The sequence below is a fragment of the Erigeron canadensis genome, chromosome 9, assembly GCF_010389155.1.
Source record: "Erigeron canadensis isolate Cc75 chromosome 9, C_canadensis_v1, whole genome shotgun sequence".
NCBI lineage: Eukaryota > Viridiplantae > Streptophyta > Magnoliopsida > Asterales > Asteraceae > Erigeron > Erigeron canadensis.
This window is the reverse complement of record NC_057769.1, coordinates 25,749,722-25,821,810: the sequence shown is the minus strand read 5'-3', so window position 1 is coordinate 25,821,810 and position 72,089 is coordinate 25,749,722. Positions and strand designations below refer to the sequence as shown.

At 34.2% G+C, this 72,089-nt stretch overlaps 3 protein-coding genes across 3 annotated transcripts; 2 read left to right on the top strand and 1 right to left on the bottom strand.

The window, feature by feature from the left end:
- Positions 1-32,075: 32,075 nt before the first annotated feature.
- LOC122583419 lies at positions 32,076-32,963 on the bottom strand. The gene has a single exon (XM_043755824.1). It carries the CDS (start codon positions 32,961-32,963, stop codon positions 32,076-32,078), a length of 888 nt encoding a protein of 295 aa, XP_043611759.1.
- A 19,269-nt stretch (positions 32,964-52,232) lies between these two features.
- On the top strand, positions 52,233-58,266 carry LOC122581759 (NAD-dependent malic enzyme 62 kDa isoform, mitochondrial-like). Its single transcript, XM_043754032.1, has 18 exons — positions 52,233-52,551; positions 53,231-53,327; positions 54,283-54,401; positions 54,563-54,730; positions 54,840-54,968; positions 55,119-55,179; positions 55,310-55,413; positions 55,508-55,698; positions 55,801-55,912; positions 56,031-56,144; positions 56,603-56,668; positions 56,764-56,836; positions 56,914-57,000; positions 57,101-57,155; positions 57,241-57,312; positions 57,394-57,456; positions 57,583-57,697; positions 57,886-58,266. Exons 1-18 carry the CDS (start codon positions 52,402-52,404, stop codon positions 57,958-57,960), a joined length of 1,851 nt encoding a protein of 616 aa, XP_043609967.1. The 5' UTR covers positions 52,233-52,401; the 3' UTR covers positions 57,961-58,266.
- Positions 58,267-59,435: 1,169 nt separating this feature from the next.
- LOC122581481 (phragmoplastin DRP1E-like) lies at positions 59,436-65,423 on the top strand. The gene is made up of 15 exons (XM_043753712.1): positions 59,436-59,706; positions 60,916-60,979; positions 61,081-61,185; positions 61,288-61,389; positions 61,477-61,527; positions 61,614-61,675; positions 61,759-61,849; positions 61,935-61,999; positions 62,099-62,293; positions 62,503-62,622; positions 63,067-63,137; positions 63,276-63,501; positions 63,998-64,048; positions 64,129-64,587; positions 65,114-65,423. The coding sequence occupies exons 1-15, from the start codon at positions 59,563-59,565 to the stop codon at positions 65,240-65,242; spliced, it is 1,935 nt and encodes a 644-aa protein (XP_043609647.1). The 5' UTR covers positions 59,436-59,562; the 3' UTR covers positions 65,243-65,423.
- Positions 65,424-72,089: the final 6,666 nt, after the last annotated feature.

The following is a 72,089-nucleotide window of genomic DNA, read 5'->3' as shown; positions in this document are numbered from 1 at the left end:
TTTTAAACTATCTATCTTTGAAAACGTATCTACCTTAAATACCTCAGATATAAATTCCAACCGCTATATCTCTAAAATACCCCCAATATATTTTCCAACCCCTAAATCTACCCAAACTACCTCTCGAATTCATCCACTAATTAAAATATTTTTATCAAATATAATTATAATATTTTTAATGAAATCTCTTACAACATGCATCTCTCAACCTTTAAAATCTCTACACTATCTTTTTTTATATCAACTACTTTTAGATTAATAACTACACTGCCAATGTCACTATCGCTACATGTCACCTTCGCCACAACCACTTGTCACCATCATCATCGTCGCATTATGCGGGTATTCCTCTGATATATATATATATATATATATATAAATATAATTATAATTGGGGGACTATGTTATTTTTTTTCGAACATTTAGCTGGTATACGACATCGGGTAAACCTCACCGTATAATAGTGAAACCTTGTACGTACTCTAGACAACGAGATGTTGACCAAGAGCCGTTACAAGTATTTAGCGGAAAAACCCCAAGGTTTTATCATCTCCAAGGATCAAACTCAAGAATTTAAATAAAATCGGGAGTGCCTCTTACCAGCTAATCTAACCTCCATTAGCAAGATTCTCTAACGAAATATGTGTAAATATCGGTAAGATTCAAAATACTTTTTACGCCACTGACTCCCTTATTCACGATTTTTATCTTTATTTTTCAAACAACAAATTATTAGCCTACTAATTAATTAAGTTAATAAATATATGAAATGTTAATTTGAAAATAAAACTTTTTATATAAACTAGAAAACTAGATAAAACACGTAGTGATTTAAATTTAACACAATGTGTTTTAATTGTGTTTTTTAAAAACATAATGTGTTTTTATTGAGTAATCTAAAAACATGTTGTGTTAAGTTTTAAGTCACAGTGTGTTTTAATAGCGCGTGAAAATCGGAAAATTGTTCTAACACAATGTGATATGAATTTAACACAATGTGTTTTTAAAAAAAGAATTAAAAACACATTGTGTTAAATTCAGATAACTGTTTTGACTAATTTTATACCAAATGTTATAGGGGATTGACTCCCTTATTCACGATATTCTAATTGAAAACTTTTGATCATATTCATGTTACATCAGAATTTTTGTTTGAGAGAATCACATCTCATGATATACTTATCATTTGATATTCATAATAATATAGTTATCATCTCTTATATTAATAAAAAAATTATTTAAATAAACTATTTTTAAAAAAAAAACTAATGTGTCAATCCAACATTTATTTTTATTTGTCTTTTATAAAATCATGACATTATGGAATGTATTTTTTTTTTAATAAATATTTTCTATTTATTCTCTAACCTTAGTTTTATTTTATTTTTAATTTCGAGACATGAAAGCCTATTGATTGAAAAATGGTAAGGTTTTTCTTTATAACCTTTGTTCATGTTGTATTCATTCTTATTTATAATACATTTCGTTTATTTATAAACTCCGTTCGTTGTTATGAATAGTAAAAAAACAATAGATTATTATTGGGTATAAACCTTTTAATCTAAGTAGTTTTCACATCGTAGATTTTTTTTTAAAATTTATTTAAAAATTTAAAATTTTCATTTTTTGTGTGATTTTAATCTTATTTAATGATTTTAAGACTCACCTGCTAGATTTAAAGGTATATATCAATTGCTAGATTTGAAAATTTATAACTGTATTTAATATTTTCATATATATCTTTTTTTTTTCTTCAAAATATAAAAAAATGGTTAGTCTCGTAGAGGTGATAACAGTAACCCATTAATCATTTTTAGGTCTATACGAATTATACAAAGATCAAGTAAATATTAGCAAAAGTTTTATTAAAAACATCCAGGTTGAACCCGGCCTTATTAGCTAGTTGATAAATAAGGGAAGTTATATTTGTAGCATTTTCTTTATGGATATATTATAATTGTGTATTACCAACTTATATAGTTAGCTACATAATTTGTACTAGAGGGAAACCCACGCGTTGCGGCGGCTTTAACAAAACACAACACATTTATTCGCATTTTGTTAGTTTTTTTTATATGTAGCATCGGTTTAGAGTATACAAGTCACCATTAAAGAAATTAAAAGTAACAAAACAAAGAGCTACATATTTATATCATAATACAGAGTAATATCCATATAACGTTAACAGGGCCTTAAAATATGAAATTATGAATTATTTTCTTATGGTTTAACACTATATCAAAAAAGCAATCCTCCTTGGTTAAATAATTTTTGAAAGTTGGCCTTGCTTTAGCCCATAGTGACGTGCTATTGGATATTCAGATCAAAAACTTAAATTAAAGGTAGCTTGCATATAATCAAAATAACATGAGGAAACGAAAACATGCAAGTAGAACCAGACTTTGTAATTACAAGTCAAACAAATCTGATTAGTTACAAAACTAGTTAATAACCCGGGTTCAACCCGGGCATATTAATTAAAACTTTAAAATTATAAAATGTATTAAAAGAATTTATTTTATGTTTGTTCTTAACACATTATAACTTGATATAAATTTAATAATTCAACTAACACAATAATTATATAGTTAATAAATCAACTAAATAAAAAAAAAGACATTTTATTTGTAATATTATATAAGAGAGAATTTTTTTTTTAAATAAATGATTAATATTTTAATTAAACATGTAAAGGGTTATTTGTATTTTATTTATATATGACATCATAATTAAATAAAAGATTTTTTTAGGTGAAATATGGATTTGCCACATAAAAACTTTCTACAAATACTTATAAGAAACAATCTTGTTTTATTATATATAAAGATAAAGATAGTCAAATGTGGCATTACAGATTTGGTATTAGACATAAATAAGTGTTAGAGATAAAGCAAAATGAAAGAAAAACAACCTTGTGAGTGAGATAAGAGCATTACAGATTTGGTATTAGACAAAAATAAGGATAGTTTTGGAATTTTGTAAAAAAATGTTAAAAAAAGGTAAATAACTGCCCAGTGCCGTCTTCCGTGAGTTTTGAGCCCCAATACCTCGACGGTGTATGGGGGAGGTTAAGATGTAGGCAGACCTTATTCAGGCCATGATATTTAACATGGGGGAGGTTAAGATGGGGGAGGTTAAGATGTAGGCAGCCCAGTCGGGGACTTGAAGGAAGGTTTCTACTTCCCTCCATTGAGAAAAGGTAAACCTTCCAACGACCCACTCATCATTCAGGCCATGATATTTAACATCGAAGTGCGGAGGGTCTATTTGGATAGTGGAAGCGAATGTGATGTAATCTTCGAACATTGCTTCCTCAAACTCCCAATGGCCCTAAGAGCCCGAAGAACGGATCCTCGCGGCCCCCTGGTCGGTTTTTTCGGGGAACACGCATGGCCATTGGGAGAACTTGATTTGGATGTCACCATTAAAGATGGAGCATATGAAAGGACTGAGACACTGGACCTATCGATAGTGCGATCTCCCTCACCTTACAACATCCTTTTGGGAAGGACTGTGATCCAGAAGATGGAGATGGTCCCCTCGGTGATCCACAAGCTTGTCAAATTCCAATGTAAGAATGGGATAGGCACGATCCGCTCGTCCTATGAGCAGACGAAGCAAATCAATGACGTGAAAAGAATGGAAGAGGAATTCGGGTCCTCGAAGGAACCTTCTGAAGAAGAGAGCATCGTCAAGATCACGATTAACCCGAAGTTCCCGGATTAAACCATTTCCATAGGCGCTCAGCTCTCGGACGGATGCAAACGGAAGCTCCAGAAGTTATTACAATCAAATATGGATATATTTGCGTTGGAGTACTTAGATATGACTGGGGTATCGAGGGTCATCACACTAAAAGGTAAGTCCTTCGTAACGGAGCATCGCCTGAATGAGCGAAAGCATGTAGAACCAACTCATCAGAAGAGGCGGAGCCTCTCCGCCGATAGGGATGAAGCTGCAAGGAAGGAAGTGGAGGAACTATTAAAGGCAGGAATCATAAGGGAATCAGTGTACCCGATCTGGATTGCAAACCCGGTAATGGTCAAAAAGGGAGATGGAGGGTGGCAGATGTGCGTCGATTTCACCAACATAAACAAAGCATGCCCAAAAGATTGCTACCCGCTCCCCGAAATTGATTGGAAAGTGGAATCATTAGCATGGCATAAGCTAAAATTTTTCCTAGACGCATACAAAGGCTACCACTAGATACAGGATAAAACCGCATTCTACACCAGCAAAGGGACCTACTGTTATCAGAAGATGCCATTTGGCCTGAAGAATGAAGGGGCCACGTACCAGAGGCTGGTCGATAGGGCTTTCGCAACCCAGATAGGGAGAAACTTGGATGTCTATGTCGACGATATGGTTATCAAAAGTAGAGACGAGGAAAACCTCATAAAAGACATCTACGAGACCTTTGGAAACCTCCGGAAGATTAACATGAAGCTTAATCCCAAGAAGTGCTCCTTCAGAGTAGAATAAGGGAAGTTCCTGGGGTATTACGTAAGCAACAAAGGCATTCACGCAAACCCGTCAAAGGTGAATAAGCTGAAACAGATATTAACGCCCAAGACAATTAAGGAAGCTCAAAGCCTGAATGGCAAACTTGCCGCCCTCAGCCGCCTCCTCTTTCGTGGGGCCGAAAGATAATTACCCTTCTTTAAAATATTGAAAGGATGTGTCACGAACAAAGACTTCAGGTGGACAAAAGAAGCCTGAAAAGCCCTAGAGCAGATGAAGGAATATATTGCCAATCTGCCAACACTTACGGCCCCTGAACCCAAGGAAACACTTTTCGTGTATCTGGCAGCCTCCGCGGAATGTGTCAGCGCAGTGTTGGTAGCTGAACGTGAAAGGCAACAGATACCAATCTATTTCGTGAGTAGGGTTCTACAGGGGGCAAAAGCTAATTATTCAGAACTAGAAAAACTAGCCCTTGCGTTAGTCCATGCGGTACGAAGGTTACGAAGGTACTTTCAAGCCCACCCCATTGTTGTGTTATCCGACAAACCTATAAAACAGATACTGATGAAACCTGAGAAATCGGGGAGAGTAGCTAAATGGGCTATTGAATTAGGAGAACATGACATAGAATTTAGAGCACAACACGCGATTAAAGGGCAAATACTAGCAGATTTTATTAGTGAAGTGCACGAAGGCAAAGACTCCCTGACAGACTCCGTGTCATTAGAGGTAATGGGGAGTGTCGAAAGTGATACATGGACACTCTACTTCGATGGAGTTGCTAGCTCCGACGGCTGTGGAGCCTGGCTCATGTTAGTCAGCCCGGAAGAAAAAGAATTCACCTACGTGTTAAGGTTTGAGTTCGGGGTGACCAATAACGATGCTGAGTACGAGGTGTTGCTAGCAGGGCTTCGTATCGCAAGAGATATGAAGATACGGAACATCCAAGTGTATGTTGACTCTCAACTAGTGGCGTGCCAGGTAAAAGGAACATACGAAGCAAAACAAGGTACAACAAAGTTATACCTGCAGAAGGTACATGAGCTAATAGAGTATTTTAGTCACTTTGAAATTGAGCATATAAGAAGAAATCCGAATAAAAAGGCAGACGCCCTGAGCAAGCTAGCCTCTCTCACGTTTGGGCACCTGGGGAAACAGGTGTTGGTGGAAGTTCTGAAAGAAAGGTCGATAGGAGAAAGACAAGTGTCAGATCTCGTAGAAGAAGAAGGCACCACATGGATGACTCCCATCTACGAGTACTTAGTAAGTGGGATACTCCCAGCAGACAAAGATGAAGCCCGCAAGATAAGGGTCAAAGCCCCATAGGATAAGATACTGGACAAAAAGTTGTATAAAAAAGGCTTTGTTACACCTTGGCTTCGCTGCATAGGGCCTAAGCAGGCAGAAATGATCATCCGCGAGATACACGAGGGAATTTGCGGTGCACATTCGGGAGCAAGATCTGTCGCAATGAAGGCTATGCGGCTCGGGTACTTCTGGCCGACAATGCATCAAGACTCCACCGCCCTGTTGAAGAATTGCAAAGCATGCCAACTTCGCGCCAATATTCCGCGACAAACGAAGAATGATATGATCTTGGTAACAGCAGCGTGGCCATTCATGCAGTGAGGGATTGATCTCGTCGGACCACTCCCCAAGGGGTAAAATAAGAAGAGTTTTTGGCCATAGCTATTGACTACTTTACTAAGTGGGTGGAGGCGAAGCCGCTCGCCATAACGGATGGAGATCAAATGAAAAAATTCGTATGGGAGCATATCATATGTAGGTTTGGAATACCACATACAATAATATCCGACAATGGCCCCCAATTTGCGAAGGGAGTCTTCCCCGAATTCTGCAAGAATTTACAAATAAAGCAATCGTTTACGTCTGTCTATCACCCTCAAGGAAATGGGCAGGTAGAGGTAACCAATAGAGAAATAGTAAAAGGCATAGAATAAAGGCTTGGACGAAGTCATAAAGGATGGATAGATGAGTTACCATTGGTTCTTTGGGCCAATAGAACAACACCCAAACGAAGTGTTAGGTCCAGTTTAAGCTATAAACTGGAGCTCTCCAGCGACATCTGGAGAGCATGCAGAATTGTCCGAAATATTAGAAGTCCAGTTGCATTGTACAGTTTTAGCAACTGATGACTTCCTCCAGTTGAGATATGAAGACTAGAATCTGAAGACCTTCCAGTTGAAGTCGAAGACAACAAATGGAAGACAGAGATTGGCAATGGCAGCGAAGCCCAGTTGACAATCTACCAGATCAATCATCTGGAGAATCCTCCAGTGTAAATGCTCTTACAAAGCTTTACACTGATTACGAGGAGGACCTTTTACACTACATCCTTTTAACTGGACAATAATCTTGTCTCTGGATAAAAGTGCAAAGATGTAGAGTGGTTGAATAAAGTAACCTTTTGTCTTACTTTATTTAGCACACACAAAGGATTATTTAACAATACTTTTGTGTGCTGTCAACCATATTTGTACGTCGAAGTTGAGATCCCAATGCTCAATCTTCGACTATAAATAGAGGTCCTTGCACAAGCATTTTCACAACTTTGCAAACACATACATTCTGCAATATTGGTGAACTTGTGCAATATTCTCTCAATCGCAAAAAGGAACATTTCACAACTTTAAGTGTTTCGATTGTTTAGGAGAATTTCCAAGTTTAGATCAATTGAATTTCATGGGTTGTTAGGATATTTACATTCTTGTATTATCTTGGTTCCGCAACAACCTTGTATTTTATTTAAACAATCAATAAATAAAATACACTTGAAAATTACATATTGTCTCACCAATTTATATACTTGTCATTTATATTATTGCATTGTATTTTACTTACACATTCTGTCACCTTTATATATTAACTCCAGTTAACCTGGTACACAATCAATCTAAACTGGTCATATCCAGATTAATTGATTGTGTTGCAAAGTTCACTCACCATTGACATAGAGGTGTCTTCAGCACCCATCTAGCAATAGTTGGGACTTACAAGAAGCAATGGGGAAACCCCGTTCAGCCTCGCATTCAGAACGGAGGACGTAGCACCGGCAGAATTTCAAGTCTTCACATATAGAATGCTGAATACCGAGGGAAATTCGGAAGAATTGAGAATCGACCTCGACCTTTTAGAGGAACGACAAGAAATCGCGGCGATTAGAGAAGCTGCCTTTAAAAAGAAAATTGAAGGGTATTACAATAAGAGGGTAAACCCTACATCATTTAAAATAGGAGATTATGTACTACGGTTGAATAGCGCAAGTGAGAAGGAATACACCGGAAAGTTAGGACTGACTTGGGAAGGCCCACATCCGGTGCAAACAGCCTTCGGAAATGGAGCATATAAGCTAGAAACACTCGAAGGAGCCCCGGTAGACAGAACCTGGAACTGTTCGAACTTGAGAAATTTCCGCTGTTAGATTTTTCCTATTTTTTCTCATATATTTTCCTATTTTATAAAAGCAGAAATCCTGCAATAAATAAAGGACCAATAGTCTCCACACATCAACCGAGAGACGGTCATAGTCCGATTATCATGTGGTCACGTACCATATTAAATCCCCACGAGGGACATACAACAAAGACTAGTCATTTTCAAATAAGAGGATCGCAACCTCATAAAGGGAAAAAGCTGATAGGGACGCTTGTACAGATGATCCTGAAATTCATAAATAAAGTCATAACAGACAAATACATTCCATATCACATGACTAATCAAAACGGGGCTTAACAACGAGAAAATAATATGCTCCGGAGTCACGAAGATGGGTAATATCATATATATAATTACTATGGTAGCTTGCTAGCTTCAAAATAGATTGGTCAAACGCCTCCTTAGCCTCCAAATATTCTGGAGAATCTTTGGAATTAGAAGCATTCACAACAGCGTCGATTAGAGAGATAGCCTGAGGACCAGTTGCAAGAGTCTCACACACATGAGGAATCACCTTCTTCACAAACGCCTCCACCTCCTCTTGCAAGCACATGTTCTCCAGATCCTTCTGCAGGATTTCATCATGATGCCTCTCCAACCCTGTTCGGAGTGCCTTCATCTCCACATCTTGTTCCGACAAATGTTTCTCGAGAACTGCGATTCTGTCAAGTAAACTACCAACAACCAACTGCGATTCTTTCAACATATCTTGAGAATACTCGTATTCTCGGCATAATCCACGAACCAAAAGGTTTTTTCGTTCACTCATCTGATCTGATGACAGTTCATCTTCCATAAATTTACGAGCAGTATTCCCAGAAAATGATACGGAAGGTATAGTAACAGCACCCTTCCCCTTCTTGGTCGTCACATCTTCTGCAGTAGAGGCTGATGATCCAACCTCTGTCGCTTTTCTTTTGGACGCCATACGATGAAAAACGAGTAAAAATGGTTGAAGTACAACGATTTTGAAATGAAAAGAAGATGGAGAAAAATGACAACCACACACTAATTTCTTCGAGAAAATGATGGTTGAGTGCTTTTATGAGGATATAATCAAGGAACCCTAACCATCGATCGGGTGCCTAGGGACTTGTGTGGACTTTAGGTTTTCACCTTTTTTCAAAACACCCCCTGAGAAAATGCGATAGTTTCAGAATAGTCCAACGCAATGCTTATTTGACAAAAATCATCACCTTGGACTGGGGGGCTTGATGACATATCCCTCTATCGGTACGGAAGGCCTATCAATAAGGAGCTGCGATACGAAGGGTCATTCGTTACGAAGGTTTCCGTTGAAAGATAAGAATTGTTCCCCTACAATTATGGGATTTGATCTCATCTCTTAGTCTGTTAAAGAAGGAAACAATCCTCCTGGACTTTCTCTTCAAGATACGTTCTCCCTATAAAAGGAGATTCATAAGACCTCACGAAGACATTATTATTCATAATATACTCAATTCGATCAATCAGATCTAAAACATAATAGCACGATCTCAATCGGCTAACAATCAAAATCATAATTGATTGGCGTAAAGAGATCAACTCTACCTTCGGGGAATCACCAACAAACAATCAAAAACACCCATCACCCCCTTTTCTTAACCTAATCTCGGTTTGGTGTACAATCACTTTATACATTAAAAACCACCCATTTCAATTTTCGCATGACAAAGTACAAGTTTTAATGTACCCAAATAATTAATACTGACAGCTTTAGGGATGTCACTAACAAAACTAACACATATAATTGATTAAACAAAAATATGAATCAGGCCTCCTTATATTACCAATTTACAAAGTTTTTGATTTAAGTTTACATATTGACGATTTTCAATTTACATTACCATGTATAAAGATTACAATGGTGGTTTTCGTTTTACAAGACGATGAGTTTATAATATCCTGATTATATGCGTGGATGTTGGAAGTAAAGGTGGTTGCGTCGGATGCCATTTCGTTGTCAATTATAAACAGATTTTGATATTTTATATTTGAGTTTTTTTATGTCATAATGTATTTTCTTAATTTTATGGGATTCTTGCATAGATAGTTGTTGTATTTTTAGATTTGAATTGGTTTTAGACTAGATTATTTTTGGGTGGTACTATAGCTACATCGTCCACTGTTCATAAAAACACTACCAAAATGCCCTGTTTTATACCCCGTTTTATGTAAAACGTCGCGTTTGGCCGGTGTGTAAATAGCAAAACACTGTTTGAGAATTACACGTGATCTGACACTCATGTCAGGGGAATGGGTCATTCCCCCGTTTTTGGTGCCATTTTACATAAAATGTTAAGTATTAGTTGAACACCCCGTTTTATGTAAAACTCTCCGTTTTATACCCCGTTTTCATAAAACGCCTCGTTTGGCCGGTGTGTGGATAGCAAAACACTGTTATAGAATTACACGTGGTCTGACATGCATGTAAGGGGAATGACAGGTGTCATTCTCCCGTTTTTGGTGTCATTTTACATGAAACGCTGCATATTAGGTGAACCGCCAAAGCCGGTCATTTTACGTCAAATGTGTATATACCAGTGTCGTTTACTATGCCTAAACGTAGCGTTTTATTCAAAGTGGAAAGAATTTTCTCTTGTACCAAAATAATCCCTTTTATATAAAAGTAGACGATCCAGCACCGTTTTGGATACACAAAAACGTAGCATCGGGGTATAAAACGGGAAGTTTTACATAAAACGATTTATTTTGGTAATGTTTTCTAGGAATAGTTGATGTGTGTAGAAAGCCTCCCCTATATATAAAAGTCCCGTTGTCCTTGTAAATTTTCCAAATGAAAGAGTTCGCTTAATAATGTCACGTTTTATTGTATATATCATGTCAAGTGTTCGGTCTTTGGGATTTAGCCCAACTGGACATTTAATGCCCCTTATGTCTTTCAGTCAAATGTTGGTCACGGGTTCAAAACCTTTGAAAGACATATTGGGAAATCTTTGCCAATGAGGTGGAGCATGAGTGTTTTCTCTAGCATTAGCTAGTTTCCTCCAGAACGGTAGTGAAACTTCCACCGCCTGTCATGCCGTCGGATTGACTGTGCTGGTGACGTGGTCGATCTCTACCGGATGATGAAGAGGTATGCCGCTGAGTCCAATCACCATTGCTGTTCAAAAAAAATCATGTCAAGTCTTTGTATGGAACATTTATTATAAAATATGTTATGTCCGAAAAGTCGTAGAACGTATATAGTCTTTACAAAGTCTTTTTATATAAATGTATATATATAGTCATAAGTCCGTATTACACCGATGTTACGATAAATTTGGATTAAATTATTAATACGACTCGAAATGACTAACCATAATTAACTTTGACCAAGAAACCCTAATTTTGACTTTTGACTAGAAAACCCAACTTTGAGTTTAACAAATCTTAAATTAATTTTGACTTTATAAACCCATTTAAACTTAACCCTAATTTTATCAAAAAGACCAAAATAGACACAATAAAAACCTACCTGCTGACCGACTAGAAAACGACTTCCAAAATTAGATTTAAACACCAAAATTCAAGGCAAATAGATTTTTGAGGTCAAAAATGTTTTCGGCCGGTTTGACCAGCTTTGACCAAGCCAAATGTCAAGAACAAGATTAGATCCAAACACAATACACAATTCAAATCACCTTTTACAACCTGAATCTAAGCTAAATCTAACCGAAAACAACCAAGAACAAGTCGAAAATCATAGATATACACGATTATAATTAATTTCGAATTTATATATATATTTTCGGATCTCATAGGACAAGAACAAGAATCAAAATCACGTTACAACCTCAAATCTTACCAAGAATAAAGATTTCGGATCATGGTTCATGGATTTGAAGGAGAGTTTTTGGTTCAAACATTCATGGTTTCAAAATATATCAGGCCATACAACCCGGATTTGGAAGGTTTTTGGGCTTTTCTTTTCGGATCTAACATATATACCGGAAATATAAATACTGTTGTTCAAGAAATCGGGTCTATATATATAATAGATCAAAAACTTCGGATTTAGTTCATGGAAATCGGATTTATATATATGTATACCTAATATTTGGGTAAGATTTCGGTTTTTTATATCCATATACAAAATATATCCTAATATATATATATATATATATATATTTATGTGTAATTTCATGAGTTTTGATGAAGAAAAAATCATTTAATACATAGATCCATGTAACTTTTCAATAGCTTTATAACGGATATAAACATGACCATTTTTGATTAATAAATCTTTAATTGCATCAATTTTTAAGTATTTGCTTTTATTTGGCATTTCCACAAGACAACTAGTATTCCTTTTGTCCTCGAGTCCACGTGCAGTTTTTCTAAAGTCTAAATGCTCATAAAGCCCGAATAAAAACATAAGTCCACTTATTCCGATAGTAAAGTCTTAAAAACTAATGACGTCCACTCCCTTAAATCACATATTATAGTTATAAAGTCGTGCACATGAACGGAATGAATTAAAAACGATCAGAAAAGTACATCAGGAAAATATGCTCAGATGACGGTTGTAACATCTCGAACTTTTTTGATTAACGGTTGACTTGAGTCGTTAAGTCAACACAACGTATCCGTTAAGTCTCTAGGAGATTTAATGCTTATATGTGATTAATATGCTATATGTGGAAGGCTTCAATGCCTTAATGATGTACATGTTAATGTGTTTAAGATGTCAAAGATGATTAAGATGTGTTAAAAATTGTCAGTAAGTATTCTCGTTAAGTCGTTTAAGCCTTAGATGTGAAGATGTAAAGTTGAGGGGCCTAAGTGCAAGCCTAGAAAGTTGTTCCAGCAGGTTAAGGGGTCATTAGGGTTAATGAAAACACAATTTCAGTTCTCTTTCTTCATTCATCAAGCCCTAGGCCTCCCCCTCCCTTCCCTTGATCAAGTCTTGCGTGTTACGATCGTTTCTTGGTGATTTGAAAAGGTTTTGATCCATAGTTTTCATCCTTCTTGTAATCTACAGGTATTTGGGGTATTATTATATTGATTTCATGTCCTTTCAATCCCTTGATTCGTTTCATAACTGATCAAGGTCTTTAGAGGGTTGATTGGAGTCAAAATCGTGAGTTTTAATCGATTCGGTAACCTAAAACGTTTGTTATTGTGATGCAAATCAAGAAAGGATTTATCAATGATTTGATTGCATCATTATGGTCTTAAAATGGTGAATTTTGAGGTGCAAAAGTCGTACATAAGGTTTGGGTCGTTTGGGGTGTGTTTGGTTAAGTTTTGGAGGTTAAACAATGAGTTTTGTGCAGATCGGGACTAGCTGCGGCGCAACTACTAAGTTGCGGCGCAACCAGAAAACAGTGACACTTAACTGCGACGCAACATGGTAGTTGCGACGCAATAGTGACAGAATTTTCAAATGGCCATAACTTTTGAACCGTAACTCCGTTTTTGACAAATAAGCTATCCACGGATTCGTGAGAGAGTCTACTTTCTAATGGTAATGCTTTTAAAAGATGATGATGATTTCAAGTTTCTAGAAAGGTTAATTTAGTGAGTGAATGTCGAGTTCCGTCGAATTATGTAAGCCCTTAAGTATTAAACGAACCTCCAATGCATCAAGCATTGTCATGAGTCATGCTTATTGTTTTTTAGACTTGATTCATGACCATAAATAAGTGGATACTTGTTAGCTCAATATGTTGCCTAATGATTATAGGCAGTCGGGGATACTTGCAAAGCTCGGTAACTTACGTTATCATTTCTTGTACGCTTCTACGAGGTAAGATACATGACTTTTCTCACGCTGGAGGCATAACAAAATGTGGTTTTCTATAAGTAACCTTTTAATCGGATTATCTTATATGTGTTAGGTTTTCTGGGTTATGCGGGAGGTTATGTGGGAATATACGCATGTTGAAATGATTTATGTTGATATGATGGCGTTTAAAGTAGAAGTATATATATGTGCATATGAAGTATGATGCTTATAATGACGTTGTTATGAAATGTTTAAGATATATGTTGTTGATAATGTCGTGGATATGCCTAGATATTGATATGTGATGGCTTATATGTGGGACTTAAGTATGATATGTCTAGTTCACTAGATACACGTGGGAATTGTTATGATTTGTGCACGTTAGTGGGATTAAATGCAAAGGTAGACGTAGGAGTAATTAGGTAACGATTGTGCCTAATGTTAAAGTAAAATGTGAGATGTGGGAAACCGTTCTAGCCCTAGTGTTAGTGCGTAAAAAGTAAGAAAGATATAAATACGTGGGAAATGCTATAGCTAAATATGTGAGATTGACGTGGGAAGTGTTAAGCTTAACCTGTTCTAGTTTATACCAAGCTAGTGCGTACGTGGTCACTTGAGTGGCTCCTTGCGGCATAGTTACGTGGGGCTAGTATTTCCGGATGGAGTGACTAACCACCAATGTTAAAAGCATAACGGGATACTATGGAAATGGCATTGCCTTTCCTAAAAGTTAAGACGTGGGAAATCGTGCTAGTTGTAAAGCTAGTGCGTAATGTGTAAGATGTAAGAATAAGTTGATTTAGATAATTACAACAATATGTGAGAAAGATGTACATGTAATTTAAGACGTGGGATTACAATATGACGTGAGATTAAGTAAGATTTGTGAGACATATGATTTAACGACGGATAGGCACAATTAGGAGTAAATACTCTACATGTGCTATACGTACATATGTGATATGTTTATGTGAGATATGTAAGACCTGACATGTTGATTAAGTTGTATATTTATGTTGATATGATATGACGTGTTGGGATGTGGGAATAAGAAAAGATGGGATTATCTATGATTGTTGTGCATGATACATAATGTGATTATGTTTTGAGAAGTAAAATATGACGAAGTTTTATAAAAGTAAAATGAAGGACGTTTTATAAATGTGTGTATCTTACTTAGCTAATTTATTAGCTAACACTTGCTTTTATAAAAATGTTGTGTCCTTCAGGATAAGCAGGTTTGAGCTAGGAAAGGATTAGCTCGGTGAAATGGGTAGATGCAATAAAGAAGACTAGCATAGTTTGTTGAATGCTTAGACTTCCCCTTTTAGCCTTATGTCTTGGCTACTTTCATTTACAATTCATGAACATGTAATCATGATGGCATTTATGTTAGTGCCATAACTTGGATTTCATTTATATTGTTTTGATGATGCACGTTAGTAACACCATTTTATAAAGGTACCATCCGGTTAGGGATGAAGCAGTTTTAAAGTGATCCTTTTCCGCTACTTTTTAAACACCGTTTGGAAAAGTTTTTTAAATCCAGGTTTTTTAAATGACGGGTGTTACAACGGTTGTCACAATGGATTGCTATCTATGCGATTTGAGCTACAGTTGTAACATCCCAAAATTCAAAAGGTTATTATTTATATATAGATTATTATTATTATTATTATTATTATTATTATTAGTATTATAATGTTATGTTTAGAAATTATACTAATTTATTAGTTATAAAAGAAAAGGTTAGAAAAAGGACTAATTTTGTAAAGAAATAGGACAAATTATGTTATGTTAGTGGATAAAAGGACTAAAGTTGTAAAATTGATCAAATTCCAGGGACTTAAATGCAAAAATCGTCCATAACATGTAGGAGAAAAATCAAAGACCTCATTCCATCCATTTTCATTATTATCGTGTAGGTGTTCTTGAGAGAAACAAACCCTAACCGAAAATTTCAAGAATTCATCAATAAATGCAAAGTTTATAATCAAATTAGTGACATTTTGTGATAATAATCAAAACCCATCTTTTATTTAACAATATTGATTGATTGGTGGTAAATATGGCCGAATTTAGAGAAGAAAAAGAGAGAAGAGAAGAAAATATATCAAATAAATAATATAATCAAATATATAACAATAATCTACGAAGAAACCTATATTTATGGTGGTGGTGTAGTGATGGTTGAAATTAAGAAAGCAAAAAGAGGGCAAAGAGGCTGATTTTAGGTCTTGCATGGATGATTGAGTGTATGAATCACATATCTACTTGAAGGTATAATCTTTATTTTGATTTCTTATGAACTAGGGTTTTATTGTTATAGATATTTGAGGATTTATGAAATAAATAATGAACATAGTTTGAAAGTTGAATAATAAAGTTAGAATCTCATAATACATTGTTGGTAGTGATATATAAAAGTATGTATGTGTATTTTCAAGAAGAAACCAATATTTTATTTATATGTATGATGGAAACTTGGTTAGTGATTGAATTGAGATGATTTTTAGTATATTAATGCTATACTACTTGATGTTAAAATTATGTTGAAAACAGCCCCTAGTATGTATATTAAGTTAAGGTTATCAAATGGAAGTGTCATGAACTTGTTTGAGTTGATTTAGAAGTGTTTTTGTGCAAACTCGGAATTAGATCATCAACTTCAATGGAAAATGTGTCATTTTAAAATGTTTATATCTTTCAATCCGTAGGAGTCATGTAACCTGTCGTTTGAAAGGTATGCGAGTCAAATTTCATATGAAATTGGTTTCGGGTCCTAGTTCAATTTTTAAGTAAGTTAAATTTGTTAAAACTTACAGTTGGTCAAATCTGGTTTTGCAGTAAAAATCAGAATCTGTTTCTGACTTTGTAATGTGTAAAACTCCTCTATAAAAGATAAATCATTTGTTGAGTTCTAAAAAGAAAATGTAGGTTTATGTGTCTTCTTGAAGTGGCCACTAGAATGGGGTAAAAATGTGGAGTAGAACTCGAGTTATGCTTGTTTGAAGTCAGCCTAGTTAAATATGAAAATAGTGATTTTGTTATTAAAGTGAATTTGGCCTTATCATAAGGATATAAGAGATTCATATTTTGTAAATTAAACTAAGATCAATATGACATTGTAAAAGATGGTTTGGGTGTTGAAATGCTAATGATTATGGCTAGGTGGCCTAGTATGTGATTGATGATCTTATATGTACTTGTGATTATGGCTAGGTTGAAAGCTTGTGTATTGTGTTCATGCAGTCGTCTTAATTGTTGATTTGTGGTCGCGAAGGAGGTGAGTTTTCTTGCATACTTTTATATATGCCTTGGGTCAATTACCATATAATGGTGAATTCCGTGTGTGGTAATTGATTTGGCGTTGAGCCTAAGTAGTGACCGTCTTTGATTACAGGCCTAAGTAGTGGCCATAGTTCATGTGGGACATAGCTCATGTGGAGCATTGATATTGTTTATTGAGATTGTAATCAATTGCTTATATGGATCCATGTAATGCGTTAGTACAAAGGTGAGTATATAGGTATAGTACGACGGTGCAAAAGGCTATATGCAATAGACTTTTGTGCATTGCCCTCCTTCGTGTGTATAAACGTCTGCAAGATTATTCACTAAGCTTTGCTTACCTTTTAGTTGTTTACCCTTTTTATAGGTTGTCCCGGTTGTGGAAACAAGATTTAGTGCTTTGAAGATTATTGAAGTTGAAATGTAAACTTGGAGTATTTGGCTAATTACGGAAAAATGCTATTGATGCTAGAACCCGTAGTGACCTTCTTAATCTTGGCTCATGATACGTCATTTGGTAAAAATATTTTTATGTAAAATATTAAATTGAAGGAGTTTTTGATATTTATAATGAATCAATTTGTAATAGTAATGTAGAAATTATGGTTAAATGTATTTTGAAAACTTATCATCCATAACAGGTTTCTGATGTCGATTTTACAAGGTCATGCCGAAATTTCTAACTTTTGTGCTGTCTTTTACAAAGAGTTTTGGTAAATGTATTTGTCAAGATTTATAATTGAGTACATTCTTTATTAAAAAAAACAAATTCTTATAAAATGGTCGAGTCGAGTTTGGTCCTTTAAATTCATATACAATTTCATTCATATCAAATATCGTATTTGCAGTATTATTATAACTAAACATCATGAATGCAATACAAATCAATTTTTGATCGATCAACCAATGGAAAAAGTAAAACAACTATACTATGCAAATCGTACATAGTATAATCGATCAACGTATAAAAATAAACTTGGGCTTTCTTTTTCCAATTTTTTAATCTTGTCTTGATGTTGAGTCACCCTATCCGATATTTTGAAAATTCTACCCCCATTCGAGTGTAGAACCATAAGTATTGTGTGATGCATGTGTTTAGTGAAATTCTGGTTCATTTTAAGTGTAAAAGTATTTTACATATTAAAGTTACCAAAAAAATGATCATCTATTTATAAACACTTTATACAGGTGAATGTGCTGGTAATTCTCCTTTTTAGATAAAAAGGTAAGATTCTCCATGTAAAATAAAACGGATCATGTATTTCAACAAGTATTCTAGTTTACTTTTACACAAATTTATATAAATTAATGTGTTTTAACAACAAAACACATTACATAATTTTATAAGGGCATTACATAGTTAAAAATATATCAAAATGATAATAAAGAATTAGTTTCATCTACATCCAAAAACACCTTTCATACCGAAAATCCAAAATACATCATGAAACTACACGCACAAACACATGTAACTATATATTTGATTGAAACATTTAAATACACCATGTACCGCCTTGTAATGGTGGTTGATAACAAAGTGTGTAAACATAAAAACCATTATAAATATAATGGAAAAAAGACATGTGATTCAGCCCGACATCAAGAAGGGGTATGTTCCATCTCAGTGTATGCACGCCTTATTTGATACAAAGACAACAGTATTAGTTACGTATGTTTATTAGTAGTAAGCTACTAACATCTTCGTTATCGGCTTCATTACCGATATATTGGAGCTTGTGCATTCATTGTCTTAGATTTCGGGCGAAAAATTAGGGTATACAAATGATGTTGAGTCACACTGTCCGAATACAACGCTACTTGTCGAATGGTTCATAGTATGAATGGGCGATATGAAGATACTTTTTTTTCGGCTTTTTGGGTGGATACAACTTTTGGCAATGGAAAAATTCTGATTAGAAGGTAACTATTTATAGTCATGATATAAACTCCGTATGACATAAGACGCATTATAGTGCGTATACAACCCCCCGTATGACCTAAAACGCAAGATAATAAAACCACATAATAGTATTTACATCCTAATAAGTTTTATATATACAAACGGCATGGTATTATAGACGTTAAGTAGAAAAAAAAACTTTGTATGTAAACCAACTGTTAGACAATAACAATAGTATTTCAATAATAATTATTATACAACTTTGCGTATTTCTTTGGATTGTATGCTAACGGCATTAATTTTGAAACTCCGTATGTACGATAAGACAATAACGTGATTGCAATCGTCATCAATACGAGGTTTGTTCCATCTCGGTGTATGCACGCGTTCTTAATAGAAAGACAACAGTAGTACTTACATACATGTTTATTAGTAGTAAAATATTGTCATCTTCGCTATCGAGATTGTTTCATCATTATCATCCTCGATACAAAGAGATTGTTTCATCATTATCATCACTACCCCAAGTCACTTTATAGGTAGGACTCGCATAAGCCACGTTTTAGGTAAAACTTTTATGGTAAATGACAAATATAGGGCCAACACATGTGGATAATATCTAATCCCATTTTCTTGGGCGTTTTAGATAAAACGTAGGCAGTAAACGACAAAACTGATGAGAATCATGCAGATCTTATCTGATACGTTATATCCATGCATGCAACTGTGTGGGTGTTAGACTGTCACCAACTAACTTGTGTACGTAAAACTCTTCGTTTTACGATATACGTTGCTATTAGCAAAAACATTTAAAGAAAATGTATTCATTTTTTGGGAGGACATCCACTATCCTGGTCACTTTATTCGGAGACCTCGCCTAAGCAACGTCTTAGGTAAAACATTTATGGTAAACGACAAATATAGGACCAATACTTGTCGATAATATCTGACAGAAAATCCAAGTGCACCAAAATGCTGCATTTTAGATAAAACGTAAGCGGTAAACGACAAAACTGGTGAGAATCATGCAGATCTTATCCGACAAATTATATCCATGCATGCAACTGTGTGGGTGTCAGACTATTACCCACTAACTTGTGTACATAAAACTCCTTGTTTTACGTAATACGTTGCTAGTTAACGACAAATGCATTGACAAACGCTCAGTTTTTAAATTGGTTTGCACCATAAACAGTCCGTTTTAGATTACATGTTTGAACTAAAAAAGTATTTGCTATTTAATTTATTCTTCTTGATGAGCGTCCATTTTGTGATAAAAACCCCTATCGAAAGACCTCATTTCTATGTCTTAAATGAGTTAATATTCCGAAACTATCGATACTTAATGAATCATATGTTTATGCAGGTTCACGGAAGATGCAAGTGAGTTGAAATGGCATCAAGTGACTCAAGATGAAGACCTATGGAGTTACAAGACACAATGAGGTTATTCGGGAGCCGAACAAAGAAGTATTAGAAGCAGCAGCAGCTGCCAGCGCCACTGGAGCCCTATCCAGCGCCGCTGGGCGGCCCAGACTAGCAACTGACCTATTCACCTATTTAAGCCGAAACAGCCCTCAAAACCCTAAGAGAGAGCCGATTCAGCAGCCCTAGCCGCCCACATTCAATCTTCGGTCGACCTTGCAGATTCCAAGGAGGTTTTGGAGCTTCTAATACCTTCCGATCTTCATCCTTAACTTTCATTTTTCTTTTAGTTGGTAAATAATGTCTTTCATCTTTCAGACTTTGTTATTCCTTTAATAATGTCAGGCTAGTAGGCTGAATACTTATTTGGATCGATGTGATCATGTAGACGTTTATCTATTTTACTTTATTTGTTAGATTTGTTGGAGTGTGTTTTACTGTCTATTGTAAATACAAATTTTACTAGTTTCTCATATTATTACCAGTTTTACATTTGCATTTATTGATTTAATTCTAATGATCGATCTATAATCATACACTAGGATTAATACATTAGGATGGAAAACCCTAGTCGATCTATAACTAGTTATAAAAGGTGATTTACTTGTAACCGAGGGATCCAGAACCGTAGTAATTAGGATGAATATAACATGAAGCTTAACAATGTCAAACGCGATCCAGTGACTTGCAAACGAGTACTGTGGTCACCGGAGATAATTATTATCTGGTCACCGGTTAAGAGCCGGGTAACTTATAGATAAACTAGTAACACGAACTTTAGGTCATTAATGCTTAAAGAATTAATCTAACGAGAAATTCTTTATAGAATAATGTGAGTCTAGGGACAAACTAGTAATTTAGGCAAAGTGAATCGAATGAGAATCTGAGCCGTGATTAAGTTTCCAACAGACTATCAAGTAGGTAGAATGATATTTGGTCGTACAATGAGATCGGAGATGCCAAACAAGTATTTTAATTTAATTACTGTTATTCGCTTTTTCAAACTATTTTCAGACTTAGCCTCTCGCTGAATAAGCGGTTGCGGCTTCTATTTACTTTTCAGTTTTAATTAGTTTAATAGTAAATCGTGACAACCCCACAACCGCTAAAATTACACATATTATTAGATTAGGTGGTGCAAGCGTCCCTGCTCACTTAGCTATACTACACTCATCGGGTTCTCTGCTCGTAAGTGTGTGTGTGTGTGTGTGTTTAGGATAATTACTTGTACAACTTATAAATTTAAAAGCATAAAAAAACCTATATTTTTTAGAAAAAACTCGCTTGATTAAAAATTGATAACTTACTGTCTATATTGTAATTTCAAGTTTTATACAAATTTCAAAATACAATTACATAAACCATAAGAAAACGGCTCCGTTTTAGGTAAAACGATGCGTTTATGCTTAGAAAACGGCACTGGCATATATACATTTGAAGTGAAATAGCCAGTTTAGACACTTCAACTAATACTTAGCATTTTATGTAAAATGACTCCAAAAACGGGGAATGACACCTCACATGAGTGTCAGACCACGTGTCATTCTCAAACAATGTTTTGCTATCTACGCACTGGCCAAACGCGGCGTTTTATGTAAAACGGGTTATAAAACGGGGAGTTTTACATAAAACGTTCAACTAATACTTAGCGTTTTATGTAAAATAGCACCAAAAACGGAGATGAGTGTCAGACCACGTGTAATTCTCAAACAGTGTTTTGCTATCTACACACCAGCCAAATGCGGCGTTTTATGTAAAACGGGGTATAAAACGAGGAGTTTTACATAAAACAGGGCGTTTTGGTAGTGTTTGCTTCAAACAGTTGATGTGTGGTAGATAGCTCGTCCCTTATTTTTGGGTATTGTCGGAAATCAATCGGAGAAAATGATTGAATGCAAGAATTTCTTTGGAGAAAACGACGGAAATTGTTGTACAAAAATCATAAAAAGGGTAAGTTTCAATTTTCGTCCCTTATGTTGTCACATTTTTACACTTTTCGTTCCTAATTGAGGAGTAAAAGATGCTTATGCCCTCATGTATTGGTCACGTGGGGTGACTTAATGGGAAAAATTAATTGTCGCTAACGTTAGGACCCGATTGAAAAATATAGCCAACTTTAAAGATGCAAAATTATATTTTTTTACTTTACGGAATGAAAGTAAGCAAGTTGCTATTTTCATAGAAAAAAAGATAATACTAATTTACTTAAATTTTAGTTAAAAAAAAATTAAGTTTCCCGAAGCATGGTTGACCTTTACAAACAAAAGAAGAAGAAAGAAAGAAAAAAAAAAACCTATAATCACACTCTTCTTCCAACCATATATTTTTGTTAGACTTTTATACGCAGCAACCGACAAAAAAAAAAAGAACCAGTCAAATGAGAGTATTTATAATTGTCAACCCTTTTTGATTAAACCTATATTGATTTAAAGCATAATACTTATAAGTAACATTATAGATATCATTGATTTGTAAATTTTATAAATACACTTAAAAATCTAATAAATGTGATTAATTTGTAGGATTTATAAATATACAAATACCTATACCTATACGTGACAAATCAAATGTTAAAATTAATAGTAAAAACTATGAACAATGAAATGCGTTATATTACTTATATATTTAGACATGTATATAAGTATATCAATGTAATCACAGGTTCACAATATCATTAAGCTACTCAATACGAGTACTTATAGTATGATTTGTCTACTTAATTTATTAGTTAAGAAACGCAATATTTGGCTTGTTCAATCGCGTATAGTAATTAACACATAACACCCGTATTTTTTTTAACAATCAAAGAATATTGTAAAGATTAATTTATGGGTTAATATCTTATAAAAAGCAAAAGTCTATATTACTTGAGCTAACTACATAGTAGCTAAAAGATTAAAAAGAATAAAAAGAAAAACCTTGGAAAGCTTTTTTTTGTGTGGCTAATATCATGTAGATTATACTCTTATTATATTAGATGAAAAAATATATATACAGTAATAAGTAATTAAAAGCAAGTGTATGTGTATTTAGAATAACTAAATCAGTGTTTAAGTTTCAAATGATGATAATTGACTAATGTATGCATGATAATAATTCTTTGAGTGGTTGATGTTTTACCAACATGAAGAGGCGTTTTTCATGATGATCTATTTGTTTCTTTTACCAAAACAAACACCACTTTTTATTTTTTACTAGTTTATATATAAGATATTTATATTTATTTTTAGGTTAATTACATAAATGGTACCTGAACTATACATTATATTACTAATTGCTCATCTATAGTTTAAAAGTTACACTACTCATACTCCAACTTAACATTTATGCACTCGGACCATACCTAGACATAACGAACATTATTTTGGCCATTAAGTGCCGCCACGTGTATGACACCATAGGGGTACTTTTTTCCTTTTCCACTCTCTTACTAAATAACAGGTATAAAATCGGTAACTTTTTTTTTGAATGACATTTTATCCTACCCCTACTCCTAAATTACACATATACTTGAAACCAGGACCTTATTAATGGGAAGTGAAACTCGTATCAAAGTGGATTCTCCCAAAATCAAAGACCTTACTAATGAGCCACCAACCCCATTAGCATAAAATTAGTAACTTACCCTTATTATTATATTTTAAGAGTATCAATAACTATTACTATATTTTTGATATCATTTGTGTAGTTTACCTTTATTATTATTGAAAGATATACATACATTAAACATAAGCAGTACCTTACATTAGTTTGCTTGTGTTTGAAAAACATAAGCATCACCCCTATTATTATTATTACATTTACAATAAAGCTTCATTTAATAAAGTAATGGAGGGCTTGTTAAGAGTGTTTTTGCATTTTTAGCCAAGTAAATGGAGTTGAAATTTAGTAAATGTAAAATAACACAAACACAAAAAGAAATGTATTAATTTCAAAATGTGGAATGTAATTAGAGCAAATGATAAACATAATCGCGAAAGTTATGTTTAAGATGTTAAACACGCATTAAAGGATCGTAAGTATAAGAGGTCATTAGATATAATGAGCAAATCACTTATGCGTTTAATAACAAACTAATAACTTTGATGGCTATGTTTAGCTTTTCCTACTGCTTAGTTTAGTCATGGATATGTAAATAATTCAGGGGTGCTTAGTTAGATATATTTAGGGATGGGTAATGGATATGATAATAAAAAAATAATATCTGATTACAAAAATAGGAGTTAATCAATACTAAAAGTACCCATTATAGAATAAATTAAGAGTAATAACTATCATTACCCATTAATGACTTCTCCCCCACTAACCCCATATTCTATAATTCTAATTTTTAATATAACAATGGGATAACTCCAGAAAATAGAAAACACCTTTCGACAAATTCACGAAAATAGCAGTTACTTTTAAAAGTTTTATTTTTTTAGAAATGAACTCTCATTTATTACCGGAATTAGTAACATTTGACACGTGGACATGGTGACATGTACATTTTTTGATTACGTGACATTTTTTATTGACGTGACATTCTTTATAACACAAAAAAAGGACCTTTTGATCGATGTACGAAAATAGCAATATAACCTTAAAAAGTTTTACTTTTTAGCAATGAACTTTAATTTATTGTCAGATTACTCCAACACCTCATCGCTGATGACGTACCCTCTCAGCAATACTCAGATTTTGTCACATGAAGGAACAAGTAATGCGAAGGCTGTCTGCAACGAAGGCTTCCACAGTAAGGTAAAAAGGATAAGGATTGTTTCCTATAATTTCGGGATTTGGTCTTATCATCTCTGATGGATAACTAAGGAAATTATATCTCCAACCTAAGACTTAGGAAACCCTAAGTCGTTTACTTATTCTTCAAGAAAATCTTCTTCTATAAAAGGAGGAAGACGGGGCTCACTTTGGGATATCATACAACAAATAAGCTCATCCGGCGTAAAGAGATTCACTCTACCTTTGGGGAATCGCCAACAAACAACCAAAAACACCCATCATTCTCTCTAAACCAAATCTCGGTTTGGTGCACAAACATTTGGCGCCATCCGTGGGACCCGAACCAGAATCAAGAACCCACGACAAATATCTTTGTGCACTCCCACCGCAGGAAATGGTGAAGAAGAACAAAAGCAGACCCCTAAAGGACAGGAGGGTAGCCCTGGCGATCAGCCAAGGAACCACCAGTCCCCTGGATCCGAGTCGGATCGAGACAGAAGGTTTCTACTTCCCTCCCTTGGGAAAAGATAAACCATCCAACAACCCTCTCGTTATTCAAACCACGGTGTTCAACATCGAAGTGAGAAGGGTCTACTTAGACAGCGGAAGTGAGTGTGGCGTAATCTTTGGGCACTGCTTTCTCAAACTCCCAGACGCCCTGCGAGCCCGAAAAATAGACCCCCGGGGCCCATTAATTGGCTTCTCGGGAGAGCACGCATGGCTGTTGGGGGAAATCGACTTGGACATCACCATCAGCGACGGAATACATGAAAGAACCGAAACCCTGAATTTTTCGATAGTACGCTCCCCATCACCCTATAATATTCTCCTAGGGAGAACCGCAATGCAAAATCTGGAGATAGTGCCCTCAGTAATTCACAGGCTCATAAAGTTCCAATCCGAGACAGGGATAGGAACGTTCCCTTCTACCTGCGAGGCATCTAAACAAGTAAGTGACGTAAAAAGGGGCGATGACGGAAGTCCGCCCGCCCTGAAGGATACGCAAGGAGAGGAAAATACGATGAAAGTCATGATCAACCCTGATTACCCTGACCAAACAATCTCTATTGGTGTGCACCTCTCGGATGGATGCAAACACAAGCTCCGAAAACTGCTGCAGGAAAACATGGACATTTTCGCCTGAAATACGAAGATATGACCAGAGTACCTCGGATCCTCAAATTAGAAGGCAAGCCCTTCGTGACGGAGCATCGCCTGAACGAGCGAAAACATGTAGAACCAGTCCACCAGAAAAAATGCAGCCTCTCCGCGGACAGGGACGAAGCTGCCAGAAAGGAGGTAGAGGAGCTGTTGCGAGCCGACATAATAAGGGAGTGAACCTACCCAAAATGGATCGCTAACTCCGTAATGGTAAGAAAAGGGGACGGGGGATGGCGGATGTGTGTCGATTTCACGAACATAAACCAAGGCTTGCCCCAAAGACTGTTATCCCCTGCCGGAAATTGATTGGAAGGTGGAGTCGCTGATGGAACATATAAAAGGTACCACCAAATACAAATGGCGGAAGAAGATGAAGATAAGACAACATTTTACACGAGTAGGGGGACCTACTGTTATAAAAAGATGTCGTTTGGTTTGAAGAATGCAGGGGCAACGTATCAACGATTGGTCGATAAAGCCTTTGCAACACAAATAGGGAGGAACCTGGAAGCATATGTGGATGATATGGTCGTCAAAAGCAGAGACGAGGAAAGCCTCATGGAAGATGTACTCGAGACCTTCGGGAACCTCCGCAGGATAAACATGAAGCTGAACCCTAAAAAATGCTCCTTCGGTGTAGAAGAAGGCAAGTTTTTAGGATATTACATCAGCAACATAGGGATCCATGCAAACCCCTCGAAGATAAATAAATTAAAGCAGATCCCAGCGCCGAAAACAATTAAGGAGGCCCAAAGCTTAAACGGAAAACTCACCGCACTCAGTCGCTTTCTTTCCAGAGGCGCAGACAGGCAGCTCCCCTTCTTTAAGATACTAAAGGGTTACGCCAGCAACAAGGACTTTAAGTGGACGGACAAAGCAAACAAAGCGCTGGCACAAATGAAAGAATATATCGCAGATCTGCTAACACTTACGGCCCCGAGGTCAAAAGAAACTCTCTTCGTATATCTAGCAGCATCGGCTGAATGTGTAAGTGCAGTGCTATTGGCGGAAAGGGATAGACATCAAGTCCCGATCTATTTCGTAAGCAGGGTTCTACAAGGCGCAGAAGCCAACTACCCAGAGCTAGAAAAGCATACCCTAGCGTTAGTTCATGCAGCACGTAGGTTACGAAGATACTTCCAGGCGCACCCTATCGTTGTTCTGTCCGATAAACCGATAAAACAAATACTGGTGAAGCCGGAAAAATCAGGACGGGTAGCTAAGTGTAACATCGAGTTGGGAGAACATGACATAGAATTTAGAGCGAGGAATGCTGTTAAAGGACAGGTGCTGGCTGACTTCATTACCAAAGTCCATGAGGAAAAGAACTCCATGATGCATTCTGTATCATTGGAGGTGATGAAAAAGCGTCGAATATGACACCTGGAAGTTGTACACTGACGGGGCCGCCAGTTCAGACGGCTGCGGGGCGGGCCTCATGTTAATTAGCCCAGAGGACAAAGAATTCACTTATGCGCTGAGGTTTGAATTCGAAGTAACCAACAACGAGGCCGAATACGAAGCATTGCTGGCAGGGTTGCGAATGGCCAGGGACATGAAAATCCGCAATATCCATGCATACGTTGACTCCCAATTAGTGGCGTGTCAAGTGAAAGGGGAGTACGATGCAAAGCAGGGAACAACAAAGTTATACCTACAAAAGGTGCAGGAATTGATAGAATGCTTCAGTCATTTTGAGATAGAACACATTCGAAGAAACCAGAACAAAAAAGCAGATGCCTTGAGTAAGTTAGCTTCGCTCACATTTGGACATTTGGGAAAACAAGTACTGATAGAAGTCCTGAAGGAAAGATCAATAGAAGGAAAACAGGTCTCGGACCTCGTAGAGGAAGAAGGAAAAAATTGGATGACCCCCATCTACGAATTCTTGCTAAGCGGAATACTCCCAGCCGATAAAGACGAAGCCCGGAAAATTAGAGTTAAAGCTCTACAATACAAAAACCTAGATAAGAAATTATACAAGAAAGGCTTCGTCACGTCGTGGCTTCGCTGTGTAAGGCCTAAACAAGCGGAGATGATAATCAGAGAAATACACGAGGGAATTTGCGGATCCCATTCACGGGCAAGGTCTGTCGCGACAAAGGCCATGAGGCTAGGATATTTTTGGCCAACTATGCACCAAGACTTCACAGCGTTACTGAAGAATTGTGAGGCGTGCCAGCTGCGAGCCAATGTCTCGAGACAACCAAAGAATGACATGACCTCAGTTATCTCGGCTTGGCCGTTCATATAATAGGGAATCGACCTTGTAGGACCACTCCCCGAAGCGCAGAACAAGAAAAGATTCCTGGAGGTTGCAATTGACTATTTTACAAAATGGGTCGAAGCGAAGCCACTCGCCTCAACAAATGGGGACCAAATGAAAAAATTTGTGTGGGAAGATATTATATGCAGATTCGGGATACCACAAGTGATAATATCTAATAATGGACCCCAATTTGCAAAAGGAGTTTTCCCTGAGTTCTGTAAGCAGTTACAAATTAAGCAATCTTTCGCATCAGTCTACCACCCCCAAGGAAATGGACAAGTAGAGGCGACCAACAAGGAAATAATTAAGGGGATAGAGAAGCGTTTGGGACGGAGCCATAAAGGGTGGGTAGACGAATTGCCTTTGGTGCTTTGGGCTAATAGGACAACACCAAAAAGGAGCAACGGAGAAACCCCATTTAGCCTGGCATTTGGAACGGAAGCCGTAGCTCTGGCAGAGTTCCAAGTCTCGACTCATCGAACGTTAGACACAGAAGGAAACGATAAGGAACTACGAGTAGATTTGGACTTGCTCGAAGAACGAAGGGAGATAGCAGCCATCTAAGAAGCTGCTTTCAAAAAGAAAATAGAAGGATACTACAACAAAAGAGTGAACCCCACAAGTTTCAAGACCGGAGACTACGTGCTACGATTAAATAGTGCTAGTGAAAAGGAGTATAAGGGAAAATTAGGGCCAACGTGGGAAGGTCCATACCGAGTACAGACGTCCTTCGGAAATGGGGCATACAAGCTCGAAACACCTGAAGGAACTCCGGTCGATTGAACATGGAATAGTTCGAATTTACAAAAATTTTACTGCTAAGTTTTCCTCTCTGCATTGATATTTTTTATATTAAGAATTTCAAAGCATGCTGAATTACTACAATTGACGAAAATAATCTTTCAAAACAAGATATGCAAGGCTACGAGCCTAAAAATTTAAAGCCCTAAAAGGGGCAGACCACACAAAAAGGCTAATCGCCTCAAAACAAGAATTTCAAGAAAGGACCTTTTGATCGATGTACGAAAATAGCAATATAACCTTTAAAAGTTTTACTTTTTAGCAATGAACTCTAATTTATTGTCAGATTACTCCAACACCTCATCGCTGATGACGTACCCTCTCAGCAATACGAAGATTTTGTCACACGAAGGAACAAGTAATGCGAAGGCTGTCCGCAACGAAGGCTTCCACAGTAAGGTAAAAAGGATAAGGATTGTTTCCTATAATTTCGGGATTTGGTCTTATCATCTCCGATGGATAACTAAGGAAATTATATCTCCAACCTAAGACTTAGGAAACCCTAAGTCGTTTACTTATTCTTCAAGAAAATCTTCTTCTATAAAAGGAGGAAGACGGGGCTCACTTTAGGATATCATACAACAAATAAGCTCATCCGGCGTAAAGAGATTCACTCTACCTTCGGGGAATCGCCAACAAACAACCAAAAACACCCATCATTCTCCCTTCTAAACCTAATCTCGGTTTGGTGCACAAACAATCGCCGTTGGATGTGAAGATGATTTCTTATTCGATTTCTTCAACTAACTTAGAAACTGTCGACAGTTTGTTTTACCTCGAGCTAACCTCTGGACCTTCGCCATCTGGATCTATGTCATCTGTGGACAAACTCTTCTTAAACGGCCCAAATCCGACCTAAACTCTCATCTCACCTTGAACATCCTCAGGATATTTCTCCGACGAAAACGAAGTCGTTTTGGTATTTGATTTTAGAGATTTTAAATCTCGAGAAAGACAAAGAAGAGATAGATCTATATCTCCTTTATGATTTTCATACACAACTTCTTTTCTTTTCTTTTTTTGAAAAGTTCATACACAACTTCTCAATGCTTATAAATGGAAGAGACACAACAAAAATCAATAAAAAGAAGCTGAAATTAGCTTCACAATAAAACGACGAGAAGAAATACCTTGCCGGAACTGAAACTGAAACGGAGCCATATTATTTTTTTCGGGGGAAATGACATGACTGATAAAAGTTAAATAGTACATAAATAAAGAGTAATGTCACGTCATTAAAAAAATGTCCACGTCACCATGTACACGTGTCAAATGTTGCTATTTCCGATAATAAATGAAAGTTCATTTCTAAAAAATAAAATTTTTAAAGGTCACTGTTATTTCCGTGAATTGGTCGAAATATGCTTTTTATTTTCTGCAGTTATCCCTATATTAATACATGGGGTTGTTATAGTACTCGTATATACATGCATAAATATATTTACATGAAAATTAAATCCCAATATTATAAAGTAACTCTCAATGTCGTCTTCCACAGGTTTTAGGTTTTAATACCGTCTTCGATGGTGTATGGAAGACTGAGACGTAGACAGTCTTACCCCTACCAAAGGTTCTATCAAAGGTAGAAAAAGACCTTCAGTCTTGTTGGGCATGAGGATCAAACTCATAACCTTTGTCTCCAGAGACAAAGGCTTCAACCACTGATCCAACCCAATTAGTTTTTTAATCCAAATAGTATATTACGTATTAATGGTTTTTTATAATTCATATTTTGATGATATATTTATCCAAATATATATAATCGATAATAAGAATATTTGAATAAATAACTATTTATTGGTCGACCGAGATATAAGTATAAAAGAATATTTGAATAACTATTTATTTAGTATACTTATTTTAATAAACTTCTATATATTGTATATGTTTTTAACCAAGCACATCAAAAATAGTAAAATACCCATTTTATTTCTTTAGTATTCTCTTTGCCTTTTCCATATCTATTGATTTAATTGAACCAAACACCCCTAAGTTTTTCCTAAATTCAAACTACGTTGAAAACTACCTCAAGTAGTTATGAACTTATGATTCAATAGCTATGGAAAATCATAAGTTTTTATTTGCACGTTACCAGCGTAATGCGGCGATTATTGTAGAAACGACGGTATGTGGTGGTGGGGGCCACTTTTGGTGATAGATGAGGCGTAAAAATATTTTAAAAGTAATTGATGTAAATGACTAATAAAGATATTTTAATAGATAAATAATTGATACTGTAATTTAATCATTAATGTTAAAAGAGTAGTGTATTTAAAAATATTTTAATGGACGTTAAGTTAAAAATATTACAGATTTTTCAACCATTTCAAAAATAAATTATTATTTTTTTATAATATAGTATTGAAAATATAAATAGTATGTCCGAAAAACCTCAAGCTCAAGCTATATTACTATAAAGTACTCTTATTATAAATTACATGTTAAACATAAATATAAAACTAAGAAAAACAGTCATTAAAAGTTGACTCTTACAAGAATAAATCATTTTTCACATAACATAATCTAAGTTGCAAACTATTACAAAATTATAATGATGGCTTATAAACATTACTCATCATCACTCGATACTTACATTACTTAAAAAATAGATATGAACAATAAGTATCCTATTAGGCATAAATCATAAATATACCAAAAATGAAGCCAAATCAATTCAAATATTTATACGAAAAAAAAAATAAAATATATTTTGGTTACACTATTCAACAAAAAATAACAACAATTATAATTATAATAAAATAATCAAAATCATGAAATGAGGAGAAGATACCAAAGTATACTATACGCAAAATCAATCATGTGACGAAGTCAAGGGACAACGGTCATCATCGAAATAATCAACGGATGAGATTCGCCCTTCCAAAATCAGCTAATTTCCGAGATCTATTCGCACAAAATGATTTTGTATTTGATAAGTGCGGCTTTACCGGAGCTCTGATTTCGCCGGAAAAACCGCCGTCAGGTTGTAATCCTTTGTTATTCCTTTGCCTGTTAGGACTAGCTCGAACTAACGGGCTTAAACAAAACGACAGATTCCGTACATGTCCTCCTCCGCCGCCGCGCTTCACCGCCGGCGTCCGCCGCGGCGTGTTTTTCCACGATTCCGTTGATTCATAACCGTTGACAGATTCCGTACATAGTTCGTCTTCATTATACTCAGATGTCCTCACCGGTGACATTCCTCGGTTGCCGCACTGCCGCCGAACACCGGTAACATTCGGATATACGGCGGCAGCGGTTTTTGTTTCATCGACGGAAGCTGTTTTTTTGCGGCGGTTACGTTTATTGTACATAATCGAGAACCACGACGCTGATGACGTGGCTTCATCTCCGTCGTCGGTTGGATCTACCGGATTCCGGTTTTTAGATCTGAATATATTAGGAAACGAAAAAAACCGAATAAAACTGCGTTTCTTATTAGAATGAACTGCGCCGGAGACGTCGCCGGCGGCTTTCACTGGATTGAGCTGCGGCGTTTGAAACGACAGTTGATCGGAGAACGTGTGGTGATGACGTGGCGCGTTTGGAGGATAACGGTTAGGATCAGATTTTCGGTGGCTGATGTAAGGAGAAACAGAATGATGATGAAACGACGTCGTATTATTAGTAGCTAATGAGGAGGATTGTTCTTGTGCAACAATGAGAATTAAAAGACGTTCACGGAGACAACACGCGCATACGCCAATTGCACTACTAACATCCGTGTAATGCTTTTTACACCTCATTTATTGCTAAAAAATATATTGATGAAAACAAAAGGTATTTTATATTATATAGATATAATAATCTATTCTGTATCGTTCCAATTTTATCGGATGTTTTCGAAGATACAAGTGTGTAGAGATTATCTTCTTTGTGTCGTTCCAAGTTTATCAGATGTTTCTGAGGATAAAATTATGAAGAGATTATCTTCTTTATATCGTTCCAATTCTATCCGATAATTATGGAGATACAAGTGTGTAGAGATTATAAGAAAGCTAGAGTGATTTTGTGTTTTCTGTTTTATGTATATATAGAAATAGATATATATATATATACAGAAGAAGATATACAGAGTTGGATATTAGAAGATGAAAGCTAGAAAATGGGAAGAATGTTTAGTTTGTTTATACAAAGGATGATGATGGTGTGTTTTTTGTGTGTGTGTTGTGTGTTTGTGTGTTGGAGAAAAGGGGTAGAGTTTACCTTTTGCCTTCTTGAGGTTATCATTTAAATAATACAGTAATAATAAAATAATATATATTGTTTTAAAAGGTATTTAAAAAGGTTGTGATTTGTCTTGGTCTTTGTTGTGATTGGATTTAATTCACATGTAATTTGGTTATATCTATCATTATTAAATGTGTACACTCTATAAATTTTGAATTCGTGGTGTTTTTTTAAAAGTTTTTTGTTATTCCAGTATCATTGGTGCAATTAAAAATTTAAAATAACAAAGGTTTCAGATTCGAATTCTTACAATTTCATATAATCATCATAATTGTATGTGAAACATTTATGTTTTCTATAATATAAATACACAACCAATTGTGAATCGATTGGAATGGCTAATTATTAACCTTTTGCCAATTGCAACAAAGACACAAACAATGGATTGGTAATTTCTTGTTTTTCCTTGATTGGTAGTTGGCTTATGTTATCAATGTTGCATTGTTGTCGTGAATTGTCGTAAATAAGATCTCGTGTTTCCATAATGAGACTTCCTTGCATACCATCATATAATACTACCGAATTATGGTAGCTAATTACTTGTTTCATTTCAAAAAAAGAAACGTCTAAGATTCACAAATAGTATATGTTATGAAACACCTACATTTTTTGTTTTAATAATGATTCATGAGATATATTCAAGGATTTTGTGTGTGGATATAGATATAAAATTTTAAATCCATAAGTTTCAAGAGAAACATTCTAAAAAGAGCACATATGAAGTCGTGACTCGTGTGCTAAACGTATAACTATTGCCATTGGATATACTCTTCCAATTATAATGCAGGGAGCTTAGAGGAACACAAAACACAATTTTTATTTTGGTAAGACTAATATAACATATATGTTCAACACAACTAAATCAACAACCCGATTTGATGAACGACTTTAGTTTACTCAACAACCCGGTTCTTTTTCAATTGATTCAACAAATGTTTTCGAATCAACAAATGGGTATGGGTACTTGAAAATTGCCACAAACAAGAAGGATATGGTGGCTCGTCTAGCCAACAAAACACTCCGGTGTCATTCTTTGAGCATCAAAGAGTTGTTGAGACTCCACCACCGACTAAGGATTCTCTCGATGAAATTGTTCAAGAGACACAACCACCACCACCACCGCAACCACGGGCGAAAGTTGTCCAATAAGCGTGGCCACCGGGGGTGGGAAATGAATTTATGTACGGCTTGGCTATCAGTGACTGAAGACCTGAAATATGGTATAATCTTTTTTATTAAACTGAACTTATTTATTTTATTTTTGAAAAAAATTGTTTTTTATAAAATTGTTTTTGTTTTCTTTAAAAAATACATTGTACGTGTTTTTTTTTGTTTAAAAAATACACTGTACATGTTTTTTTATTTAAAAAAATAGTTTTTATTATAATTTTTTATTAGAAAACACTGTTTTTTATTTATTTTTAAAAGAGTTTCGGTTTTTAAAATAATATATTTTTTATTATAAAATTATTTTGTTTTTTAAAAAAAAAAAACATTTTTTATTCAAAAACACTTGCAGATTTTTTCTTTATAAAAAAGTGCTTTTTTATTTTAAAAAACTGATTCCTTTTTTTTTATTATAAAAAAGATAGTTTTTTCTTTTTTTTTAAAAGTAGTTTTTTTTTTTCTTTTTTTTAAAAAAAAGAAAATTTTTTATTCATTATCTATAATACACTTGACACTCTTAATCCCTCCTCTTTGAGCGTAATCCACCCTCCTTATTAATTATCTATTTTTATAATATTCTACTTAATAAATGACCGACCTTATTATTAATTAAAAAACTTTTTTTGTACTTCAAAGTTTTCCAAAAATTATTATCTATATATACAACCTAGAAAAACTCTCACATATTTACGACAAAAAAAAAACCTACGGCAAAAAAAAAACCCCTTACGATCGACTAACAATTTTTTTTTCTTTATGTATACTTTGTTTATATTTAATCATTATTATTATTATTATTATTAGTATTAGTATTATTATTATTATTATTATTATTATTATTATTATTATTATTATTATTATTATTATTATTATAGTTAAACATTTAATTCTTATGTTATTGTCATTATTATCTCTTTTATTTTAGTTTGTTGTCCATTATAGGTGGCTTCTTCTTCAACAACAAAAAATAAGACTACATTAGTTCATCTTTTTGAAGATCTTAAGCCAACACATGTTAGCCATTATCTACAACTCCGTGTTGTGCATGTAAGGATTGTTTCGGAGTGGAATAACCTGAATAAAGTCAAAACATTTAAGATGGTTTTTGTTGGTGAATTTGTATGTATTTTTCAAATTATATATTTTGTTGCAAATTTTTTATTTAACTAAAGTTGAAAAAAAGAGGTAAACTGAAATCAATATTTATATGGAGTTAACTTTCATATGTTTCTTCTTTAACTTTCATATTGATTAAGTTGTGATATTGGATTGATTGTTGCTCGAATCATACTGTTACTATGTAAAGTTTTAAAAGTAATGACGACGACATTTTGTCAGCAAGTGATGCTGAAATGGATTTAGAATTTAATCCACATGATGAGGATTCTGACGAAACTGATGTTGATGAAGAAATGCTTGATAATGATGAAACCATTGATGAGGGTAAATGGAACTATTTAGATAAATCAGAAGATGATCCTACGTTTGATATCGATTATTCTGATAATAAGTATGATTCCGATATGTATGATCGACCTTCCCCGAAAGATTAGTTTATTGCGCATTACTTCTTCAACTTTTTGTCTTATTTAAATCGTTTTATGTTTATTTGTTACGTATTTTAGTTTTATTCGGTATCTATTTAATATACTTGAATTCCAATTTTATAGCTTTGATTAATATATTTAAAACTAACCGTCTATTAAACGAGCCTGAACACTAGTTTTACATATTACTTGTTTAACTTGATTTTTTTTTTTTTTGGCAAATTATCAAAAGAAAGGGGTTTATTGGTTACGAATAAGGGACGTTTTGGCGACGCTTGAAGGAAAGACGAAAGATTATCGTGACCCTGAGGTCGTGAGTGCCAAATGGAGAAAAATACGTCCAAAAATTCAAAATTTCAATCAAATCTATACTCGCACCGGTCATGCAAGTGGGGCAAATGATTTAGACCGTGTTAGAAAGGCTTTAGCCGAGTATCAAAGAACTTATAATAAAGCATTTGGGCATTTCCAAATTTGGGAAAAATTAAGACGAAGTTTGAAGTTCTATCTAGTAGTAAAAATCAATGTGAGGGGAAATCTCGGTCAACCCACGGCCAAAAGGTCTAAGTCGTCATCATCCGCCGATCCAACGACAAGTTAAGGGTCGGATGCTATAATCAACTTTGACCTTAACTCGTTTGAGGAGGAGGAGGGGGAGGATGAGGCGCCGACATTTCAAGAACGTCTTATTGGTAGGGACATGTCTAAGAGAGAAACGAGAGGGGAAGGCTCGTTGGGATCGACCGACAAGGGGAAGGGGAAAGGTAGGTATAATGAGATTTTTGAAGGAATAGCAGTTAAGTTAGACAAGTTGTTTGATATGAGCTCGAAAAAAGTTGAATTGAAGGAAAAGAAACTTAAGGCAATTAAAGAAAATAACGATTGGAAAGTGTTGAGTACCGATTATTCCAACCTAGCTGAACCATAGAGAACAATCATGCAATGTACAAACAAGAACTTCGTCAGAAATGTACGATTTAGTTTTATGTTTTCTTGTGTTTTATGTTTAATTGTTTTTTTTGATGTACTTTTATTTTATGTTTAATTAGTTGTAATTTTGTTTATGTTTAAATGTTTTATTTTATCTTTTAAATATGTGTATATGTTTTATATATATAAATATATTACTTTCAGTTATATATAATACTTTTAATTAATAACAAAGTTTTAAATATATTAAAAAATAAAATCAATCATTAGAAGTAGGCACAAGTCATCCGAGTTTTTATCCAAAATGGTACCGTTGAAAAATATATTTATTAAAATGGTATAGTTTAAAAAGTATTTACCAAAATAGTGTTTTTTATAATAATATTTACTAAAATGGTATTGTTATCAATTTTGTAGCATTTTGACTTAAAAGTAGATTGTATTTGTTTTATCAACTCTACTAAACTATTAAAACTTAAAAACTAAATTAATTAAGGTACAACTAAAACACAATATGTATTATTCGGAGAAAATAGAGTTTATTAGTTTAGAAAATTGAAAACAAAAACACTCAAATCAGTCAAATATAAGATACGATAAATGATTGAAAGCTTGATCCATAAAGAGGAACATAAATTCTTAATACAAAATACTACATAAAAGGAAAGGTTAACATAGAAGCAAAGTCATGTTGCCTCCTTCCATTGATAAACACTCCTAAAACTGTAAAGTTATCCATTTACATAATATTATTTTTATATTAGACTATAAATTATTATATACATCAATAGATATATAACTAAAAAAGGTATCATTGCAAAATAATCGTCCCCACAAACTGAGATCTCTTAAACACCAATTTGTACTAATGATATATTGCATGCTCTTAAGAATCTGCACAAATTTGTAAAAACACAGGTGCTTAATAGAAGATCAGGAAACAGAACATTAAACTCTACATAATTTAAACTTTTGGTTTTAAGTTTTTAAGTTTTAATAGTTTAGTAGAGTAGATAAAACAAGTACAATCTAGTTTTTAGTCAAAATGTTACAAATTTGATAAAAACACAATTTGGGTAAATATTGTTATAAAAAAAAATACCATTTTAGTAAATATTTTTGAAACTACACCATTTTGGTAAATATATTTTCTAACTACACCATTTTACTTTAGGAGCTTTTAGTTTAAAATAAAAAGTTAAAGCTTATGAAAATGTCTTAAAAAGTTTGTGCCAAACATAACCATGATAATGATTCATGATAAATTTATATTAAAGAAAAAACTAGCTAAAGATAGTTATCCTAATCAAGCAGCATGTCCTTGATTCAATTAACTTAAACGATCAATAAATAACATTATTATAATGTTACTAACGTTTTAATTCAATGTACTCATATTAGTTTTGGTAATGTATAACTTTATGACAATTTTCATACCTATTTCCTTTTTATCATGTTTTGCTTTGTAATTATCATAGCATCAATTTAAATACTTCATGGGTGATCTATTATCTCATTGTTAAACTTTTTGCTCTTTAAAATGAAAAGAAGAACATTGTGTGAATTATAAAAGCATTACTGGAGAAAATAGCGCGCATGAAGATTTTGTATATGTGAGTGTTGAGAGGAGAGATGACGCAAGACTTGCGTCATCTGACATGTGAGTGTTGGGAGGAGTGGATGACTTGCGTCATATAACATGTGAGGTAAAAAGAATTGCCCCAAAAAAAAGATGAAAATAGGTGAGTTTTTAAGGGGATGAGCTTTAGCTTTTATTTTAAAAAAAACTTCAAAATGAAACGCTACTTGAAGTAATGTGTCAGGAGCTTTAACCTTTTAATCTTTAAAATCTACATAAATATTGTTCAAAAAAAAAATATCTACATAAATACCTCTTAAAGTTGCAGTCACAACAACCATACAAAATACTTAAAAAAAATAAAAGATACAACTTACAGCTTCAAGTAAAAGATACAGCTACTTTTGTCAAACATATCATCATCATTTTGTTAGTGGTTTATTTATAACTTTAATTTAATTCCTTATGATTATATGTGACATTGTGACTCATTAAGCAACATACTTTTTACTATTTAATTGACAGTGTTGTAAACTCGGTCACCAATATTTGAACACCAACCGATGCAATTTACCCATACCCGAACTCAAAACTCGATCAACATCGGCCAAAACAAGTTAACGATAATTATGATCTGAATACTCTCAAAATACTCCTTATTAATCTGTATACTCGTTCCAAGAACATAGCCAATCCGACAACGAGTAGCGTTTTGCAACCTCGATTTTTTACAAATAATAAAATCCCCCAAGAAGCTCCTACCAAAATTCCAAACCATATATTGGATTTGTGTTGTATTTGTATGGGCATTTAATTGCAAAAGAACTTTTCAACCACTAGTTGAAATTTTGAAAAAAGATTGTGTACCAAGTCAGCTTAACGATCTAGAAGGATACAGAAATAAACATGCAAATATATAGATGGATTTAGAATAAAACAAGAATACTAACATCTTATGTGACATAAGAAAAAAAGTCAAATCTTCTTGAGTCAACAAACCAAAGAAGGAGGTGTGTCATGTCGTCTACCTCTAATGGGTTTTTAATTTTAGACAAAACATCTACATTGGACACGATTTCTTCATCTACTAAAAGTGTGTGTGATAATGCAAGAGTTTTCGAAAATTTTAAATTCATCGTAAAATAAATTTAGAAATAGTATTGTAAACTTTAATTAGTACATGAAACAGATGGCGTGAATAAATTCATCGGAAAATCTTTATTTATTATATATCTATATATTTTATATCAAATATATATCTCATTGGTAATTTGGTATTTTAATTAGTGATTTACCTAAATATATTTATTTTATTTAACTAAAATTTGTTTTTTTATTTATTTTTTTTTAACTCGACTGCACCAAACAACACAAACTCCAATCCCATACAAAATAATATCAAGTTTTGATCTTTTATTTAACTAATTCTTGGTCCAAGTATTTTTCTTATTCGATAAAAAAACAATTCTCTTTTTATGCTTTATATTAATAAATATTTACAACCTTTATTTTTTTAAAAACTTTTTTAAACAAACACACATCGGACGGGTAAAGGACCTAGTTTAATAACAAAAGAATATCAAGCCTAGTTCACATAAGTACATTAATAAAGAAATTATACGTGAAGTGAAGTGAATCATATTTTACCCTTGTCAAAATTAATTCTTGATGTCACTTTCCCCTTTTTTTATGACAAATATATTTGAATCTTTTTTAAAAGAACATGTTCTGTTCCACCAATAAAAGGAAAAATACCTAACAAAATATGTACGTGTGTGAATATAAGTGATTACTACGTGGTTTTCCTATTATCATATATGTATACACTTCTGTATTATATATAAGATTTTAAATTAAAAATATAAAATTTTAGTTAAATTGACCTAAAGAATTCTTCCCATTTTGCATCAGTAATTTTGTTTGTTAGACGTTAGATTGAACTATTTAAACAAAAGTAATGTACATCATTTTAATTCATCCTTCTAAACTTCCTTTTAAGCATAAGATGATGTTATCTGAAAAAATCAAATGATGTGATGAATGGAAGATAATTAGTGGAATATGATAAGAATATATATCTAAAAGAAAAATAATCATTTTTATACAAATTAAAATTACCCTCTCATATATCTATATCTATACTATATTATAAAGTAAATCCACTTTTCAACTTTCAATATTCAATTTCAATAATGTACACATGAAAATGCTTGACGTAACATACGTCAATGCCTACAACTTTCTCTCTCCTCCATAAATCATTTTATTTCTCTAATTTTTTTAAATTCTTTTATCTCAAAAACTGTACATCGATAAATTATAAAATTATATGGTTGTTCTTAAAATTTTATGGTCTTCCATTAGAGATGTTATTCGATGTACTTTTAACGAATTTTTAAATCTGAGGGCGGGGCCCATACGGCTAAGGCATTTGGCTATGACACTCTATGACATATTGACATATCACCTCCTATGACCTATCACTCTAACGATCTCACAGCCCCAACGCGCGAGTACTTGCTCTCGTATATTATCTATATCTATACTATATTATAAAGCAGATTCCTTCCAGATTTTCAACATTGAGTTGAAATTTTCAATATTGATTTTAAGTACATCCCCAACATACCCCTCTCATCTATTCTATATTTATCTAAAATAACCATAATACTCTGTCTCTCTCTTCAAATCTCAACCAATCATCTTTTTTCTCTCTCCTCCATAAATCATTTATTCCTCCAATTCATTTAAAATCTTTTATCTCAAAAATCGTACATCGATAAATTATAAAAATTGTATGGGTGTTCTTAAAATTTCATGCTCTTTTATTAGAGATGTCATTCGATATACTTTCGACAAATTTTTAAATCCGAGGGCGGGGCCCGTACGGCTAAGGCATTTGACTATCATACTCTATGACCTAGGTATCACCCCACCATCTCACCGCCACAACGCGCGGGTACTTGCTCTCATAAAGCAAAAACCAATGTCTAAATTTTAAGTTTCAATATTTACTTTCCCAAAATGTCCCCCTATCAATTCTATATTTACCTAAAATAATTATATTACTCTTTCTCTCTCCTCAACTCTCACTTCCAATTATCTTTTTTCTCTCTCCTCCATAAATCATTTATTCCTCCAATTCATTCAAAATTCTTTATCTCAAAAACCGTACATCGACAAATTATAAAAGTTATAAGGGTGATCTTGAAATTTCATGATCTTTCATTAGAGAGGTCATTCGATATACTTTCGATGAATTTTTAAATCCGATGACGGAGCCCGTAAGGCTAAGGGCGGAGCCCATTAGGTAGATCACCCCATCACCGCCACCGCCGCCACCGTCATTACATCACCAATCCACTATCACCTCCATCACCGTCGCAACGCGCGTGTACCTTTCTCACATTCTATAAAAAAAAATTAAATTAAATTTGACAATTGTATTGGTCATATTGGTGAGCAATTCAATGAGTACAATAGAAGTAATTGTTGCGATCTTTAATTATAATTTGGAGGTAGTTATAAAGTACTCATCTTTGCCCTATCATCAAAATCAAAACCATTACACCTAACTCATTATTGTTGTTCTTCACAATTCTAATTTTAGACATTAACAAACCAACTGTAGAATCTTCTAATACAATTGGGTAAGCAAAGAGTGATTCGTATTCAAGCTATACGGGTTAAAGATGTTAAGTAGTTTAACTTAAAATTTTAAAAACTGAAGCTAAACCGAAAGTGTTATGTTTTAGAGAAATTGTACTATATAAGTTTGTTAAGGGTACCATCTAAGTAACAATTTATATTGCCCTACCAAGAAAGACCGAAGATTTGGCGCTTCGCTTACTGGATGAAATTTTTAAAACTTGAATTTTGGTGTGCGTAAAATTCGTAAACTTCATTTAATGTATTTCAAATGTCGGTTGCTTACTTCACCAGATGCCGGTTCTAGATACGTATCACATAGATATATCTCAGGAAAAAAAAAAAAGATTTCTTGTAAGTGCTGTAATATTTGCAATCGATTATGTGAATTAATGAATAGATAATATATACTCGTAACTAATTAACATATAACACGTTCGGAGTATATGAAACTTTTAAGTTTAAACTTTAAAGTGTAACTACAAAATGGGCTGATGATTTACCCAAATTAAAATTAACTTGGTGGGCTTAGTATTTAAGTTGATGGGGGCCAAATCAGATCATAGTTGACAGGATTAATGGTTTAATTTGATGACTCATGTTATTTCCCTAATTTGGTTTAAAGTTGGGCCAGAAGGTAGATGGGCTTAGTTTATTTTGAATTTAAGTTTTTTGAAATTTATTTATACTCTTCTTGTTTATACTCCTTTATGAAAAAAACTCTCCTACTCCTCCTTAATTTAAAAAACCTGAAATGACATAGTTACCCTCCATCTTAATACATCATTGTTTTTATTTTATAGACTATGACTAAAATGCCCTTAAAAAACTTTAACCTCTATCTCTCTCTCACGCAGAAATACATAGCAAAAACCTTAACTCAAAATTTGTCTCCCTCATCCCCCTTTTCATATCCAACACAACAATTCATCACATCTCTGAGCACAATGAAAATACTTTTACGTTAATAAACACATCATCACCGTCGCCGTTACCGCCGTTGTATTGCTCTAGTTTCGAAATAATGGAGTTGATTTTATTCCCACTGATTTGGTTGTTACTTGTTACCGATTGCTTTAAATTTTCGCTTTCCTAAAAAGTTGTAAAGTCAAAATTCCTAAAACACTTTAGTGGCAAGTCAATGTAGAATTGTAGACAAGGACCGTGAACTGTGAATTTATATTTTAGCTCTTGAGTTTTCTTATGTTACACCAATACACCATGGAGTACACCGTCACCCAGAATAAAGTCTCACCCTAGGTAGGCTTAAAGGTCACCCAGGATATCACATAGCCTGGGGAACAGAAGATAAACATAAAAAGATACGATCATATCACTTCCTTAAATAAAGGAGATCGTTACTAAAGATAAAAGATGCGTGAGAGACTTATTCTCCACGAAAAAACAACTATAAAAGGGGGAAAACCCTAATCATTATCATGATGCCTACTACGGGAAAAACCCTAAAACACATACATGATCCACGGGAAAAACCCTAAGAGATCTAAACATAACTAAACTGGCGTACAAGGGAGGAAGACTCCTACCAACAGGGACCGCCGTCCAATCCATCAAACACCTCCAAATCTCTTGACCTAATCCATTGTACAAACAATTGGCGCCATCCTCGGGACAATCGCTACTCATCACCACAACCTGCATCAAAAAAGGTTAAAATCCAGAAAATTTTGCACCAAAAAAGGTCAAAATCCGGAAAATTTTTCTCACAAAAACGGTCAGATTCCCTGTTTCGATACTCAGATCTCGATAATGTATGCCGGCAAAGATCCTAATAAAGCAAGCATGAAACGAAAAGATCCAGAAGACTCGCAAATCCAGTCAAGAGATCTATGTTTTCCATCTTTGGGAGACAGAAAAGCCAGCAAAGATCCGTTAATAATACAAGCACAAATATTCGATATCTCAGTACGAAGAGTACATATCGATAATGGAAGTGAATGCGACATTATTTACGAACATTGCTTCCTGCAATTACCAGAAGCAATAAAGGCAAGAATGACAAACCCTACAGGCCCACTCGCAGGATTCGCCGGAAACCGCGTATGGCCCCTGGGGGAAATAGATCTCGATGTTACCCTGGGGAACCCTCCGTTTGCACAGACGGAAACCCTAGATTTCACTGTAGTACGAGCACACTCACCATACAACCTTCTCCTGGGAAGACCAGTTATACAATGAATGGAGATGGTACCTTCCATAGTCCACGCCATGGTACTATTCTAAACGAAATCAGACGTGGGAATGATAAAATCAAGTTATGATTAATTGATGGGTGTATGTTTTTTATTTATTTCTTAGTCTTTAAAATTTATGTTGTACAAGTAACTATCTAAACTAACACACACTTTAACGAGCAGCGAACCCGATCAGTTGAGTATAGCCTAGTGGTAAATTACAGGATCGTTCGCAGGGACGCGTTGCGTTACCTAATCTAGTAGTACGTGTAATTCTAGTTTGTTTGGGGGTTTGTCACTAACTCCTAATAAACTAATTTTTAGCAATTAAATAAGAAAATATAACCAAATGCTTTGTAGCAAAAGGCTACTCTGAAAGGACGAATATCAGTAATTAAATTAAAATACTTGTTTGACATCTCCGATCTCATAGTACGACCAAATACTATCCTACTGGTTTGTTAGCCTGCTGGAAACTTAATCACGGTTCAGATTCTCGTTAGATTCACTTTACCTAAGTAGTAGTGTTGTCGCTAGACTCACACTACCCTTTAAAACAAATTCTCGCTAGATTCATTGTTTTGAGTATTATGACCTAAAGTTTGTGTTACTAATTCATCTTTTGATTACCCGGCTCTTAAGCCATGAACAGATATAATTCCCTCCGGTGACCACAGTGCTCGTTTCCAAGTCAAAGGATCGCGTCTGGTATTGTTAAGCTTCATGTTCAATTCACCCTAGTTACTATGGTTCTGGATCCCTCGGTTACAAGTGAATCACTTTTTACTTCTAGTTATAGACCGACTAGTTGTTTTCTGTCCTAGCATATTAGTCCCAGTACATGATCATAGACAATCATCAGAATTAAACTAATATGTTCAGATATAAAACCAATAGCAACATGAATTACTAATAAACATGGATCTACGATAAACAGTAAAGCACACTCCAACAGAATCTAAACAAACACAGTAAAACAATAAGCGTCTACATGATCACATTGATCCAAACAAGTATTCAGCCTACTAGCCTAGCATTATTAAAGGAATAACAAAATCTGAGAATATAAAAGACATAGTTCAAAGACAAAGAGTAAATAAAGATGAAAGATCTAGACCAAGAGTGAAGATCGGAAGGTGTTTAGATGCTCCAAAACCTCCTTGGAATCTGCAATTTCGATCTAGGGTTATTCCTGGGCGGCTAGGGCTGCTGAATCGGCTCTCTCTTAGGGTTTTGAGGGTTAGTTCGTCTTAAATAGGTGTTTAAGTCGGTTACTGATCTGGGCCGACCAGCGGCGCTGGTGGGCCTGCCAGCGGCGCTGGCTAATGGGCTAGCGGCGCTGGTGATACTTCGAGCGGCCGCTGGTGAAGCTTCGAGCGGCGCTTGTGGTCTGGAGAGCGTTCGCTGGTGAGCACCAACGGCGCTGGGTATGTGTCCAGCGGCGCTGGTGGCTGCTGAATTGCACTTGAGTCTTCGTTTGGCTCCCGAACCACTTCCTTGTGTCTTGTAACTTCATAGGCTTCCTTCTTGAGTCAGTTGATGTCATTTACCCTCTCTCGCATCTTCCGGGAACCTGCACAAACATATCATTCATTAAGTATCGATAGTTCCGGAATATTAACTCATTTAAGCATAGAAATGAAGCCTTTCTTTAGGGGTTTTTATCACAAAATGGACGCTCATCATCAACCAACAAGCAAATTGTGAAAGGTATGGAAAAAAGGCTGGGACGTAGCCACAGTGGCTGGGTGGATGAACTACCACTGGTACTCTGGGCACATCGTACAACACCCAAGCAAAGCAATGGGGAAACCCCATTCTCCCTAGCCTTTGGATCAGAAGCAGTCTTACCTACGGAAATACAAGTCTCCACATGTCGAACGACAAACGTAAATGAAGGAGACAATAATACAGAAATGCGTATAAACCTCGACCTCTTAGAGGAAAGAAGGGAAATTGCTTCAATAAGAGAAGCTGCGTATAAACAAAGAATTGAGATATATTACAACAAAAAAGTTCACCTAGACAGCTTCAGTGTCGATGATTACATCCCCAGGCTTAATAGCGCAAGTCAGGTAGAATACCTGGGGAAAATGGGGCCAACGTGGGAAGGACCATACAAAGTCGATAAAGTCATCGGAAATGGTGCGTACAAGCTTTCAACGACAGATGGCAACCCCGTCGACAGGACATGGAACGCAACAAATCTGCGTAAGTTTTTTTGTTAAACAAATATATATATATATATCTAATATATATGTATATGCATAAATAAAAAGAGAAAAGGAGAGAAGATCTTCAACTCTTATGTGCAAATAAATACTCTATTGTTGAACAAGAGAAAAGGAGAGAAGATCTCCAACTCTTACAAAATATCCTATTAAAGTGCACTATCAAAGAATGGTGGGGACGCCTACCGGACTAATAAAAGGACGGGTTACAAACCCTCCAGTGTACAAAAAATATGATTCATGGTGAAGAAAATCGCAACCTCACACACATAATTTCAAAAAGCCAAAAAAGGCAAAACATATTATAATAAAGTCATGACTATAACAGAATGCATGCCCAAAAACGCCAAACAAGGAAATGGCATTTCAAAATCATACTCCTATGATTTTATCAAAGCATATGCCTAACTGCTGAAAAAGCAAGTTCATACAACAAAATCCTGAAAAAGGTAAATATGAGTGAAAGAGGAAAAAGGCAAATATTGTAACTCCCACAATGATATAGGGTACGATACAAGCTCATGTATACAACTAAGGAAAGACATTGATGAAGCCGTCAAGACAGTACATTGGCATATATGGTGATAGGAATCCAACAACAACCAAGGCAAAAGATGACAGCTCCAACAACTAATATTACGAAACGGGTAATAAAACACCCGATAAAAACCGGATGAAGAATCCGAGTATACCACTAAACACCGGATGAAGAATCCGGGTACAAAAAAAAAGAAAACCAAACCAAAAACCGGATGAAGAATCCGAGTACAAAACCTAAAAATCGGATGAAGAATCCGAGAACATGACTATGACCCAACCGACGAATCCGGTCATATTTTATAAATATCAAAATCTTCACAAGCAGCTTGGTCGACAAGAGACTTCCCGGAAAGCGGATTCACCTTGGTCAAGTGGTGTACAAAAGGAATTACTTCCGTCATTACCTTCTTATACTTCACCTGCAGAGCTGATAGATCGGAACGAAGAAGTTGCAGCTGATTTTCTCTATTCACCATCCCATCTCGAGCGGTCTGCAGCTGGATATCTTTAATATCTAGAGCTCGCTTCAAATTTTGAACATCGGAGGAGCAATCGTCAGAAGAAACAGAGGCAAAACCAGCGTACGTGCCACAACCTTCAGAACGCCGCTTCAAGATTTCCAGATCCGACTCCAATCGGCGAATTTTTATCATATCCACATACGACCTAGCACCGAGCTTAAACTTCTGGCCAATAGTCTTTATCCGGCCATACTTGCAGAAAACACTCCTCTTTTTCCGATAACCCTACCTCATTTATTTATTTATGGAATCCATCAACAAAAGTGAAAAACAAAACCCCGAATCCAATTGCTTACCTTATATAGGGATACAGGACGAACTATCGACAATTTGCAAGAAGGGCCATTCAAGATTCATTTTCGTACGAAATCGTCCCTCTCAATAGCCTTCTGAAAGACAGCGGACTCCCTGATGCAAACACGCAGGGTATGCTTGAAGGGTACGTTTCACTCTCGATAAACAAGGAAAATATTTACATTTATCAAGAATCCTATATCTTAGGAAAGAAGATCAAATAAAATCCCTTATTCTTAGAAGTGATATACATGGCCCGAAAAACCCTACTTGGGGAATAAGTCACGAACCCCCCATAAATAGGGGGAAGGATGGCTAGCATTACATCTTCGGCTAAGATTAACAACATGATCTTGGCATATCATATTATTAGTCTGGGGGGCTTGATGGTGTACCCACCGTCACCCAGAATAAAGCCTCACCCTAGGTAGCTTAAAGGTCACCCAGGATATCACATAGCCTGGGGAAAAGAAGATAAACACAAAAAGATACGATCATATCACTTCCTTAAATAAAGGAGATCGTTACCAAAGATAAAAGACGTGTGAGAGACTTATTCTCCACGAAAAAGCAGTTATAAAAGGGGGAAAACCCTAATCATTATCATGATGCCTACTACGGCAAAACCCTAAAACACATACACGATCCACGGGCAAAACCCTAAGAGATCTAAACATAACTAAACCGGCGTACAAGGGAGGAAGACTCCTACCAACAGGGAATCGCCGTCCAATCCATCAAACACCTCCAAATCTCTTGACCTAATCCATTGTACAAACACTACCAATTCATCAAGTAACCCGAGCCTAAGTAATTTTAAACGTATTAATTTAAACAATGTGTATTGCTGCAAAGTTCTTATGCAAATTTAAAAAAGGTGATCTATGAGTGATCTTAGCAACCTTAATTAGTTTTGGTATCTACACACCTTAAGTTGCATTCGGGATCTAGCTAAACGTCAAGTTTGTCGTTGATTAATGGTCGATGTATCATCCAACATGCCAAAGGTTGTTGGACTCCAAATGGTGCAAATCACTTTTACTCGAGGAATAACGTATCCATATCAACTCATGATTGATCTTGTATTCTATATTCTATGCTATCATCGGCAATTGGCATGCCTCTAATTTCACACCATTGAAGTCGGGAGAACTCTCATACTTTATTACACACCTTAAATTTGAGAAGAAACCTATTATACTTGTCATAGCACCACTCCTTAATTTTAGAAATTGCAATGGGGCGGCTATCATTGGGATCTCAATCTCCATCCCCATCCCCGATTCCTACATGCAATCCCCATCCGCGTTAGGAAATTAGATTACATTCCTATACCTGTCCCCGTCGGGTATCGGGATCTCCATCGGGTAATCGTGTTTTTTTTTTGTTTTTTTGGAATAAACCTAAATTCATAAAAGTAAAAAATAGCTATAATGTGTAGTTCGATCTTTTTGTTTTATAAAATACGAGAACAGTATCCGCGCATGCAGCGATGATGGAGGTGATGGTGGGGTGGTGATGTAACGGCGGTGGCGGTGGCGGTGGCGGTGATGGGGTAATCTATTTGACGGGCTCCGTCCACAGATTTAAAAATTCGTCGAAAGTATATCGAATGACCACTCTAATGAAAGAGCATGAAATTTTAAGAACACTCATATAATTTTTATAATTAATCGATGTACAATTTTTGAGATAAAAGATTTTGAATGAATTAAAAGAATAAAATGATTTATGGGGGAGAGAGAAAAAAATGATTAATTGAGATTTGAGAAAAGAGAAAGGGTATTATAATTATTTTAGGTAAATATAGAATAGATAGAAGGGACATTTTGGGGAGATACTTAAAATCAATATTGAATATTTTAAGTTTAATGTTGAAAATCTAAAAGAAATCTGCTTTATAATATAGTATAGATATAGATAAATATAGTTTTATATACAAACTAATATCTATGTTAAGTAATCGATGAATAAAGTGTGATACATATAAAGTTTTAAATAAAGTAGTTTTAACCTTAAAGTGATTCTAACAAATAAGAAAACTTAATGTGATTATACTAAATATATATAATTTTTTTAGGTTCGGAGATTTATGGTTTCCCATCCCCGGTCAACTAGGAAATTCCCGGTAAAACGGGGTTCGGGCATCGAATTCCCTTTCGAGTGCAGGTATTTTTGTAATCCATATTTAATTCCCTAGTCACGAAGTCTCCTGGTGCCATTAATTAACTATCAAATAGATTTCAAGTATTCACCAAAATTATAACACTTTCTGTAGTTAATCATAAATCTCAAACTCTAAACTCAAGAACACGGATAAAAGTAGGAGGAATTATCGTCTCCGTCGTTATCCACGAGCAATCCTTCTAGTAGAAAAATAGGAGGTGAAAATAGATGTTCACATCCTTGATAAGGTGTGATAAGGGTGTGTAAGTGTGTTGTGTTAAAATCAAGGGCGGACGCAACATATAAGAAGGTGGGTCCTAGGACCTACCTAAGTTTCGAAAAATATTTAGAGGTTATGTGATAATTTGTTCAAGGACCTACCTACAAATTTGGTCAGGACCTACCTTGACATCTTATTTTTGTATAAACATTCAGGCTTAATGGTGAGAAAAGGAAGAAAAAAAAGAAAATTTCCGGCGACTGTAAAAAAGAAAATTTTCGACGACTGTAAAAGTGTCTAAAGAGGAAGATGAAGTACTTTTGGAACAGAGAAGATAAGTATTTATTTAATGCTAGTGAAGCACCTGTCACTCCAAAAACCAAGAGTACTGTCATGCCTTTTTTTTAATTAAAATTAATTAAATTGTAAAAGTGTCCACCCAATGCTTTTTTATCCATTTGCTTACAACTTGTAATGTATATGTTTCTTAACAAAAAGCACAACTCTTATTTGAACAAGTCTGATTAAATACTCCATATGAAACAAGATTTGTTTTTCTATTTTTGGGTAATAATTAATCCTCCTAAATTATTAGCCTAAAAATTCTCCTAATTAATAGGATTGTGACATGTGATAAATTAGGGGGTGAGATTAGGAAAGATCATTACCCTCTATACTATATTATATAGCAAAATCCCCCTTTCTAAATTTTAAGTTTCAACATTTACTTTCCCAAAATGCTCATTCTATCAATTCTATATTACCAAACACCATATCTCTCTCCTCAAATCTCAACCAATCATCTTTTTTCTCTCCTTCATAAATCATTTACTCCCCCAATTCATTCAAAATCTTTTATCTCACAAACTGTACATCGATAAATTATAAAAATCATATGGGTGTTTTTAAAATTTCATGCTCTTTTATTAGAAATGTCATTCGATATACTTTCGATGAATTTTTAAATCCGAGGGCGGAACCCGTACGGTTAAGGCCTTTGGCTATCACACTTTATGACCTATCATCCCACCATCTTATTGCCGCAATGCGCGGGTACTTACTCTCGTATATATATATATATGCAATATAACTTTTTTTTGTCATATTTTAAAGTAAAAATGTAAAAGAAAAATTGTGTGACACGATAAGTTTATATAAGTTTAAAATAATTATAAATTTGCATAGGGACTCGCAAAAATCTGGATAAAAACGAGTCACCTAACGAGTTGACTATTTTCGGTGTAAATTGACTCGACTCGTAACAGTCAACTCATGACTTGTAAAAGTTTAACAGCTATGTATGTATGCATAATTAACAATGTAAAAGCGCCCCTAAATCGAATTCATGTTTATATATGTATCTGTGAGCCGATAAGTTGCCTCAACCTTATTTAATTTATTTTCGCTGCTTGAACTAAGTCGTCAAGCTAAAATCAAGGACTTACGTAAGTTAAAATCATAGATCCGCCACTGATTAAAATGACAAATTTAAGTGAAGAAGCTACTGCTTAGATTTTGGAGGGTCGTTCGACATAGTTTTCAAATGATATATATTCATGCGTATTTACGAATCATGATTCAACTTTTGTGTGGTCACCTTTACTTTGCCCATCAAGACCGTCGCCTTCCATCCTTCAAATTGGCCGACACCCATTAAAAGCAAAGAAATAAAATTAGACAAAAAAAAATCCGTTGACTCCAAAATCAATAAAAAGTCAAAGACAAAACCGTAAATCTTGAACCTCCTAAAAACAGCAACTATTTATGGTTACTCTTACCACTCTCATACACTGATCTTTTTCCCCAATCATCATAATTCATAATTCTTATAAGGGCAAACACACACACACATTATTTTATATATTTTACATACACACACAATTCATTGAATTGAAAAAACAAAAAATAATACGAGGATGTGGAATATGAATAGGCAGATTCGATTGATGAAAGAGATAAGACAACAGTATAAGATATGTAGATCGTTTACTACAATAGAAGGACACAGACCTACCATTGTTCATAAACAAGGTCTTGATATTCTCCATGATCCTTGGTTTAATAAGGTATTCCTTTTTTATTATTTTATCTTTTTTTTTTCTTATTATATATAGTTATATATATAATATAATTAATTATAAGTTGTAATGTTAATATATGCGATTGATGTTATCAACCTGAATTGTTGTTAAAGATCAGATCATTATGATCTACTTTTCCCAATAAAATATGCCAGTTGGGCCGGGAACGGTGTGATCACACCGAAAAAAGTTACTGAACCACTTTTTACCTGGTGTGATCACACTGATAGTTTATTTATAAGAAAAAGAAAAATACACAACATACACAAATTACACCACGCCGAAGACCCAGCTGATGGTTGTGTAGCGTTCACACTGTAAACCGGTGTGATCTCTCATACCACGACATGAATTATTGTATCATGTCCACTTAAGAGAACATGTTTTTTGAACTCAGATGTGATATGTATCCGGTGGTATTTTTATAATGTGGTTATCTCCTTTTCGTTATCTGCCACGTAATTGGTTACAAGTCTTTAGGAGGTCGGATACATATAATAACTCTTTTAAGTATGATACATACTGTAAGTTTCAGGTTTCCAGCCGTTTAACCCTTTTAAGAAGTGTATGATAAGCCGGGCTCTTATATGGTCAATTGTCACATGCTTACATGTTCAGTAGTATGGGTTATGTAATGTTTACATCTTAAAATAAATATTAACAGGGAACAGCATTCTCCATGACTGAACGGGACCGTCTTGAATTACGTGGACTTTTACCTCCAAATGTCATGAGCAATGAACAACAGATTGACCGCTTTAGTAAGTGATCATTAACTTCTGCTTTAAAAACTTATTGCTGCATATGCTATGCCTTCTGTTGCATACTATCCGAGTACGGGCTGATTTTGATATTTTATACTCAACCACTTAATCACTTAACTCCATATCAATTAAGGTAAAGCTAAGTTTATATAGCTTCATTCCATGAATATATTAAGAGGATATACTCAAGTACTCAACTAAATAGCTAATAGTCTTATAAGTTCAATTCATGTGTAAATATATCAAGAGCACAAGGCTATTTCTTTTTAGAACCGTTAAATATTTGCGAACATACTGGTGGACGGAAAAATCAGAATCGTATGTCTATCTAACCCATCGTACTTATATATTCAGAGATTCTTTACTGTTTATTGGGGTGCGTGGGTCGATTAATGATTTAGAACAGAGGTTTTTTTAGAATCAAGTTAAGGTTACTTTTGTTTCATTTCAAATGACTTTAGGGAGACCTCCGTAATGTGGGCTTACATATTTAATTGAACATGGTGTTGTGATATAGTTCCTCCGCATTATATGTTAGTGATAAAGCAAACAAGGTCAAGCATAGTAAAAAGAACCGAATATGAGCTACTTTTCTTTGTTACAAGCTTAAAAAAGAGAATAGACCCTATAAGTTAGAAATAACAATATTAGAGATGAATTATGTCATGCTGTGTATCCCTGATCCTCCCCCCCCCCCCCCCCCCCCCCCCCTTTTTTTTTTCTCTTCCATCCCTATAGGAACCATGATCATGTGAGCTAGTGTGTTTCTCATCTACGCTCAGTGATGACAAATTTGCTTCTTTGTGTTTGGTTAAGAATTTTTTTGAGTCTGTTAAGTAGTCGACTTTTTGATGTAGAAATAATAGTATTTAGCTACATATATTCATGTAAGCCTCATGAAGGAACTGATTTCATCATGAAATGATTTACATATATTGTTTAAAATTTATAGTGGCTGATTTGAAGAGACTTGAGGTAAACACTACGGATGGTCCATCAGATACGAATTCATTGGCTAAGTGGCGGATATTAAATAGACTGCATGACAGAAATGAGACAATGTACTATAAGGTGAGTGATTTGTTTGGGTTTGAGTTTACTTACTTCACTGTATCAAGAGCAAATATATGAAAAAAGTTACATGCATAATGAATGCAATTCCTAACGCTAAGATAAATGCTTATAGTGTACAGGTCGGGTCTTAACTAATCGCATTATATTTGTTATGTCAGGTTCTTATTGCCAAAATTGAGGAATATGCCCCTATAGTGTATACTCCTACAGTTGGGCTTGTTTGTCAGAAATATAGTGGTTTGTTTAGAAGGCCAAGGGGAATGTATTTCAGTGCTGAAGACCGTGGAGAGATGATGTCAATGGTTTATAATTGGCCTGCTGATCAGGTCTGTACTGGCTCTGACTTTACAACTATGTAGAAGGGTTGGTGCTTGTAATTAATAGCTTATGACTCATTACTGAATTTATGAAGAACCCATCTTTTATATTGTGTAGGTTGATATGATTGTCGTCACTGATGGAAGCAGAATATTGGGTCTTGGTGATCTTGGAGTTCAAGGGATTGGTATTGCAATAGGAAAGCTGGATTTGTATGTTGCTGCAGCAGGAATAAACCCACAAAGAGTAATATTCGCACTGCTCGCTACTCTTGTCTTCATTTGAAAATATGTATCAACTAATGTTACTATTAGTCAAATCAATAATTTCATCATCCCACTTTACTCTTTTGGTAGAATCTAGTCCTACTTAGAGTTTTCTCTTTTCTTATCACAGGTGCTTCCTATTATGATTGATGTTGGAACCAACAATGAGGCCCTGCTTAAAGACCCTCTATGTATGATTCATTTTACTGATGGATTCAGTCTAAAGCTTACTGTTACATGTTATGATGTATAATCTAAAAGTTTTAACATAATTAACCTATAAACCATCATTGTATATTGTTGATATGATCGTCTGTTCAGATCTGGGATTGCAGCAACACCGCATTGACGGCGATGAGTATATTGCTGTTATTGATGAGTTTATGGAGGCTGTTTTCACTCGTTGGCCTCATGTTATAGTGCAGGTTATTATCTCTTTTAGTATTTCTACATGCTTGTAAAAGTTCTTAATAAACGTTATGCATCAAGAAGATACTTATGAGGTACCATTTTTTTTAGTTTGAAGATTTTCAAAGTAAGTGGGCCTTCAAGTTACTGCAACGCTACAGATGTAGCTACAGAATGTTCAATGATGACGTACAAGGAACTGCCGGAGTTGCAATTGCTGGTCTTCTTGGAGCTGTTAGGGCACAGGGAAAGCCAATGATTGACTTTCCAAAGCAAAAGATTGTTGTTGCTGGTGCTGGAAGGTTTTCATTCTTTTTGGATGATTTCTAAATCTGTTTAGTTCAATTTTATGCATAAAGTGGCCATTTCTCATTTATTTTGTCATACCTATTGTGCAACTGCAGTGCAGGAATTGGGGTTCTGAATGCTGCTAGGAAAACAATGGCAAGAATGTTAGGAAATAACGAACAGGCATATGAGAGTGCAGGGAGTCAGTTTTGGGTCGTTGATGCTAAAGTAAGTTTATTCATTAGCCATATGATATTCATCAACGATCAGTAAGCACCACAGAAATCCTCAGCTGGTTTGTTGTGGATAAATCTAATCAAATCTTTTTTATTTGGACATGAATTAGGGTTTGGTAACAGAAGAGCGTGAAAATATCGACGAAGATGCAAAGCCATTTGCGAGGAAGACTAAAGAGATTGGCCGCCAAGGATTGAGGGAAGGGGCAAGCCTAGCAGAAGTGGTGTGTTTGATACCTTAATTTTAATGTCGAGTGCCTTCGATAATTTAATCATAATTCAACTAGTGGAAAATTGGACACATTGGGTAATGAGTTAAAACAATTGGGTACTTGGGTTCCAATGGAGGGATTGGTTGGGTCGGGTTAAATGGGTCATATACTCATTCTAGTATGGGTCACAATTGGCTAGGCTAGTGGGGTTGACCCTTAAACAGTTAATAAAGTTTTGTAACTAAATGATTTGCTAGTTCGGGCTACATAACAATAGACTTTGTTGGACTTTTTAACGTCCACTGCTTGTTGTCCATTGATACAACTAGACCCTGTGGGATTTACTGCTTGTTGTCCATTGATACATTCAGTTGATGAACAAACAGTTAGATTACTGGTCTTACAGCTTCAGAATTGGAGAAATCAGAATATTGGTTATTGACCTACTGTTTACTTTCTTTGCCAATTAGGTGCGGGAAGTAAAGCCTGATGTACTTCTTGGATTGTCTGCCGTTGGGGGTTTGTTTTCTAAGGAGGTGCACATTTACAATGTCACTAAATTAGTTTAATTTTTCTCTATTTATGCTCTACATTTCTTTTTATTTAACTAAGGTTCTCTACCAATACTTAGGTATTAGAAGCACTTAGAGGGTCAACTTCAACAAGACCTGCGATATTTGCAATGTCAAATCCCACAACCAATGGTATGAGTGTTATGATGTAAGATAGTGGCTTATGCGTACGAGCTTTTAAATAAATTATTCTTTGCTGTTTATGACAGCTGAATGCACACCGGAAGAAGCATTTTCTATTGTGGGTGACAATGTTATTTTTGCAAGTGGAAGCCCATTTGCTGATGTGGATCTCGGTTTGTTTTCCAGTTTTCTTATGATTTGACTTGTAGAATTTGAAGCTACCTTTAGACTTTTCTTTGAGTGACTATTAATTGTTTGTGTTTTCTACTGCAGGAAATGGACACACCGGTCATTGCAACCAGGGAAACAATATGTATCTTTTTCCTGGGTCAGTTCTTAGTATCAGTCACTGATTCAAATATTCATATGTATATTTTCATTATTTCTAATTTTATGATATTCAAATTATGTAGCATTGGTCTTGGCACTCTTCTTTCTGGCTCTAGAATAGTCTCAGACGGCATGTTACAGGCTGCAGCTGAATGGTAACTTTCTTATTTGACCCAAGTCTGGTCATAATTTTGCAATGTGAATGATCATTTTTTCCAATGCATAATAATTTACAGCTTAGCTGCGTACATGACCGAAGAGGAGGTCCTCAAAGGAATTATTTACCCTTCCATATCGAGGTATATGCATGATTTATATTGTATACTCTAATTTCTGCACAAGTATTGGGCACTGGTTGCTGATATGTAGTTTAAAAATAAAATTGTAACTTTGGCAACTTCGTATTTGTCATTTTTGTGTTCCAGCATACGTGATATTACAAAGCAGGTAGCTGCTGCGGTTATTAGTGAAGCAATAGAAGAAGATCTAGCAGAAGGGTATCGTGAAATGGATGGTCGTGAGCTCAGTAAGCTAAATAAGGTACTATCACAACTGAGCCCATAACTTCAGTACCTTGTTGTACCTGAACTATTTTCCAATAAATATTTTGCAAGATATAGTAAACTCTATACTATCCTATATTTATATACGAGTATATATTAACCGTCTATTGAGTATTGACAAGTGCGTAAGCTGAAATTGGTTCCCACCACACTATCCTTTTACAGGATGAAATTCTTTGCTACGTTGAGAACAATATGTGGAATCCAGAATACCCAACTCTAATTTACAAGAAAGATTGATTGCTGAATGCTCCATCACCTGGGAAAAGAAGATGGCAAGTGAAACTTGACCTTTTTGTTGCATAGTTTGCTCATACGATCTTTGGTCAAACATCGTGATGTAGTTGATGAAGTATAAACTTACACTGGTTTGTGAGGTTGACTTGTGTTTAGAATTCATACATCAAGTTTTTTTCCTGTGTTATGAATACACGCTCAATACAACATGTAAAATAAGAACAATAGCATTAAAACTGTTATCTAGACTTGTTGACAATGTAAAATTCTTTTGTAGAGTGCTTAAGTTTCGAATGCTGTCTGCTCAAATTTACTAGTCGTTTCATTGTTATCTTTTCAGTTGAATTCTGTAATTCTAACCTTATCTGTGTAACTTGTATGGCTCGTAATAGGTAGTAATGGTGTTCAATATCTAGTTTCGATGTGAAAAACAAACATGGAAACACAGAATTTGGATTTTGTTTATTGATTCTGGTTAATGATCAAGTGCAAAAATGATTTGATGTTGGTAATTTACTAATTTACAATGGTTGAGTTGGGTGATTTCAGACCAAATAAGGGAGGCATTTGTTTTTTAAACCATTAGTGATTGAATTCATATTTGAGTAAATGGATAAATAACCATTAGTGATTGAATTCATAGTTGAATAAATGGATAAATAATGTCTGTATGAATTAAATCAATACATTTATTTTTTGTTTATTAAGTCAAAAAACAAATATTTTTTATTACTTAATGGATTAAGTATTTTTTATTAAATCATGACATTTTTTATTAAGTTATAAAACAAACACCACCTAGTTAAGACTAATATATTAACATATGAACCAAAAGACAGTGATACCCCACAATTACGTATAAAGGTAAATCAGAAGGAAATTGATAATAGCATCACAACTCTTTATTAATCTACTATTTTTACGTATTATATAATTGTACTGTCTGTTATAACAGTTGTACAGTATGGTATACCAATAAAAAATAGTAATACTAGTATGAGTATTTTGTAATTAACCTAAATGTTGAGTTTAGGGTTGTTTGGTTTCAAATAGAAAAGCAACTTTAAATTTGGTTGTGTTTTCATCAAACATCTAGTTCGAGCACCCAAAAAGAACATCATTTTTATGGATATTCGACTGATGTTCTCATTTCTTCTTTTGAAAATTTGAACAAGAAAGGTATGATTTTGAAATTTTGAAGAATAGACCATTCTATTTTTCTAATCAAAATATCAGAAAATGACAAAATAAAACATGAACCAAAAAGGATTTACATAAACTTTGATAAATAGACCATTCTATCTTTCTATTATTGATTAAATAAACTCATCTTAAATATAATACTTTACTAACAAAAACAAATAATAATACTCCGTAATAATTAAAACTTGCCCACGAGACCATAATAATAATAGAAAAAGGAGCGCATAAATAGATTTAAATAAATCCACTGCCCTTATTTGACAAATATTCTAACCACAGACAGTCAAGTCAAAAAATTTTATATTTCTTCTTCTTCTTCTTCTTCTTTCTTGTTTTCCTGCTTTTTGTTCTTGTTATTATCCTTCAAACAAAGTAGTAACAAATAATAATACTAAAGAAAGAATGACGGCTCGGATGGAGAGTTTAATTGGACTTGTGAATAAAATACAAATGGCATGTACGAAATTAGGTGATTATGGCGGCGGTGATTCCACCTTGAATTCTCTTTGGGATGCCCTTCCTTCCGTCGTCGTTGTTGGCGGCCAGGTTTCTCCTCCTCCTCCTCTTCTTCTTCTTTTTTTTTTTTTAAGTTTTTTTTCTTTACAGAAATTGTATTAATATTACTCTATTACCCCGTATTATTATTATTATTATTATTATTTTACATTTGTTAAAAGTCTAACATAAATATATATATATATATATATAATATATATATATATATATATATATATATATTGTTGTTGTTGTTGTTGTTTTTAGTTGCTGTAATCCCTTAAAGGAAAGTTGAGTTTTTGTATGAATTACATTAACATTTTTTTTATTATTTTAATATATCCTAAAAAAATAATAATTGTTAAGTTTTTGTATTATTTTAGATATATGGCAAAGTAAAACAGTAAGCTGTAATAGTTACTTTTTTTTTAAACCTGAGTTCTGTTGTTGTTTTTAAGTGGATAAATATTTAGGAACAGAAGGAAGGAGTAAGTTGGTGGGGAGGTTTTGAGGAGATAAAAGTATATTTTTCGAAATTAATGTGGGTGTGCCCAATACACAATGTGAGACAAATTATTTCAGACGCTTAGATATGATCGACCGAACAAAAGTTTGAATCTTTGCGAATCATGTGAGGTAAATCAAGCTCACTTAGTGAAGGAGAATTGAAATTTAAGACTATCTGAATGCATCGTGTTCAGAATAGATAGGCTATGCTAAGGAAATGATGCCGAGTTGCCGACTATATCTTTATCTGACACCTAATCTAACTACTCGGCCATAACCTTGCACCTTTTGCCACGTTAGTTGATTGCTGCGTCTTCAATTATCACCACTTCGTAGATGACCTGACATATTAGAGACTCTCATGTTTTTTTCATTCCAAATGTATTATAGAGCTGCAGCAAAATTGATCTGCCAATCAGTCTCCAAACCAAGCTGCCTTTAGATATTGGTTACAAAACACCTAGAATATTTTTATTTCACATGATGTTAGCTTGAACTGATGTTTGGCTTTTACTTGTAGCCTTGTAGGTATTCTGTATTTGTGTTCTCTTAGTTTCTCCTTTTTTATGTTAGTATTTAAATCTCTCCGCTTGAAGCCTGATGTTGTATTTAGTACACTTGGCTCGATGCACGTTTGAGTTTTTAATTCGTTGTCTATTTTTATAAAGCCCTTTATGGGGATGGTTTATGGGAGGCTTAAATGTTTTCTTTAGTTATTTTTGCATTCTGTTGATGCAATTGAGTTGATAATAGAGTTCTGGAAAGTCATCGGTGTTGGAAAGCATTGTTGGGAGAGATTTTCTTCCTAGAGGATCTGGTAAGTTAGTTACTAGTTCGATTTGTAGTATACTTTTGCTTTTTTATAAATATCTTGGTGTTAATTTGAGATATCGAATCAACCATTCATGGCTATTACAGGTATTGTCACAAGGCGGCCATTGGTGTTGCAGTTACATAAAACGGATGGTGGAGAAGAGTATGCTGAATTTGGACATATTCCACGCAGGCGATTTACTGATTTCTGTATGTGAAGTGATGCTCAACTGATTTCTTTTATGTAATGAATAATGCAAATTATCAGTTTTTTGTGGAGAATAGTTTACTTAGAACAAGTATCTTTCACAGCTTTGGTAAGGAAAGAGATTGAAGATGAAACAGATAGAATCACTGGAAAGTCAAAACAAATATCTCCGATTCCAATCCATCTTAGCATATACTCCCCTAAAGGTGGGTACTTTTTTTTTAACCAATATTGTCATATTATTACTTTTTATGTGATACTGAATCCGTATTGTGGTTTCTTTGCTCTACCAGTTGTCAACTTAACTTTAATCGATTTACCTGGATTGACCAAAGTTGCTGTTGGTAAGTTTCTCTATCTTCAATGATTATTGTTGCATTTGCTAATCGATCTGAGCTTCATTTGACTCGGAGAGCCTATATATTTGCAGAAGGACAACCTGAAACTATAGTAGAAGACATAGAAAAGATGGTTCGAGCATATGTCGAGAAGGTAATTTAGTTATATGATTAGTTAAAAGAAACACATTGCATGTCGTTAGTTCTGACATACGCTGATGGTTGTACGAGTTTCAGCCCAACTCCATCATATTAGCAATATCTCCTGCCAACCAAGATATTGCAACATCCGATGCTATGAAACTTGCTAAGGAGGTGGATCCATCAGGTATGCAGTATGCTTACCCTGTTGATTTGTTTATTAACTCCAATATCCGTGCTTTTTTATCTTATAGAACTCCGTGACTTTGCAGGTGAAAGGACTTTTGGTGTGTTAACTAAGCTTGATCTGATGGACAAAGGAACTAATGCATTAGATGTGAGACCTGTTTTCCTTTTTTCACTAAATTGAAGTTACAGGTTGAAAGTTCACTTTTTCACATATTCGTTGCTGATGTTGATGTCTTCGTATCTTAAGGTCCTTGAAGGCAGAGCTTATCGTCTCCAACATCCATGGGTGGGGATTGTGAATAGATCCCAAGCTGATATTATGAAAAATACTGATATGACTTATGCAAGGCGAAGGGAGCAAGAGTACTTTTATACCAGTCCTGACTATGGACACTTGGCTAGCAAAATGGGTTCTGAATATCTTGCAAAACTTCTCTCCCAGGTATGCTATTGTTTCTGCACTTTCATTTTTGAATTTGTTTACCTGTGTTTTACATGTATAGTATCTGTTATTCTGTTACCCGGATGAGGAAGTGTCAAGTATTTCAGTGTGTATAGACTTGTGTTTTGTCAAGCACTATATTGATAACAGCGGTGGTCTTAGTATTGTAAAAGAACTTGACTATTACCTTGGATGATTTTTATATGCAGCATCTGGAATCTGTAATTAAAGCAAAAATACCAGGTATCATTTCTTTGATAAACAAAGGTATTGATGAGATGGAAGCAGAGTTGGACCGTCTTGGGAGACCAGTTGCCGTTGATGATGGGGTAAGACACTTCTGCGTGTATTTATATATGTTAGAGTTGCAATTTGAACCCTTTATATTCATTAAAGTGCCACTTCGGATTGTGTACCATCCCAAATGGGTCAAGTCAAAAAATATAGCTGCTAAAATATGAAGTTTAAGTGGGTTCAATGTCTCCAAATTCTATTTCTAACGCATGCCACCTGCTATTTGGTTTGAGTGAAATAAATTATCGTATCTATGAATAATTATTTAAAAATGGACATAGTGTTTGCTAGTCAACCCAAACAAAATATGACTCGTTACAACCAGAACATGTTTTGACCTGTTACTCGATGTTCACATGTTGCTACCTCTAGTTATATGCATTACAGTCTTACTGTCTTTAAACTGGTAAGCGGAGTTGGTTACCTTTGTTCAGGTTACAACCTTACTGTCTTTGCTTAACCTAAATGCTCTTTTTCAGGCTAAACTGTATACAATATTGGAACTTTGCCGTGCATTTGACAAAATATTTAAGGAGCATCTAGATGGAGGGTAAGTATTGCTGTATCCCTGTTTCTCTCTCTCTCTCTCTCTCTCTCTCTCTCTCTCTCTCATCTTGTATTCATTAGGTGGGATCTTTTATTAGTTTATAGGGATGTTATACTGACAAATTATGTGGTCTTGTGTTAGACGGCCTGGAGGTGACCGAATATATGGAGTTTTTGACAACCAGCTTCCTGCTGCTTTGAAAAAACTTCCATTTGACAGGCATCTTTCCCTACCAAATGTGAAGAAAATTGTTTCAGAGTCAGATGGATATCAGCCTCACTTGATTGCTCCGGAACAAGGTTATCGACGTCTCATAGAGGGGTCTCTAAGTTATTTTAAGGGACCAGCTGAAGCCTCAGTAGATGCCGTAAGTGGTTCTACTTCTAATTTCAAGTTGGTTATAAGTGGTATTTGAATGTGCATTTTGAATCACTTTTAAATGTTTAAATAAACAGATTCCACTTCTTATATTTTAGTTATCTATGGCTCAAATGATCTGTTTCATAATAGTTGCAACAAAACTAATTATCTAAGGGTAAATTGAATTTACTTATTTAGTACTTATCGTCTTCTAACTTAATTCGAGCGACTTCTATTTCAAGTTTCACAAGACATCTCTACAAGAATGTCGGATTTTGCTCATTTTACTATTTCATTATCTGATTACTATATTTTCCAACAGCAAAAGCTCATCCAAATGCCATCTTCCACAACATGTTTACAGCTAATTATCTGATCTTGCATGTTTAAAGTCACATAATCACTCCCATCCGTACACCTCTATAGTTTCATCTAGAGCAAACTCACTCACGTAGTCAAATGTTAATGTTCTACGTGCAGCTTGCTCATATATCATTTTTCAGGTGCATTTTGTCCTAAAAGAACTTGTCAGGAAGTCAATTGGAGAAACTGAGGTCAGACTTGAGAAACCCACATGTTTATGATATAATATAAAACTTGGATTCTCGCTAAAAACGTGAGGTTGTTGAAACAGGAGTTAAGGCGGTTTCCTTCGCTTCAGGCTGCTTTGTCTGGTGCTGCTGGTGAAGCATTAGAAAAATTCCGGGAAGAAAGTAAGAAGACAGTTGCTAGATTGGTGGAGCAGGAGTCTTCTTATCTGACAGTCGATTTCTTTAGAAGACTTCCTCAAGATATGGAGAAAGGTGGGCCAGCACCTCCTCCTGCAGATCGCAGGGCTGCATCTGCTGATCGCAAAACCCCACCCACGGACCGTGGAATCCCTACTGCTGAACATGGAAACCCGGGTGACCCTTTAGGAGACCGCTATGGAGATGCACATTTTAGGAGGATTGGTTCAAATGTATCCTCTTATATCAGTATGGTGTCTGACACACTCAAGAACACAATTCCAAAGGCAGTTGTTTACTGTCAAGTCAAAGAGGCCAGGCAAAATCTACTCCATTACTTCTACATGCAAATTGGAAAGAGAGAGGTGTGCTTTAAGACCTTGTTAATGACTTTTTATTGAATTATTTTTCACATGGTCAACTTTCTACTTGGTAGCGATGGTAAGATCTGAATATTGGTTTGGGTTGAAACATGTTACAATGGGTTGGGTTGAAACATGTAGTTTTATATGGTTCAAAAAGGACCAAGTTGGGATCAGTTGGCCACCAACACTTTTTGGTCCATGTCTTCAAAATAAATAGCGATGTATCAATAATATTACAGAATACAATAATACTACACAATTACAATGACTACAATCTTTGAACAAAAACACTTTAGTCTGGTGATTTCCAACATGATCAACCTATTGAACGCGTTTGTAACATCAAACATCCCAGATAGACAAGTTCATAGTTAAATTAGTCGAATTTTCCTTTTCTACTTTTGTGGCCTAAATCGGTGGATGGGAATTTGATTGTTGGGAGTCTAGGTTACTAAATGGCGAGAAAAAGTCGTATAATCAGGTGTTGACTTTTGTACGATATAATGAATAAAACTGAGATTTTCAGGGTAAAGAGCTGGGGGAATTGCTAGATGAAGATCCATCTTTGATGTCACAGAGACAGGAACTTGCTCAAAGACTCGAGTTATACAAAGCAGCAAGAGATGAGATTGATTCTGTGGCATGGGTGCGGTGATGGTAATGCAATCCTTAAGTTGTATTGGTGCTTTTTCTGTACTTAATCTTAACTCGGGTTGATATGCTGTGTTTGGTATTTAGAAAGGAATGATATCTGTATATATGTAAAACTAATGCGTTCTTGATATCTTTGAATATGTATGTGTTATCTTACAATAAGCTCTGAAAGTTAGATTCGACTTTTGTGTGTTTTTTTTTAATTCATGATAGATGGGCAAAAATTGTTATCATACAAGACCCCCCTGGCATCCTATTCGCATAGACAGGCTATATGACCGTCTTCATTGTGTATTGACACAAGAATACACAAGAATTACGCTTTGTCGCAGAATGATGATATTGATGACTCTTTAACCATAGCTTATATGTTATTTATCAGGTCAACTGATCCAGTAACGTACATGTTAATAAGCTTATTTGATGGTTTTAGTTATCTCATTATATAATATAAAGAATTTCTGTAGGAATGAAATTAGCTAAAAGTGTCCTTAAAAGTCATTTGTGCATGAACTCTTTCTAAGAAAAAGGTTCTGTACTAGCTTAGTTGCTGTTGCTTTAAGCTTAATCTTTCTTTTTAATTTTTTTTCATGGAATATTAGAGATAAAAAGCATAAATATGAGTACATTATAGTTCACATATCATCAATTGATAATACATTTTGGCTAATACCTGGCTAACTCATAATTAAATCAAAGTATTAAGGGATTGTTTGCAAAAACAGATTTTACATTTTCAAAACACCGGTTTAAAATATAGAGTTAATTTCATATATACCCTTCCTAAAGCATGAAATATCATATTTACCCAATATATGTTTTAAGACCATTGTACATCATGTATTGAAAATTTATAAATTGGGTATATATGATATTTAAGGGGTTTAGGAAAGGGATATATGATATTTGCCATAAAATGACGTCCCTTTATCCACCTTTTCAAAATTGCCTTTTTTTTTCCTCGAAAAACACAAATAATCACTTTATTACCCAACAATTTTTTCGAACATTCAGTCGGTATGCAACATTAGGGAATTCTCACTGTATAATAGTGAAGCTTGCATGTACCCTAAACAACGAGATGTTGACCATGGGTTGTTACAAGTATTCGGAGGAAAAAATCTCAAGATTTGCCATCCCTAAAGATCGTACTCAAGATCTTGAGTAAAACCTGATTATTTACAAAACAATTTAACTTGATTATTTTGTTGATATAAACGTAATAATTACACAGTCTCAAATACTTACATTAACTTTAGCTTTTTGGAATTTATGATTATGGGTGAAATCACATTTTGATGGGAAGGTGAGGTGGTTTACACGGGTAATCACAAAAATGAGGTGTGATTTCAAAGAATGTTGTTAATTGGGTCCTAAGGTTTGATATGATTACTAGACTGTAAACGTATTGAAAAATATAGAAACGAACTATTTATATTTCAAATTCAATGTTATAAAAGAAATTTACAATATTTTAAATACAAATCTTTATATATATATATATATATATATATAATAAAAAAGGATTGTTTTTCAAAAGTATTTTAGAACGATTATGATGTGTCATGATTATACATTTTTTAAAAAGTTTTTTCTTTTATTTATGATGTCATATTTGACACAAAAAAAAAATCTCACTTAATGCTTATTTAAAATTCCTAATCTTTTATTTGAAACAAATAAATCTTAATCTTTTCTATAAAATATTATGAAATGTCTTTTTATACTTTGTTAACGCAACATGTACTCTTATTTTACGTATCATTGTGTTAGACGATTCACTATCTTCATATCAAGTTATAATATATTGATAAGAAAAATTACATACATTCTTTTACATTTTTTTGGTTTTAAAATTTTGATTACAATGCCCGGGTTGAACCCGAGTTGCTTAGCTGGTATAAAAAGTAAATGAAAACTCCCTGCACCAAAAATCTAAGGAGAGCTGTATTTGTGTCAATTCATTTCATTAAATTAAGGGTTAATTATAAAAATGGTACCTGAACTATTTATCATATTGCACAAATCATACCCAGGGTTTATTAATTACGTCCGTCATACCCAAACTTACCATTTTTTCACTCAAACGATACTTGGACCTAACGTCCGTTAGTTGGTGCTGTTAAGTGTCCCCATGTACAGGCATGAAATTTGTAAATTTCATTATACTTCAGGTACCATTTTTGTAATTTACCATTATTATTAATATTTTAGTTTATAAAACTATACTTTATCAATTAGTATTATTTAATAAAAGATAATATTTTTAACGACATTTATTTAGTAATAAACTATAGTTTTATGAAAATTTATTAATATTTTATAAATATTTATATTGTTTTAAAATATAACATTTTATTTTTATAAAAAAAATTATTATTAGTCTATAAAAGATATTATTTTTCTAATATTTAAATTTTATTAAAAACAATTCATATTGAATTGTATATCTATAATGATCTTGATAGATATGTATTTCAAGATTTATTTTCTTCTTTAAAAAAAAAAGATGAATTAGAGGAAATGTCTTAATTTTTTGTATCGCATTAATTCCTACACAATCAACATGCAATAATTTTTCTAAGAAAAATAAATAAATATGAAATTACGCATTTATCAAAATAATCATGGATCTATAATTCAATATATTTATTGTTTTCAATAAATACATTCTTCTATAAAAATTAATAACTATTATAGAATAGAAAGAATCTTTTATAAAAATTAAATATTATTTCATAAAATAAAAGTAAATTTTTTTTAAAAATAAATATCTATAAAATATTAATAAATTTTTAAAAAGTTATAATATATTACTAAATAATAGTCATTAGAAATATTAATTTTTATTAAATAATACTAATTGATAAAATATAGTTTATAAACTAAAATATTAATAATAAGAGTAAATTACAAAAGTGGTACCTAAAGTATAATGAAAATTACAGATTTCATACCTGTACATGGGGCACTTAACATCACAACTAACGGACGTTTGGTCCAGGTATGGTCCGAGTGAAAAAGTGGTAAGTTTGGGTATGACGGGCGTAATTAATAAACCCTGGGTATGATTTGTGCCATATGGTGAATAGTTTAGGTACCAATTTTGTAATTAACTTTTAAATTAATGAAATTTTTAAACTTTTTACTAAATGGTTTATGAATTGTTCAGTAACACTCAATATAATTTGAATAATTAGTACGTGAACATTTTCGAATTGTTTCCTAAGTTTTTTATTATATTTTATCTTTTAAAATTGAAACCTAAGATTTCTTTGTAACAACACATAAAATGTAGACAATTTTACGTTAATCTACATATAGGAAGACTGTTTTTAAATAGAGAAATGCTACATTACAAATAAATACTTACAAACAAATATCAACTAGATCTATACCCGGTCGTTGACCAGGTTAGAAACAATATATATATAACTTTCCTTATTTTGAGAACCATTTTTTTTAAAAACCATGAGATATATCAAATTATATATTGGATTATATGTTTTTTTTTTGTCCATTCACATTTGAAATGATATAAAAAAATATGTTGTAGAAGAAACTTTTTTAAATATTAAAAATCATGGGGGGCCAAACATTTATTCAAAATATTAAAATATTGGTATGTGAGGGATTTTTCAACCAAGTTGGGTGCTTAACAGCCCATATTCCTTCCCCCATATATATATATGAAAGTTACTTGTAGTACATGTACTTTTTATAGTACATGTATAAGTTAACTTACACACTTCTTCTTCCTTCTTTCTTTCATCTCTGACCACCACCATGATCCTCCGGCGAGACTTACACATGTGTAAGTACAACTTTTTTAGCATTTTAGGGCTTAAAACTTCTAGGTTTTTTCCTTCGCGAGACAACCACCACCAGCCACCATCATCTCCGACCACCCCAACCACGGCGCCGACGCCGGGCCGCAAGGGCTTCGGCCGTACCGTAGCAAATCGTCAGCATCTCTTGGATCGCCGCCCATCAAATCCATACGATTCCCATATGCGTCCTTTAACGGTCAGTTTAGAACGGATAAGGGCCTCTGGCCCGTACCGTATCCACCCGAAAACGAACCTGATTCTCGCCGGAGAGTTAACTTACACATGTGTAAGTCTCGCCGGAGATGGTCGCCGTCGCCGGATAATCATGGTGGTGGTCGGAGATGGAAGGAAGAAGGAAGAAGAAGTGTGTAAGTTAACTTACACATGTACTATAAATAACCTACCCCTATATATATATATATATATATATATTCCTTATTTTGAGAACCGTTTTTTTTAAGCATGAGAACTCATAAATAATATACATGTTCACATGAATTTTTTGTTCATTCACATGTGAAATGCTATAAAAATTTAATGTTGTAAAAAAACTTTTTTAAGAAACCTTCAAAGTAGCCTTTTGTGAGCTTGTGAATGAATTTTTTCACGTTTTTTATTCACAAGTGATAAACGGCTGTATATGAGGTTTTAAAAAAAATTCTTCTACAACATATATTTTTATAATGTTTCACATGTGAATGAACAACAAAAAAACATGTGATTCAATATGAAATCTAGGATTTCTCACGGTTCTTACAAAAAAATTAGTTCTCAAAATAAGAGTCTCCAACATACACACACACACACACACACACATATATATATATAGTTAAATGTACACGAAACATGTTAAACTCTATCTATATCTATACCTACATATAAAAAGAATAGTCTCTTTTATTTATGGAAGTGTTGAAATTACTCTATGAAATATGACAATAATACCCCTTACTGTTCTTCTAAATCATCCTCTATTTATTCGTTAATTTAATTATCTCCACTAATACATTTAAAATACCCTTAATGAAATAAATTACACCGTCAGTCCTTCAAGTTTTAAAATAACTTCACTAACCACCATATTAATTACATCAATAGACTACATTACTTGTTGTCCCCACTATTAGTCGCCGGCGACACCAGTCACCACCGCATTTTCATCACCGACGTCGCATTTGCGTAGACACTATGCTAGTATGTAATAATAACAAAAGTACACATATTCTACTTTTATTAGTGATGGATAACATAAAACGTTAAACACCCAAACATAAGATTCCTGAAATCAAAAGTTCTAGATTTTCAAATAAATATATAATACTTCTAAATACATACTTGCTCATTTATCTTAGTGATGTTATTGTCTACTAACTTAACATCATCCAAAAACCCATTACAATCAACCTCATCGTTAAAATAAATAAAAAACTGAGAGAAGAAAAGGGTCGGTAAAGTTATTTACACTTAGAACTTTTAAAAACGACAACCGGTGAAGTCGATTATCGTCACCTTCACCCTTTTCATGGATAAAAATTTATTAAGTATATTTTTAATATTTGATTTAAGGCTAAATTAAAATCTTTTGATAAACCATTCACCATCTTACGCATTACAGGTGTACGATTTTAGGTTGTAAATATATTCGTTACACATTAAATTATGTTGTAATTTAAATTGAAACACATATTATGGATTGTTGACAAATAACTTTTGTGTTAACCAATAATCATATTTGAGTTTGTAAATAAAATCTTTTATAAAACAAACTAATACTTTTTTTTTTAATTTCTATCTTTAAAATACTTAAAATACCCTCAATTTTTGACATATTCTCAACTGACACACTACATCTACCTAAAACATCTCTAAAATATTTTCCAATCCTATCAATCCAAACTATCTCGATCTTTTTTCACTAACTTAAACATATTTTCAACTAATATACATATAGTATTCTTAATGAAATTTATTTACAATATACATTTTTTAACCGTTAAAATAACTACACTACCTTATTTTACATCAATTATTTGTACAATAATTACCATACGTTACCGTCATCGCCGCTGGCGCAATAGCCGCATTGTGCCAATACGCCACTCGTATACTACATATAATCTCTAGTTTAGCAAGAATTCCAAATGTTCACCATACATATTTTTATAACTTTTTTTTCTTTTTGAAATATGGACAATCTGTATTATATAATTATCTTTTTTCCTTTATAAAACAAACTGGCCTCCTCCTTTTTTTTTTTTTTTTTAACTTTCAATCTTCAAAGTACTTAAACTACCCTTAATTTTCAACACATTCTTAACTCACACACTACATCTAACCTAAAAAATCTCTAAACTATTTTTCAACCCTATCGATCCAAACTATCTTTTTTTCCCACTAATTTAAATATATTTTCAGTTAATATACCTATAGTATTCTTAATGAAATTTATTTACAATATACATTTTTTTACTTTAATCCTTAAAATAAATACATTACCTCCTTTTACATCAATTACTTTTACATTAATAACCACACGTTACCGTCACCACCACCCATCGCTACCACCACCACTGCATTGTAAGGGTACACCACTCGTATAATACATATAATCTCTCGGTTAGCATGAAACTCAAATGTTCAATATACATATCACACATAAGGTTGTTTGCAATATTTTAAAGTGTTCGATTCACTCTAAACTGTCGAACTTCAAAATATTTTCAATCCATTGGTAATTTGTACGTGTCGTTCTATATAAAAATATAAAACATAAAAATTTGCTAATTGTACGTAGGTAAGTAACTTATTTGTATATAGTATTCATGATTCAAAAAGTGTAGATTAAATAGTATTTAAATGGTTACCATATATAAAATAACTAAGTTGACTTTTAATTTTAAGGGTTAAGATTGTTTTGATTATCAATTTTAATGGTTTAGATCAATAGTTAAAATTATTTTTTTTCTCTTAGTTGTGGTAGCCATTAATCTATACTCTATATTAAAGAAAATACCCCCA

What these genes read in the sequence shown, in the direction of transcription:
- LOC122581481 (XM_043753712.1), top strand. Translation starts at nt 59,563, where the DNA reads ATGACGGCTCGGATGGAGAGTTTAATTGGACTTGTGAATAAAATACAA. An exon ending in TAAGGAGGTGGATCCATCAG is followed by an intron (nt 61,850 to 61,934) that starts GTATGCAGTATG and finishes GTGACTTTGCAG; the next exon opens with GTGAAAGGACTTTTGGTGTG. An exon ending in TTGCAAAACTTCTCTCCCAG is followed by an intron (nt 62,294 to 62,502) that starts GTATGCTATTGT and finishes TTTTATATGCAG; the next exon opens with CATCTGGAATCTGTAATTAA.
- LOC122583419 (XM_043755824.1), bottom strand. Translation starts at nt 32,963, where the DNA reads ATGAGGTGTAAAAAGCATTACACGGATGTTAGTAGTGCAATTGGCGTA.
- LOC122581759 (XM_043754032.1), top strand. Translation starts at nt 52,402, where the DNA reads ATGTGGAATATGAATAGGCAGATTCGATTGATGAAAGAGATAAGACAA. An exon ending in ACAACAGATTGACCGCTTTA is followed by an intron (nt 53,328 to 54,282) that starts GTAAGTGATCAT and finishes TAAAATTTATAG; the next exon opens with TGGCTGATTTGAAGAGACTT. An exon ending in GGGCAAGCCTAGCAGAAGTG is followed by an intron (nt 56,145 to 56,602) that starts GTGTGTTTGATA and finishes TTTGCCAATTAG; the next exon opens with GTGCGGGAAGTAAAGCCTGA.